A 72,089-nucleotide genomic window follows, 5' to 3' on the forward strand; every position below is an offset into this window, starting at 1 on the left:
CACTACATAAAGGAAAGCTCCTCCTGGCAGTTAAGGAACTTCAGCAATAGGAACACAAAAGACTACCAAAAATTCAGAGGAGTCTGCTCTCTAGTTTACTTTGAAAGCACTTGGGAATCTGGAGGATGAGTCTCCAGTTGCCTGCCAGCACTTTATTGAAAACCAGGACTGGCTGTCCTCATCCAGGAGAACAACGGAGCTGAAGTCTGAGAGTTTTCTCCAAGCTGGCTGCAGAACATGTGCTGATGCATATCAGCCATGTAGACGGCTGTTAGGGGACAGGTGACACGCCTTTCTAACTCTGCTGGGTCTTAATTGTATTCAGTTCAACACAATCCATGTGTCAAAATCGCACATTTTGGGATGGCATGTCCACCTGCTCAGGTGATTAGATAAAGATTAAATGGGATTTCTTAATCTGAGTACCTCATAATTTTAATTTGTGTGATATCTTGATCAAAATGAACAAGATAAAGATTCAGAGAAAGACTTTACCAAAGAATCAAGGAGTACTCTTACCTAGCATAGAGACAAGAAAAATAGGGGCTTTTCTGAGAACTTCACAGTATCAGCTATCAGAAGCTTTTGTGTCCTCTGCAAAGCTCCTGAGTGGAAAAATGTGAAGTCCTTCCTTGCCCTAGTTTTGACAACCAGTGAGACATGTTTTTCTATTCGTTTGTTTAAATGTATTTAAACAAATGAATAGCAAAATATTTTTGTCGAAGGACAAAAGTAAATTCCTGTTCCAACAGTAGCATTTTTAAAAACACAACAAAACATTTCCCACAAATTATATTTGTTTATTCCCTGAACTATTACTTTTGTTATGAATTCTTAAGTAAAATCCACTTTTTTAGATGATCAAAATGATAGGTTCCATTGCTCTTGGTCACATAACTAATAGTGATATAGCTACAAATCAAAACCCAGCTTCATTAAATGTTTTTCTCCTTGTTCATGTCATCAAACTGTAATGCTTCATGGAAAATGTCTTCGGTAGGTGGCCGGAATGTACTTATAAAACAAAAAGAAATGTGAATTACTATTTACATTCACATTCTGATTTCCACACACGTAAAAACACGAAGTCTAGCTTCTAACCATGCCATTGTGGTAATGCATACCCAGAGAAGCCAGCATGTTCCAAGGTGGAACAAGACAAGTAAGTGTTTAGAACATCACACCATGTCATCATTCTTACTGCCATGAAAGGCCTTGAAGTCTAGAACACATATCTTCTACGTAGTAATAGACATGGAGATAGAAATTATCTCAGTGTCTCTCTCCCTCTGTGACATTGATATATATGTTCTATTATATGTGACTTTTGTAATGTATAGAAAGAGCCTGAATGCAGTATCATTTACATATTGCACATACACACAGCCACACACACACACACACACACACATATATATTTACTTTTATCATTTTGGTTGTTAATGGTACTAAAATTACAGAAATGAGTTTTATTGTCTATGGTTGCTTAACAAATTACCCCACTGCTTAGAACCGCAAAACAAACATCATGTATTGTCTCACACAGACTCCAGGGCCCAGAAACCTGATAGTGGCCTCACTGGGTGAAGCCAGGGGATTCTGGCTCAGAGTTTCTCAAGAGGTGGTTTTACCTGTTCAGTTAACTAGAAGTTAGTAAGTGCAGCCCACAACCAAGACCCTACGTCCCAAGAGGTGGGGTCGTTGGAGCCATCGTGGAAGCTGGCTACCACAATTTCATGCTCAAAGTATATTAAATTTCCCCCCAATTACTGTTTGTTGGTTTATTAAATATTTTTAGTAAATGTGTTTCTCACCAGAACCATGAAGATAACTATAAACAATGACATCAATTACAGAGTGCCTGAGCAGCAACCTGGGTTTGGCTTCTTGTTTTGCCATTAATTATCGGTGCAATTTTCAGAAGATGCTGTTTGCAACACGGGTTCCTTGTCCATTTACTCATCAATAAATGTATACTAAGCACCTACACATTATTCCAGATGTTGCAGCACATCAGTATAGATAATCCTGCTCTGTGGAATATTACCTTCTGCTTGACTTCTAAATTAATATGAAGCTCTAGAAATCATATTAGTTATCTATATTTATAAAGACAAGCGAAAGTCTGTAGAAAAAAAGTCCCAAATGGCCTGGATTAAAGCCAGGAAGGAAGACACATATAATTTCCAAGTTGCAAAGTACAGAGCTGAAAATAATCACAAAAGTAGAATATCTGTATTTCATCGAATGGTACAGCATTAGGGAAGAAGGATGTAGGGCAACCAACCAGAGCAAAGGGGCTCAGAATTTGAAGACAACAGAGTCTGAAAAAGCTCCCTGAATCTTTTTACCAAGTAGCCATAGGTAATTGATATTGGGGGATTTACACTAAGCCGTTTGTGGAAAGGGGCCTGTTAAATAAGCAATTCCAGCTTGATCAACCTGCTATGTCTATGCTTCTGCTAATTGTTCAGCAATATATTGCCCAGGATGCATGGCAGGAGACTCTAAAGATAATGCTGTTTAATCACTAGGTTTTAGAAAACATATCTTCTTACTGATTCCAACACTTGTCCCTGTATTTTTCCTGTACTGATTAACTAGGGGGATTCACTAGATTTGAATCTTACAGGACCTCATACAAAGATGCCAATATTATGAGAGTTGAAGCATTTGAGGCGGCAATACTCTCCAGAGTGCAGGGATTTGGGGCATATTTTATTAATTTCTTTAATAGGAAAGTGCTTGGTTGATGCTATTTTTGGAAGGGAAAGTAAGATTAAAGAAAGTCTAGATTTCATTGTATTGTCACTGTGTGTGTGAATCTTTGTGAGTGTGTGTAGGGGAGGGGCTCTGTGTGAGGAGGGCTGTTTTGAGTAATGTAATACACAATATTTCATTAAAGATCATCTTTAATATTTCAACTAAACACTCCATTTAAACATCAAAAAATGGCAAGTAGGGGTCCGATGGGCTTCTGGACATTTGCTACAAGCGAACTCTAAATTCATCTTTACTGCCGGGCGAACAGAAAGAGTTCAAGAGAACGGGAATCTGGAGGGTGGTTCAGAAGGGTCCAGGGCTTTGCAGTCCTGGGAATGTCCTAACGTCTGCACAGTTTGTCATCCAATAAGGCACAGCTGGTGAACAGGGCTCAGGCCCTGGGAGCTCACGTACCACAGTGTTATCCTGCAATGCAGTAAGAACACAGGGTCACATTGGGCCTCTGAAAATCCGGTATTGCTTTGAGGCTATAGTAGAACTAGTCTCAGATTTGAAGAGCAGGAATGGTTTTTACTTTACTTGAACTCAAAAGCTAGGTAGAATTTTAGCATAGATTCTTAAAAGGTAGGGTTACCTAACTGCAGTATTCAAAGATTGGGGGACTTGAGGGATTTCCATAGCTCCTGGGGTGCACAGAGAGTTGTCTAGAGTTAAAACAGCTAAGGCAGTATGGTTGTCAAGGAATGATAGCCATAACAAATAGCCCTTTTTCATTGTTCTTGTTTTTAAGTTGCTGTCTCATTGGTATGTAGACCAGGTGTATCGGTAGATATTTGTGGAAATGTTCGAGTTATAAAAATATTTCTTGCAAGGGATATCCTTGTGGTGAGGGCTCCGCCCACAGCCCCCCCCCCCCCCCCTCCATGGATGAGAATAAGTCTACCAAGACATGATCTGCTTGGGGAGGAAAGGTAGCCAATCTCTCAAAGGAAAAGAGCCAAGAGCCTTTTCTTCAGTGGGCTTTTATTGGGTTCAGTTTGCACAGGAATACAGGTAAATGTCATCAATCATTGTCAGGCAGTAAGGATCAAATAATAGATAATAAACAAAGAACTCTGAGGGCTTATTCTGAGTCAGGGTCAGTTAGCTAAAGGGTTGTAAAACTTTGGGAAACAAACTCATTTCAGGCTTGGACCCTTATCATTTAAATTGAGGGTATTAGCAAAACAGGTTTCACAGGATTTTATGCATTCTTTCTTAGGCCTAATCACCCTGGGGAATCTGCCCTTTCCAGCACAGGAGTGCACCACCCTCTGTCATTGTTTCAGGCTTAAGTCAGGCAGGGGAAGTAAGGTAGCCAAGAGATTAGGAGACTTCTTGCAGACAGAATGAGGACTCGGGCTATGTTAAAGCCAAGGGGCGAGGGTCCATCACCCCCTTTTTCTATAGCCCCCCAAGTCCTTCCTTGTGGGTCTCTTCGTGACCATGCCTGTCTTAGGCTGTCCCTCCCTTGAGGAATCTTACCTGTCATTGGCTAACTGGTCAGGCTCAGGGCCAAGCAGGGTAAAGTGGGCAGGGGCGGCGCCCTGGCCGGGGTGGGGGGGGGGATAAGCTTTGTCTCCTTAGTGGCTTATGGTCCCAAGGTCTCTGACTCAGCCTTAACCATGAGGAGTTACAGCTCTGAAACCAGGCAGGGCGGTTCCCAACATATCCTAATACTAAATGTATATATATTACTTACAATATTAAAGTGAGAAGAAATTAAATAAGTTAACATCATTGGTTGTACTATTTTGAAATGTTAAAGGTAAAATGAAATAAATTGAACTTAAAATATAAATACTTTATTTAATATTTCTATTATAAATTACAGAACAATAATAATTCCTAAGAATTAGCCATGATATATTGAATTTTTGTGCTCTGTTATTCATACATTAAGCAAAGGAGGAAAAGAAAACTTAGAAATTTTGACACTGCTGATCCACTGATTCAAAAGAATATATAGCAGGTGTTGAAATAAATAAGCCAAGAGGTAGCTATAGCTATTCCTGTAGCTGCCGTTGCCTTCTACTCCCTGAGTACTTCCAAACATCCATACGTTTTTTCCCATTCTCTTTTCTGTGCTTCAGATTCTGTTATATTTAGCCATTTGCCATATGCTTTTGAGATTCTCATTGATGTAGGTACCTGAAACTCAGTGTCTCCTCAACTGTACTCAGACATTTCCATTTCTTTGTAAACATCAAGGACAGATGTTTGGTTCTTTCAGGATCAGAGTTTTGCAGTGTTTTGCAGCAGTTGATTGTGTTACAGTACGTCTTGACTGCAATATTTGTTTATGAGAAGATATATTGTAGAGTGTTCTCTGAATTCTGACATCCCTGTCAGTCATCTCTGAACTTTGACAGCCCAGGTTTGCTTCGCTCCACCACTTCCTTCACTTAGCAGAGGTCCTTGTTTGCTGATACATTTTGTAATTGCTCAAGTAGAATGTAAGTTCCAAGAGAACAAACAAGTCAATATAAAACCATAGAAACTAAAACCCTGGCTCATATATATTAGGCATTCAACAAATATTTATTAAATTAATGAACAAGTGGAACTTAACTCCCCGTAAACTGATAGGAGATATATTCAGTGGAATCTCACTTTCTCCCTAAAAATTTTTTTAAAAAGTATCAGATTTCTCTCCTTTAATATTTTCAGTTGTAAATGATAACATAAGCCACCTAGAAGAGACTAATATACTAACCATATGATAACTGATACCCTGGATGTGAGAAACCTCATGGTTCCAGGAGTCATATGATGCTAACTGACCTAAACTAGGTTAGAGATGTTGAAAGCTATTTTCATGACAAAACAGTCTGAAACCATTCAAGAATAGAAGGGGTGGTATGTTCATTTTATTACCACAAATTGACTTTGTTATCACCATGTGATTTATTAAAATATATTTCCTTGATGTATGAAAATATCAAAAATAAGTGCATATATGAAATTATTCATATATGTGGAAGCATATATGAAATTACCCCTATATATGAATTTAATACATAAGAAATTGTGTGTGTGTGTGTATATATATATAATTTCTATAACTTTCTGGACTCACAATTCTATTCCATTGCCTGGTCCACTAATCTCTGTGTCAGAAACATACATTTTAGTTATATCTTTGTAATATTTTAGTACTTCATAGAAAAAATTTTCTTTTGATTTGACTTTTGTCATTTAATCAAAGATTTATTTTTCCTGCTGAATATAAATCTATTTTCAATTTTCATTAAATAAACACTTATTGTCATCTTAGAAGTATACTTACTGTTTCATTACATTAGTTTGATAGAATTGACAGAATTGACACCTTAAAAACAGTATGCTTATCATTAAAGACACAACCGGTCCTATTTTTTGTCTCTTAAAAAATTGTGTAGCTTCCTTTATATCGGTGACTCAAGCAATCTGTTAGTTTTTATGATATCACTTATTAGAATTATTGTTATGAATTGGGTCTTAACTTGATTGCATTTTTCTATAGGATAATTTAGATATATATAAAAACCATGGTTTTCATATGTGTATTTATTATGCAACTACCCATTTTACTTTCATATTAGCTGACATAATTGTTTAAAGCGCTTTCTCTCCAGGTTTCAAGTAGATAACCATATTATATTCAAGTCATAAACATTTTTGCCATTTCTTTTCTAAATTGTAGGTCTTAGTTACTCTTCATGATTTATTATATTGTCTAAAGCATATAATTATTAATTACAGGGATGATAGCATATTTAAATGGAATATTGTGTTTCACTGAGAGATTTTAATTTAAAATAATTATTCTTAAATGAATATTTTTTCATATAGTATATTTCTGTTTATATTATTATCGTGGAAAGTTATATTAATATAATTTTTCTTTTACTTTTTATTGTTGTTCAATTATAGTTGTCCCAATTATTCCCTGTTGCTCTCCCCCTTCCTGAAGCAGGGTGCAGCCAAGATGAGGGCCCTAAGAAGGGATTTGTAATGGGGTCCAGGACTCGGGGTGTCCAGGAAACATTAGAAAAATGTATATAGGATGTCCTCACCCCTACAGGCCTGAGCCAGGGGGGATGGGACACATGGAACAGGGCCATTCAGAGCTGTTTTGGGTAGCAACAGCTTTGCAGCTAACCCCTGGCAGTCATTTAACATATCTATAACCTTTAACTGGTTTCATAGATATGTTAAATAGCTGTGGCCCTGCTTTGAGCCAGGGAGATGGGAGTGGCTTCCACCCAAGATGGGACTGGGAAGCAACTCCCCCTGGTTACAGGGCCTGCGTGAGAGCTTGGAGATGATTGGCTCCAAGCCATGGGGCCACACCTGCCCAGACTTACTATGGCAGCCCAGTAAAGCTGGAAGAATACGGGGATGCTGGCAGGTGTAGCTGACTGTAGGAGGAGTCGGAAATGGGCTGCAAAGGAAGATGGGAACTGGGATTTAAACCTAGGCCCGGCAGCCATAGTAAGGAAGGAGAGACCATGTGGCTCTGAAGGGAAGAAGAGAGACCATGTGGCTCTGAAGGGAAGAGAGACCATGTGGCTCTGAAGGGAAGGAGAGACCATGCGGCTCTGAAGTAAGAGAGAGACCACGCGGCTTCAAAGAGTAGGGAGGACCACAAGGTTATGGGGGAGAAAGAAGAGACCATGCAGCTCTGAAGGAAGGAGTGAACCACGAGGCTCTGAAGCAAGTAGATAGATAGAGGTCCATGTGGTTCTGAAGTGGGGAAAAGGACCACGCGGTTCTGAAGGAGAGTAAAGAGGACCACGAGGTTTTGGAGTGCTTCTTCTTGCCACGCGGCTTAGGCAGCAGGAGAGACTTTGCAGCCATAGAGAAAGGGGAGAAAGGACTCTTGCTGCTGGGCCATGAGAAGGTGCCACATGGCTTTGGATTAACTGGAGATCGCAGCAGCCACACAGCTGATGGTGCTGGGAGCCTGAATCACGGACTTCTACTTCTTTTCCTGAGACACGGTACCCCGGACTGGGCACAGGGAGAGGGAAGGACTGTGCATCTGTGGGTATTCTAGAGGACTTTAGTATCTTACTGAAGACATTAGGTCATTATTCTAAGTTTGTGTAACTTTTGAATAAACAATTCCTTTCCTTTTCACCAGTCTCTGGCATTGAGAGACGTCTTTCCTCTGGCGGCGGGCATTGCGAACCTAGCAGGTGGGCGTGGGGGGAAGGAAGCTGCAGAGACAGAAAGGCGGAATCCTTTCTGTAATAATTTATCGTGAACCACCCCCACCCTCCTGCTCTGTAACATTCCCACTCACTCCCTGTGCCCACAGTAAATCCCCACCCTGTTGTCCATGTCCATGGGTCCTTTATACACATTCCTTGACTGGACCCTTCCCCTTCTTTGCCCCTCCTCCCCCTCCTCCTGCCTCTCTGGTCACTTTCAGTGGGTTCCTTATTTTCATGTCTCTGGTTCTATTTTGTTCATTTATTTATTTTGTTGATTAGGTTCCTCTTATAAGTGAGATCATATGGTATTTGTCTTTCACCACCTGGCTTATTTCACTTAGCATAATGCTCTCCAGTTCCATCCATGCTGTCACAAAGGGTAGGAGCTCCTTCTTTCTTTCTGCTGCGTAGTATTCCATTGTGTAAATGTACCAGTTTTTTCATCCACTCATTTACTGATGGGCACTTATGCTCCTTCCAGCACTTGGCTACTGTAAATAACGCTGCTATGAATATTGGGGTGCATAGGCTCTTTTGAATTGGTGTTTCAGGATTCTTGGGGTATCAGCCCAGCAGAATTTTTCATATTGCTGAGCTGTCATCCTTTCATCCACCACTTTTCCCATGGCTCCTCTCAACTATATAGACAATGGAGCCTCCCACATTCTTTCATGGTTCTCCTTTATCACACTAATATTTGTGTAAAATATTCTTGTTTTATTTCCACTCAGATGCTGATCTGTACTCTAGTCTATTCTTTATTGCCTTCCAGCTCTTAAGCAGTATCCTTATCTTTTATATCTTTTCTTTTCTATTTTTCCTCCAAGAACCCAAACAACAAACACAGATTTTTTTTCATTTATTCAAAACATTAATAACAAATTCTGCTGTGCATAGCGCTCCCCAAAAGATTTCAAAATCAAAACCAGAATTTTCTTTATTTTCAGAAATGAGCTGCCATAATCTATTTTTTTATAATTATGTGTTCCCTTAAACTGTTTATTCTTACTTCTATGACCCACTATTTCTTATTACTATCTTTTTCATAGTTCAAATCCTAGTTTGTAATATAGTGGGAATGTTTTGCTAAAATTTTATGTTGGCCTTACAAAGTCTAAATTTACAAATAATGTTACAAAGTAGCTTTTGTTTTGCGAGTCTAACTTTAAAAATTTTGAGACAAGTTAATTTTGGCTTCACGAAACAATTTTGGAAAAGTTTACATTGTTCTCTGTAAGCTTGAAGGTTTTATATGAAATGAAAATTTTATCTTTAAAGTTCAGTGAAGTTAATCCTTTCAGCTACGTGATATGGCACCTTTCGGGTTAGTATTCCTTAGCAAAATTCTATGATGGTTGCTATTTAATTTACGTCTGATGCTTATTCCACTTCAGTTTTTCCCAAATAGCTTTCTCTTTACCACAAGTTTGGTTGGTGTCTCTCCTAGGTGTTCTGTTTATCTACCTGTCATCTATCTATCCATCAATGATTTATTTTACAGTTATATAGTTTCTGTTTCAAATTAGACAATTCTATTAAATCAACACCAATATTTTATTATACAACTTTGTGATTGTTATACTTAAATTCTTATTTTTTGGTTAAAGTCTATTTTAGAAAATCCCCACACCCTCCCTTCCCTGTAACACTCCTGCCCTCGGTGCTAGCAGGCCACCTGGCAGTTTATACTTTTCACTTGAGCATATTATTCATGTACTATTTATAAAATATGTATTATTCACATTATTTAAATAATGCATAATCATAAATAAATTAATAGATGAAATATATCAACAATAAATATAGCACATGCATTTATAATACATATATATATTTATTTGTATGTTAGTATATAAAACAATTTATATTAAGCCGTACACACAAACAAAAACAGGCATCCTGGACTCCCACTTTCTACTTGTTTCTGGTGATGATACAAGATTGATGATATTCATAAATACTCTTTATAATAACTTTGGTATTTCAATTATATTTAAGGGATATTAGGGAAAAGAGCTGTGCTCAAATATCTTTGCACTTACAATTAATTGTTTTTTAGCAATATTATTTTTAGTATTGCCTTTTACTTTGTCTATCATGTGTTAAGTCTTAACTTCACATAACAATTAATGTATACCTCTTCAAAAATTAAGCTTTGATGTTTACAAATGGATGCCTGTTTAATGTAGTATGGGGTGTGCTATATGAATAGTCTCTTGTGTTTCCCTGGAGGCTAGCAGTATTTGATTTCTTGTTAACAGAAACATAAAATGTAGAATGTGCTTATGTACTGGAGAGTCAGTGTTTTCATATATTGTATGTATAAGTAAGAGGAGTATTTGGACCATTTTTCATACAGGAAAGCATTTTCTCAGCCACATAGTGATTCAGTATGAGAAGACTTATAAAAAGCCTTCCAGGCACAAATTATTAGAACTGTTTGGTCAGCAAAGATGTTATGCAGTCTCATGAAAATGAATTCTGCTGAAATATGTCTTCTGCCTTCCTGTTTCAGAGTTACCTGAAAACACGGCATGGCCAGAATTGCATTACCCATGCATACTTAGAGTCCTGTTTTTAAATGTAATTGGGAACACTGATGAAAAAGTTCTTAGAAGAGCATTTATAATAAATAGAGTCTAAAATTATACTATTCATAAAGGTTTGTTTGGAGAAATTGTTTTATTGACTTCATAATGCCTCCAACAAATTAAACTTGGGTTCCAATTGAATGTATGACTTAGAAAAATATTCACCTAGGTTCTTATTCAATGTCTACTGCCTGGATTTAATTTCATCATAATTCTTTTTTTCCTATGAATCATCAGCTTGAAACAATATTTTTCCAGAATATTGTATAAACCTCTCCAATATTTTGGTTTGAATAAGCAATAAAAATGTGTGAAAGAACTTATGTAGTCAACCTTAAGAGAAGCTCTTTCAGAGCCACTGAAAAGTCAAATGAAAGGAATAGTTATGAATGAAAGGAATAGTTATGATTATTTGGCTTGAAAGGTAGGGAAGAAACTTTTTCTGAATGGATTGTCTAGGTACCTACAGAATGCACTGCTGTTTCTGGGAACTGAATCAAAAGACATGTGCCTGAATACTTAAAGTACAAAAAGGGTTAAAAGGAAGAAGATAAGGAAGTTAGTTCTAGTCCCAGACTGATTACTCACTAACAAATGACATTACCTATAAAATATGACTTTTATGCCTCTGTCTTGATCAGACAATAGGATTATCATATGTATATGAAAGTGCTTTGTAACACCAGCTAAATAACATGGACTATTTTTAATGCAAAATAGAAATCTTAGTTAAATTATGCCTATTGCTTAATATGTATCAAGTACCTTTATATATGGTCTCATTTAATCCTTAGAACAACCCTGTGATGAGTATACTCTTATTGTTATTTTGACACTGAGGGAAATGAAGTTTACCTGGTACCTGGCCCAGGGGTGGTAGAACGGGGACTTGACATGCAGCTGCATCTGTTTTGCCAACTTTCTCCGCCACAGAATTATTAGACATCATTTTAATTAACAGTAAATAGGGAAAGTGGAATTAACATATGCCAAAATTTTATTCTAGATCCAATATTCTGTGCTTCTAACTAGAATATTTCTCAATACACTTATCAGAAGAATTTTGAACCTCATGTAAATCTATAACAACTTATAAATGCTTAGCAGTATTCTGGGAATGTTCCTGTCATAGTCTCAGATGTGGACAAGGGCGTAAAAGGGTAACTAGCAAAAGGGGAGGCAGACAGAGGAGGAGTCGTTCAGATAATTTGGCAAAAAACCAAAAAAACAAAAAGGGTTGTTGGTTAAGACAACAGTGTGAGGAATTCACAGTAGTGTCTAAAGAGAAGCAACTGTTTTCAGGTAACACATGAGTTAACCAAAAGGAAGGTATTCCAAATGATTGTGATTTTCTAGTGAACACTCTGAAAGTCAAACATCATGAACATACTGCTCAAGTTAACATCGTGATGTATTGAACATAACAAGGCTTAATATAAGAAAATATTCCTTTATAGTTCTTAGGATTTTACACTTTTACTTATCTTTTATAAGTCCTATCCCATTAAATTTATTCTCAAGTTTTACTAGGAGCCTAGTTATTACAACTGAAATTGACTAAAGGTTAAAGGAAAGTATCTTCTTTTTTTAAAGTTTTTTAAATTTTATTAAATATTTTTGTTTATTTATTTTTTAGAGAGAGCAAGGGAGGGAAAGAGGGAAACATCAATGTGTGGTTGCCTCTCACCTGCCCCCTGCTTTGGGGACCTGGCTTGCAACCAAAACGTGTGCCCTAGACTGGGAACTGAAAGATCAGCAGGCCAGCACTCAACCCACTGAGCCACACCAGGCAGGGCAGAAAGTAACTTCTTGAACAATCACTACGTACTTGGCATCCTGTGCTCCACACACCCCATCTCATAAAATTCACAGCAGCCCCAAAGGTAGATATCATCATCATTCCACTCGTTCTGATGAGACTCAAAGAGCTTTAATAGAATACAAGGGAATACTGGTTTCTCTGCCAGTATCAAATCCATTAAAGCTATTATCTGTCTTAAAGTAAAATATTTACTTATTCAGGAAAGGTTTTCACTTCCTGTCTATCTTATTGCCATGGAAAGTATATTATAAAACCATTATTACGTGAGTAGAATGAAACTACATACATAAAGGTACGAAGAAAATTACTGTTTTAGTTACTATAAAGAAACATAAAGCTTAAATTACTTCATTGCCGCTTCTTGTGTGTTTACCATTGGGACTTTGCTATTCATATTACATCTATGTAGCATCAACTATAGAGCCAGATTACCTGGCTATGGAAATCCGAGGTTCTCTACCTTGCTGTAACATTGGGAAAGTTACTCAGTATGTCTTTACCTCAGCTTTCTTATCTGTAAAATGAATATAAAAAAGAGCCATACTGGGCCCTGCCTGGTGTGCTTTAATGGATTGAGTGTTGGCCTGCAAACCCAAGGGTGGTCAGGGCACATGCCTGGGTTGTGGGCCAGGTCCCCAGTAGGGGCCACACGAGAGGCAACCACACATTGATGTTTCTCTCCCTCTCTTTCTCCCTCCCTTCCCTGCTCTCAAAAAAAAAAAAAAAATACTGGATTCAAAGGATTTTGTGAGAAGTTAATACTTAATATGGATGAACTAAAACCATGCTTATAATTTTCCAGTTCAAAAAAGTTGTCATTGTTATAATAATTGTTATCATTGTAATAATAATTGTTATCATTATTATTCCTATCTTTGAAAAATATTCCCAATTAGGTTGAACTTCTAATACTAATATTAACAATAACCATAGTAATATTGTTTATATATTTAATGAAATATAGATATGTGGAAGTGTTAAGTAAAATAATAAAATCTATAAAGTATAAACTAGTTTTATTATTTTTATAAGGTCCAATTCTCATTAAATTCACCAATCCATGGTGTTAATAAACACAATACATTTCTGGTGTTTTACATTCAGAGGTTCTTTGGAAAATTACATTCAATTGAAATTCTATTCATTCAATTAAATCATATGCTTTCTGAATACTATTTGTCTTTAGTCACTACTACTACTTCTTGAAATCTTATGCTCAGCTAACACATACCAAAGATGACAAGGAGGAGGATGAATATGATTATAAAGATGATAACAATGACAGAAGTCTTGCTTTGTGCTAGGCACGAGGAAATTTTTGTTTCAAGAAGTACAAAACAAATACACCTGGTCTCACAATTATTATCTGTTTTGCTGCATAAAAATAGGTTTCAGGTTGAATGTTTGCACCATTATACTTAAATGATATTATTTAAGTTCTTTGCTACATTTATTTCCCTGCTAAAATATAGTTGAGAGACCAAAACTCTGGTAGCCAAGTCTAGAGAAAAATGGCAAAGCAATCGTTCCTGTTTCTTCTGTGCCTCCTTTCTCTCTTGAAGCTGGAGACACCCTATTTCAGTTTATTGCATTGGGACTCTTTCCTAACTTGATTTAATTATACCCAAATTATCTCATAATATAGTAAAGGAAGAAAATTTAATTTTTCTTAATTTTACCTTTTATTAAAAATATTCCTGATTAATAAAAAATCATAGTCATGTTATGATTCAGAAGTTTCTGGGCATGTCTGAAAAATTGATGCTTTAGTCCCACAGGGCTTCCATTTGAATGGGAGCCTCAGAAGCCACCTAGGTGTGGGGGGGGCCTTGGGTTTTGTGGGGCTTTTTGATGGTCTAGTACTTGGAAGATAAAATGTCCCTCTGAAAACAAAGACAGAGAATGGAAAATGACAAATTAATGTTTGATGGCTTATCATTGAGTGAAGGATGATTACTCCTCCTCTGTGGGTAAGTGATTTAACTTTTTTGCACATATGTGTGTATGTATATTCTATATACAAGTCATCTGTCATATATGTATATAAATTATCTACATCTGTGAAACATGAACTATTGTTTTCTTATCAAGTACTTTTCACTGAGTAGTTCTACTTTATAAGAAGCCCAATTATCATTTTTTAAAAGTAACTAGACATTTTTAAATTCTGTGTAGGAAATCTTCAACTTTCTCATAGTCATAAAAAATCCAGAAACTTTATAGTTTGAGCATTTGTATTTATATCAATGATTCAGTTATCATATATGATATAAATAAGAGGCAAGGTTACATTTTTCCATTACTGTTTGTTGGAGATTTTCTTTTCCCCCTTGAATTGTGTTAACACTCTTCTGGCAAATCAACTGACTGCTTATTCTGTGTCATTGATCTATTCGCCTATTAGCACCAGAGTGCTGCAAAGTTTTATCTGTACATCTATTATAAACCCAACAAGTTGTCACTGTTATTCTTTCAAGTAATAAGAAAAATTATATTTAATAGTAAGTAAAAGGGTATGACATTTCTGATTATCTTTATTCATGTGTAGATACAAGTTTAAATCAATGATCAACATTTTCGTGCCTTAAAGTGTTTTAAGAAATATTTGTTGTAGAACAATTCTTGTGGCAATAAATCCTACTCTCTTGTGTTGGAAAGTATTTTGCCATTATTTTAAAAAGATATTCTTAATTGGGTATGACATTCTAGGTTTATAGGATTCCTTTTCTCCTTCCAGTATTTTAAGGGTGTCACTCTATTGTCTTCTGTTTTGCTCAGTTTCAGTGATATGTTTGCTATCGTTTTTATTCTTGTTCCGCTGTATGTTTATTTTTTCTGTTGTTGCTTTCAAGGTTTTCTCTTTGTCTTTGTTTTCAAGTAGCTAGTCTGTAATGCGCCCAGGTTTGGTTCTCTTTGTATGTATTAAGATTTGCTGAATATTTTGGCTATATGCTTAGTCATCTTTTATATATATATATATATTTTTTTTTTTTTGCAGGGGTGGGGGAGAAGTAGCCATTATCTCTTAAAACTTTTCTTCTGCTCCATTCTCTGTCTCTTCTTTTTCTGTAACTTTAATTGTACAAAATTTATACCTGTTGACATAATACCAAAATTCTCAAATACCTGGCTAGGCTCTTTCATTTTTATACCTTTATTTTCATGCTGCAGTTCAGAAAAATGTCTATTAAATCTGTATTTGAGTTTAAAGAATCTATATTTGTTGTGTTCAGTCCATCCAGTATTTGGGTTTTCTTAATTTCACATATTTTGTATTTGAATTATAGATTGACTTCCATTTGGTTCTTTCATAGAGTTTTTATTTTCTATTGAAATTTTCCAACAGTTACTTATTGTTTCCTTCGTGGTTTTGAGAAACAGTTGAGTTGCTTCCACCTTGCTTGTTTGTGTGGAGGCTCAGATCCCTAGCTTCCCACTTACTGTTTCTCACAGGATTCCTTAGAGTATCATCCTATAGCTGACGAGTCAAGGAAGCATGTAACGGGTATTATATGTAAATCTGAGGCTCTCCTACTGTGGAATGTTCCCTTCGACACCCGATCATTCTTAGTCTTGAGCCCCAGTCACTTTGTTTCATCCAGTAGAGACTGCTGCTTTTCTTTGAACTTCATTCTACCTTGCACCCGAGTGCAGTGGGAGATGCCTCTGGGGGAAACGCATTGAAATGCGGAGCTCTTCTAGCTTGCTTTTTTTCATTTCAAGGATCAGGAGCCATCTATTTGTTCCCATATGAAGCTTCTCTTCACATGTTGAAACAGTTCAAAAAATATTTATTTTATCTAATATTCATGATTTTTATGAGGAGGTGTGTCTGCTTTATAAAAGCAACCCCACCAATATGAAGGATAAAACTGATACAGTTTTTATCTACCCTTTATAATGTAAAAATAAAAATTTCTCCTCCAACTATGAGGTAGCATTGGCTATGTCCTTTCACCGAATTCTCTAAAACAATTGTGGAAATAGGCAGGCATCTTGGCGATCTTTCTCTGAGTAATTTATATGTATATTTTGCAGTTAATCTTTTTGTTGTTTTCTTCTTCTCTTGGTGGGCAATCGGGGTCTCAATGACTGTTCATTGTTTTTGTTTGCTATTGTTGTCGACTTGTGCCTTACCTGTAGGAAAGTTTTAATTATCAACTCTTAAACTTAGAAAAATCATACCTGTTATGTTATCTGCTCCCACTGTTTTCCCCACACCCATGTCCCATAAAAATATATACACACTTATTTCCAAGTATTACTCTCTCCATAACCAAAATGATACATTTGAATTAGAGTTATGAGTCAAGCATCCTGTCCAAGGATTTTCCATAAGTGATGATCATGTAATTCATAGCAGGCTGTTTAAGATCCTGTTCAAGAAATTTTTGGAATTGAAATTAAGTTTTTAATTCCCTGTAGCAAAACTGGGGGTGTATAGAGTCCATGGCTACAGGGTCAGAGAGAACTCTCTGGTAAGGAATTAAATTAGCATAGAGAAATAGAGACAAATGAGAAACAAATTTATAGAGTCTCTATTGCATTTTTCCCTGATTTTAGCAATCATGGAAGCTCATTTATCTTTGTGGAACTCTATTTTTCTTTGCATTGCCTAAACTGATTCAAATTGGGTTTTTGTGTCCTGCAATCAATGGAGAGCCCTGAAGTTTATCCTCACACAATTAATTTATCATTTTACAACTACGTACACCACAGGCATTCTTTATTCGCATTGCCCAACTGGGAAAGCTAGAAAGAAGACATTTCAATGACCACCTCACTGTCAGGAAATAGTAAGACACTGTGGAATTTTACCTTGAGGTGAATGCTTGTGGTAAAGAATAAAATATAGCCCTGGCTGGTGGCTCAGTGGACTGAGTGCCAGCCTGCAAACCAAAGCATTGCTAGTTCGATTCCCAGTCAGGGAACATGCCTGGGTTGCAGGCCAGGTCTCCAGTTGGGAGGCATGCAAGAGGCAACCACACATTGATGCTTCTCACCCTCTTTTTCTCCCTCCTTTCCCCTCTCTCTAAAAATAAATAAATGAAATCTGTTAAAAAAAAAGAATAAAATATAATAAAGCAAAAAATGCAGAAGTTCAGAAAATGGTATTTTTAGATCTGCCTTGTTTCTGGCCAGCAAATTACTTACTTTGTGCTGTTTCTAACCCACTTGCTAGCAAAAACCCTGGTTATTTTGGGTGGAGCTCTTCCATTGCTATGCTTAAGTAAAGGTCAAAATCAATTGAATGATGACAGCTTATCACTACTCCGATCTAATTTCAAATGGTAGAGTACGCTAAATTGCAACTATCTCTGGAACTATAAGGATAGTGGTTAATTTCACTGTTTTGATCTGTACTTTGATCATTATTGCTTTAATCAAGCTCTCTGTCCACTTGAGTCAGCCTTTACATACTCAAGAATTGAGTATTTTCTGCAAAACACTGGGACTGGATTTTCATGTGACCCCTTCAATTGAGAATTAGAGGCACACTTTGTATTAGCAGCCTCCACAGTTGAACAACTTTAACATAATGATCTGTTATAAATAATTGTAGGGATTACATAGAATAATTGGCACTTTATATGCTCACAATTGACCAGTGTTATGCTCCAGCATCCTTTCACTTTCCAGCTTAAATAGCTGGTAAGCTGTAACAGGCAAATATGCCTTCAGTATCCAAATTGCCAAAGTAAAACCTCGAACTTAACAACCTCAAGGACACCCAACTGATGTGGCTCTAAACATTCAGAAAAGTGAAATCTTGAACGGCCACTGCATCGGTCATGACGGGGTGTGCTTTGGCAATGAACACCCCAAACTCTCCTGACTTAAACTAATACAGATTCACTTTTCAACTATGTTACAAGAGGGCTAGTAGGTTATACAACAGAATAACAAAGTACCACATTAGATATAATACCAAATGTTGTGAAGCATGTGAGAAAGAGGAACCTCACGCACTGCTCTCGGGAGTATAAATAGTTACAGTCATCTTGGGAAGCAATCTTGCATTTTCTATAGTTAAATGTGTGCTGTTTTGTAGTTCAGTAATTCCATTTCCAGGTGAATATCCCAGAGAAAGTCTCCCAAGGCCCGTAAGAGTGCACCCATAATTCTGAATAATAGAAAGGGAATGATATTTATAATATTCTTTATATAAATTAAATCATTTATCCCATAAATGTACCATAGATTTAACAAGATTAGACATATATTAACATACTTATATGAAACACATAGTATAGCTCTTATGAATAATGGGGAATAGGAATGGTAATGAAAGATGAAAAACTTAAATATAAAATATCCTGTGCTAGACAAATGAGTGAAAAAAAAACCAGTGCTATAAAATGAGGAATATAATTTACTAAATACTTTGACTGTCATCAAATCAGAATTTTAAAAAAGGGTTAGGGGATTAAATAATCTCTAAGGACATTTATTTTTGTCCTAATCATCTTTGGTCTATTATAACCACGTCTGCAAAAGAAATTTGTTTCTGGATATGACCATCACTGGACAATGTATTTTCTGCACCCAGGGCATCCATTTGTCTACTTAATTATTAGCAATTTAATTTTTATTTTCTACTAGTCCTCCAGATATAAAAATGAACACAATTGTTATTTTATCCCTACTGAGATAATGTAACCCAAGAAAAAAATTATAAAGTGTAATAATGATAATCAAAGATCAGCAAACTAAGATGTGATATAATAAATGATAAAATATCAGGCCGGGGTGGGTAAGAGACAAATACAGAGATTAGTGTTTTAGAAAAGTCTGTCAGTGGTTTCAGGAGAGACGTTTCTGTACCCAAGTATGCAGCACTCACCTTCATTGCCTCTAATTAGCCACTTATCATCCATGTATCCATCCATTCACTCACTCCTCCAGTAATATTAACTGATACGTTACTAGGCCCTGGACAAAAGTGTCCTAGGTCATACTATTTTAGGAACACCCAAGACAGCCAATGTCAGTGTAGCCTTATTGGAATTTAGAGACAGCCACTGCCTGGACTCCCTATTGTTCTATACATATATTTCTGATTAGACATACAGTAGAAAGCTGACTAGAGCTAAATATTCAGGCTCACACTGAAAGGAAGTATTTCCTGTAGGAGACACGTTGTATCATAAATTTGTGAAAAGATCAGATTAGGCAAGTATAAATGAATGGAACGGTGAATAAACATTTCCATCTGTCAATTCCTTTAAAACTAACTGGTATTCAGAGAGATCTGCTTGTTAATGTCCATTTGTAAATTCTAACAACAGATACATTTTATTAAATGTCTAATTGAGCCTCTTCTTTTGAGTTTGAAAAATAGTCTGATTTGCAATAGCAGTGATCAGCTTATATTTGGAACCTGAGAACAAAGAAATATAGATAAGTGAATACTGACAAATGTTTGAAAGCAGAACGATGCATTGCTATTATAGCGCCTTGCCCCCCAAAGTAAAAGGAATGCTCAGTTTTTTTGTTTAGTAAAATGGAGAAAATAATTGCATCTTATGCTTAGATTTTGAGACTACTTTGAGTGTATTTATGTTTTTATCAAAACACATACTGTTGAAAATTCTACATGTGTAGAAGTGTTCTTTGCAGAGACAAGGGAGAAGGTATGGGGATAGGGTCTAATGTTTTTAATTTGTATTAATTTAATTACCACTGTGACTGAATATTCTTTTAACCACTTTATATACACACGCATACATATACACACATGCAGATATGTACACATATGTACATATACATGTATGCACATATATGTATGTACATGCATATACATGTATATCCGTAATAATGCACAGGCATCAAACGCAAGGCCCACAGGCTGAATCCAGCCCTCCACCTTGTTTCATCCGGCCCAGCGCCTTGTTTCTACCCAGCGGCAGCAACGAGCTCTAGCTTGTTAAGGAGTAGTTACATTTATACAGTCCTAAAATTACATTCGGCCCTTTGAAGGCAGCCACAAGGCTGATGTGGCCCCCAGCGAACATGAGTGTGACACCCCTGTAATAATGTATTTTGCATCTCAGTTGTGTGCCTGTGTTGACATGTGAGTGTGTTTAGGGAAACCTGAAGAACTAAAGAATAAAAATCAATGAAATCCCTTTCCAGTAAACATCTGCCTTCTCTGGCTGTGCAGCATTCCCGAAACAGCTCCTTATTTCCTTTTGGGATCCCCCATTTCACAGCGTGCGCAGTCCACACGGATCGGCGATTATCTCAGACCCAAGTTCCCTTGAACTGAGGAAGAATGCAAATGAATGCCCTTTGCGTAGGCACCACTCATACGTGGTGCAGTAAATCAGAGACGCCAGAGAGCAGCCCTGTCACCGAATCATTTCTGATGCAGCAGCATCATCTCCGCTGTCAAGTGCCACTGATGTCAGTGTCGCCAACACGGCGTTTATATTCAGCAAGTGCAACAGTGGTGTTTCCAGGGATTATTTTAGGTGTGACATCCTTTTTTGTCCTTCATTGCTGTTTAGCTCCGCGCCTCATTCTCAGGCCTACCCACTTTGTCGGAGCCATAAAACATTTTAAATAAGTATTATTTTTGTTTAAAGTAACCCTGTTTCACTTGCTTTAAACTAAAAAGAAAATGGAAATAAACGTAGTAAGTTTGAGCATAGTTTCTTCATTTTATGTCAGTTGCCTATCATTTCTATGCATTTTTTATTAGTTGTCTTATTGTGGATAGTAGTCCACTCTGCTACACATGTAGAGAATATTTTATCTCTGCCTATCAAAATTATAATTTGGTTCATTTTCTTAATTACAATGTAAAATTATGTAAGCTATTTGCATACTTTAACTCAGAAGATTATGCGTATTAGCCAAATTCCTTCTTTCTTCTCTATGTGCAATTTTCTGTATTTTTTATTTTTCTTCACCAGTTCATTCTTAAGTGTGAAAAGAACACTTCCTTAGAATAAGGAGCAGAGAACATCCATTGTTGGAGCAAACTACTTTTTACCTCTCTGGCTCTGACTTATACAATCTTTCTAGCTTTGTTTAACTATATGGTCTCCTAGGAGAAACACTTTTGATATAATCTCCCCCACTGAGTTATTGAAAGTTATTTACATGAGTGTTTTAGAAATTATTTTCACACATTTTTGGTTTTCTTAGCCTTATAACAGTTTTATGATATAGTCAAGGGTTACATTATTATAGAGTATTGAGTATAATACTGTAAAAAATTGAGAAAAATACTAAAGTTTATGTGGTTTGGAAATAAGTATCAGAATTTCAGTTTTTCATATTATTCTTTCTGTTATTTTATTAAAAGGCAGGAATTATATGTCCTTAATTAAATATTAAATATAGTTAAATCTATCACAGTATAACTTACCTTCATTTATTTTGCCACTGTCTTCTCTACCACTTCTCTATACTTTTTTGAGAAGCTGGGTTCAGGTATCTTGAAAGAGTGTTCTTTTCGGTTTCTTGTTTTTTTATGTTTGCCATGATTCGACTTACAGAAAAGTTCCAAGTACCATACAATAACCTTTTATTTTTATGAGCCACTTGGCACAGAGTTGCTCATGTCATGCCCCACCCTCCCTCATCTTTGCGTGTGTAGTTCCTACAAACTAAGACATTCTCCTACGTCACACTGTAACCCTCAAATCAGGGAATTAACAATAATACATTACTACTATCTACTTACAAAGTCCTGCTGAAATTTCTCAATTGTCCCTGTAATATCTTCATAGCAAAATACGCAGTTGAGACTCTAGTGTACATTTGGTTGTAGAATCCCGTTAGTCTCCCTTGATCTGGAGGAACTTGTCAAATTTTACTTGACTTTCATAACTGTGATACTTTAGAGGACTGCAGGCAACATGGGTTGTAAAATGTCATTGTTCGAGTCTGACGTTTCCTTAGAATCGTATTTGAAGTTTTGTCTCTTTGGCAGCACTATTACAGATGTAGCAACGTATTCTTCCCCTCACCCCTGTCTGACTGTGTGCAACTTTGGTTTGCTCATTACACAGTCCTCTTGATTAAAGTTGTGTCGGACCGAATTTGTCCTTGTAAATGCATTTTGGTTTTATTGTGTGATTAATGACTATTGGTAAATAAATATTTTAGACTATATAAATATTCTATTCTTTGTCAAACTTTCAAATGATTCATTTATCTTTTTATACCAGTATGGAATCATGGATTCCTATTTTATTCAAAGAACATGAACTTTTATTATCATTATTTATTCTGGTGCTTCATTTGGCTATGGCGGTCAGCTTTAAGCGGTCTTCTTGGCCTTTTCATGTCTTCGTTATTTTTTGAGTAAGTCTTCACCTTCTGGCCCAGTCATAAGTGCCAGGCTCAACTTTAACACCCACAGTCCTGAAAGTATCCATTTCTCTAAGGAGCCTCAGTTTCTCCTAATGGAGAGTGGTAATTAGAAAGCAAGACCTTGGTGTGAGAATCTGCCGATGCTAATGGAATATTGCAGCTCAAGAATCTCTTATTGGACAGAGCTAGTTATAATGTATGTATGTATATATGTGTGTATTTGGTATGTTTGCATGTGCCTATATATGTTTTGTGTATAAAAACACATTTGCATATATATACTTGTCCTTTTACCTATTTTTCTAATACTATGAGTTCACACTGATAACTCCAATCTAAGCACTCAAATATCATTTTTTATTTTATCCACTTTCGTATTTGTAACCCAAAATCTGATCGAGAAATATATTTGGTCCCTGTCACTCACACACACACACAGTACCTTTGTATGAAACTGATTTCTCTTTGCTATCACCCACCTCTCCCATCCCACAAGCAGACATGCTTCTCAACACTCTTACATCTGGGCCCGCTGTGCTGGGCAGTCCGCATCATGAACCCTGCCTCACATCATCCAAACTGACACTCTCATGAGCCAGCCTCTGTGGATGCTCCCTCTCCAGGATGAAGGTCTGACATCCTGCATCAGATTAGCATCACATCTCGCTCCCTGCCATGTGCAAGCCTTGCTTAACCATGATTGGACTAAAGTTTTCAAGAATAGAAGGAAAATAAAGAGAAGAGAAAAAGAAGAGGAAGCTAAAAGGAACATGTATTATGTCTTTAAATTACAAATGACAACATATGATGAACAATACCTTGGTAATAACTTATTTGATTTCCTTCGGGTCTGTTTCCTGAGTCACTGTTTCTTACAGGATTAAGAGAATTGTGCATTAGAACTATCATTTTTTGAGTTTGCAATATGAATAGATCTAATTATAGAGACAGAAGTTAAAGTTTTGGCCTGTGTAGTGAAATCTGCAGAACATGAATATAAGAATTATAGCTATAATAATACAGGAATTGTTAATAATGCTGAGAAATGAATATGTAAGTATTCATGTGACACTATACATATTTCAGAGAAAAATTAGATTCTTAACAAAACAATATATCCATACAAAAATAATAAAAATGTCACCTTGTGTTAACATTAATAAAAAGTGGGAATAATTGTTACATCTATTAGAAAAACCTATACTGAACAATATAAACAAGATTAAATTCTTGCCATTGAGCTTTAAGCAAAAGGTTGCCTGAGTGCCAAGTGAAATATGCTTATCAACTTAAAACTGAGCAGACATTGAATTCAAAATCTTTCATGTTTTTGTGTGATTTCAGATTTAAAAATTAATTTTACATCAGTAGTGTTTCAATTAGCCCTTCAGGAAGAAGATGCCAGGTGGACATTAGTAGTTTAAGTAACTTATTGGGGAATAACTCCAGTGGAAAATATAGGGATGAGAGGCAGGGGAGCTAAACAGAGCAGGATAAACCTTCCACACCCTCTGACACCTGTGAAAGGAAAGGGAGGTGGGAAGGTCTGGGCAGGGCCTCATGCAGAGATGCGGATCTGAGAGTGTTGTCAGAGACCCGATGGGCTGTTCGGAATCGAAGAGAGCTGTTAGCGAAATCTTGTATCGCCCCGGTCTGCCCACGGTGCTCAGCCATTGATTCAAAGCTGCCCATGAAGAGGTGTTGCAGGCTCATAAACTGAGGCTTATTCTGAAGATCTGGAACTGAAGCTGCTCAGCTACTTTCACTCCTCTCAGCCAGAAAGTTTTCTCAAAAGGAAATCGAAGTGTTACCTTTCTGTGGGAGCCACAGTGGGATAAATTTATATGAACAAAAGTTTTGAAAATGTGTCAATATATCAATGTGGTTATTTATTTCTCTGATTTGCTCAGGGCATAGCAAATGTCAAGTCTTTGAGATGTTATGATTGATATGCAGTATTAATTTCTCTCAAGGAGCTTAAAATCTGATTAGAGGGGAAATAACAGTAAGAAAGGCATTTAGAATAGATCATGGCAGATGTTATAATAAGGTTAGATGTAGGAGATTCAGTCAGAACCAGGATTGAGTCCTTAACCCAGCCTTCAGGGAGTCCTGAGGCTTTCTAGAGATAAAGTGAAGTCCAAATCAGAAAATACTTAGTCCAAGTAGTGATAGACCGAAAAAGAATGTACAAAACACTACATTTTAGACTAAGTATTATCTTTGAACTTGTTTTAATATATTTAGAACTAAAGCCAGACTATATGAATTGAACCTACCTCTTTTCATAGCCCAAATCACTTAAAAGTAACCAAAATATTTTTTTTCAGAAAATAAATCCATAATAGTTCAAAATAAGAAAATATAGCATCAGCAGACCATTTTCAAAGTTAGAAAGCAAATCAGTTAGTATTAATAAGAGTACTGGGAAACCAAAGCTCTGCCTGTGCTACAGTAAATGGTGAAGGCAGAGATGGCAAAACTACAATCTCAGGGTAAGGTGAGCCCAAAGTAACAAGCGATACTGGGATAGCAGTCAGGTGAACTAGCTGAAAAGAGGTGCAACCAGGAACTACTGCACCCCTCCCTTAGTCCCAAAATACACAAATCTTGAGCTGAATTGCAGGCAGTAATTGCACACAGAAGGAATTAACTTCATAGTGAGAGCTTTTAGGGCAGTATGGACCCAACAGTGAGAAATAATTATATGTCTAGTTTAGTGTTTGCTTTCCTGTCCAAAAACCATCTAGCATCCTTCTATAGATCTACACTTCTATAAACATGCTCATCTAATACAGAGTAACGGGTTCTGGTTTAAATGGGAATATGAGTGTCCACTGTCCAAAAATTTTCCCTGGATTATTTTAATTATAGCCTGAAAGATGTCCATCCACTGCTGAAGAATTTCTTCCATAATTCAGTATTGACATTCTATAACCTGTAAATTGTACGGTTTACTACTAGGCACATTCTTCACACTTCTATTTTAGTAAGAACAACCTATTTCGTGACCATAAAGCAAAGAATACAAATGTAATCGATTTATAATAAGAACCTGACTGGTCCTCCAGGGTTCAGCAAGCCATTTTCTGTAGTCATAACTACAGGTCTTGGGGTATCAAACAGTGGTAGTACTGAAATCAGGCTAGGGGAAGTTAAATGCATGTGGGTAAGCTCATGCGTAATCTCTATTCCTATTACCATAGCCAATGATTAGGACCCAACTCAATTAGAACAAAGAGGCAAGACAGGGAGGATAAATGACATCAGTAAGTGGGCCATCTTGTCTACCTCATTACTTAGAGCTGCACATGCAGTAGGGACTTGAGCTATGACTTTGCAAGGATCAGACTCTCATTACCAGTTTATGCTGAGAAGTCTAGCCATATGGTTTCACCAAACACTTACAATCAGTCCTCTAAAGTTTTCCAGCCATTTCCCTGTTCTACATTTCCATGAATCTTCACTCAAAAACTTGAGTATTTCTCAGCTTCCATCTTTCTTTTACAGATGTAATGAATCATGTCATTAACTATACTATTTAGAGTCCTACCTATTAATAGGAATTCCCTATTCCAATTTAATTCAAAGTCACCACAATGTTGAGCTTAAGACTGCAGTGTGTTATACCCAATTGATACAAGAATATCCTGCACATAAGTAGGTAAAACATGCCTAACGTAGAAAAGTCATATGGGAGAGTTAATTTTTAAATTGAGGCCTATGAAAACCCATTTTAAGCAGGAGACTGCAACATTCAGATAGCTTTAAAGATAATTCCAGCAAAAATATTCAAGATACATTTAAAAGAAGTTAAGGGCAATGCAGCCAAGCAAAATAATTATTAATCCAGGTGAGAAATGCTAAAGCATAAACTAAAAAGAAAAGCTGTTACTAAAAGAGAAAAGTTGGGTACAGTAGAAAAACATTTTTGAAATACAAACTGTCTATAATTCTGAGTAAGAATAAAATTTTAAATGCTTTTTATTTGATGACAACTTTGTTTTTTTTAAATCATATCTATGGGTTTACCTAAATTAACATGAATTTCAAAGATATTAAATACTTATACATATTTCCTCTTATAATTAACAGGCTTGTAGGAGTACATTTAAAATATTAATGCACTTACTTGCAAAGGGCATAGATTTGTGCAATCTGTTCTTTTCCATTTTTATGACGCTTTATTGTAGTTTGATTGAAGGGGCAGAAATGCCAATATTTGGATCAATTCAAACCAGACTTTGGGCACAGAATCTGTGATTCTGTATTCTAAAGATTGAGGGAAATGAACAGATAGCATGATGGCAAATGGAATTTCAGAATTAGCAAATATAAACGCAAAGTGCTGATTAACATTTGTGGTAGTTGATCAAGAGGCCGTGTCTCTGAGATAATTGTAATATCCTATGAAAACAAAGTTCAGTTACACTTACCTGTTATCATCTGTCTATCTCTCTGCCTAGATTTGTATAAATCCCTTGAAGAAAGAGACTAGAATGAATTTTGTGGGAAGAGCCTACAAAAACAATGAAACTATATTAAAAATAAATTTCTAAAGGGAGATAAACCAATTTTTTCAGAGTATTTACAGTACAAAAACACCTTCGGGAAAAGGGATTTTTGGGCTGTATTTCTTGTTGTTCTCATGCATTCTCCTAGATTTTTACATTTTTGTCATTTTGTTATTTTAGGTATAATGATGTGACGTATGCCAATCCTTTAAATCTCTTCCCCCATCTCTCTCTTATGCATGCCCTTCTTTCTTTCTATTTGTTTTTAATTAAGTAATCAATATTCATTTAAGATTAAAAGGAATAAAGAAATAAAGTAACATAACCAACCAAGCAAATCAGTATATGTCATCTACGATGTGACCACACTGAGATTAACACTGTTAATATCTTGGCATATCTTTCCACATGTAATTTACATATTTTTTTAAACTACTAATAATAGAAACTCATGTTTTTTCCATGTTGGGTTGCTTTTCTTTTTTTGCATATTTTTAATTTTATTAAATTTATTGGGGTGACATTGGTTGATAGGATCATATAGGTTTCCAGCGTACATTACTGTTATACATGATCTGTATAATGAATTGTATGACCACCACCCAAAGTTTAATCATCTTCTGCCACCATGTATTTGGCCCCTTTATCCTTTATGACTCCCCGGTCTCTCCCCTCTGGTAACCACCATATTGTTTTCTGTGTCTGTGAGTTTCAGTTTTATATTCCACTTATGAGTGAAATCATATGGTTCTTAGCTTTTTCTGACTGACTGATTTGCTTAGCATGATATTCTTAGAGACCATCAGTGTTGTCATAGATGGCAGTATTTCGTCTTCTCTTATGGCTGAGTAGTGTTCCCTAGCATACATGTACCACATCTTCGTTATCCAGTCCTCTATCAAAGGACACTTCGGTTGTTTCCCTGTCTTGGTCACTGTGAATAATGCTGAAATGAATGTAGGGGTGAATACGGGGTTGGTCCAGAAGCTATCCAGCCATGCAATATGAAAAATAGAGACATTTACTGGAGAAGCTACAAGACACAAGAAAAATTATACCTCAGTCCCCTTCAAAATAAACACCTTGGAACCTCACACAATTCACCCAACTGTCATCAGCTGCCTTGTCGTATTTTCCTGAATCTCATTGACAATCTGAAATCTCTTCCCTTTCAAAGGTGATTTTATTTTGGGGAAAGGCCAGAAGTCATTGGGTGCTAAATCTGGGCTGTGGGGGGCTGAGTCACCTGGGTGATATTAAAAGGTGTTAAAACTCTGCATGAGATGTGATGCATGAGCAGACATGTCGTGATGAAGCTGCCAGTCACCAGTTGCCCATAGTTGCAGCCTTCAGAATCATCCAAATAGTTTCTGATGAGGAATGTTCAAACTTAATGCAAAATTCGATGCAGATTAATTGCTCTATTTGCTCAGTTGTTTTGAATCCAATAGCCACACAGTACACATGCTCACTCAATGGCATCTACTACCTCCCACTGACTAGTACAGTGAAGTCATCATTGTTCACACATATGCATTCCAGTCTGCTCTCCTTAGCTGCCAGGTTACATGGATGTCACATAAACTGTTCTTGTTATATTAACAATGGCTGGACATTTTCCAGACAGACCTTGCATATCTAGACAAAGAAATGTTTTTGAGTTTTCAGGTGGATACCCATAGAGGCATTGCTGAGTCATATGGTAACTCTATTTCTATTTTATTTTTTTGAGGCACAGTCATACTGTGTTTTTCATAGTGATTGTACCAGTTTGCATTCCCACCAGTATTGAGTGAATGTGCCCTTTTCCCCACAACCTCTCCAACACCTGCTATTACCTGTCGTGTCGGTAACAGCCATTCTAACAGGTATGAGGTGGTACCTCACTGTAGTTTTGATTTGCATGTCCCTAATACCTAGTGAAGTTGACCATCTTTTCATATATCTGTTGGCTGTTTGTATGTTAGTGTATCTACTATGTGTCAGGAACTATTCTCAGCACTTTGTATGCAAAATATATCTTAAAAACTCTTCTTTTTTGGCACTTATACAATACATGGATAAATTATATAATATGTTGCATAAATTATACATTAATTGTGTATTTTAACAGTTATAAGTGCTATGGAAATAAAATAGACAGGGTAAGTTGAATTAGAGTTGGGGAAATTAAACTCTTACCTGGGATGATAACCAAGAAGGTAACATTTAAAGGAGGTAAGTGAACCAGCCGTGCAAATAACTGGGATAAGCAAATGTGACTACCTTGAGTCTTTAAGACAAGGATGAGCCCAGAGTGTCTGTCCTTCTTTCTTTGCTTTATTCTTCCATTTTTCTTTCCTCAAAATATGAAAGAGATACAGATGTTTGTACCTGGAATGTACAACAAGGGAAATATATGGGCTTTCATCTATGACTTCTAGGTTTTTGATCCTGTATATTTTCAGAGTATCTCTGATCTCTGAGCCCTGATTTATGAGTATTGAGTCCTGCTTTTTGTCTTTTGAAGGAAGACTAGTGGATGTGAAACTACAGTAGAACGAAAATGTACCATTCACTTAATATCATTTTAAATTGAAATATAAGTTTCTGTAAGAAATATATTCCACTTATGTCTGGATATTTAAAGGGTTAATTTTTGAAATTGGTGCTACATAACTGGTGTTGCAGATCTGCTTTGTGCTCACAGGAAAAAAGCAATGAATTCTATATCAGACAGGAATTTAGCTTTAATCAAGGTTTAAGCTGAATTCTCTCTACAGCATTCGGACAAGAGGTCCCCAAGGCACTATTTGACATCTTTTTTTTTTAAAGTCAAAGCTAACCAGAGCTGAAATAAATCTCACTGTTATCTTCAACCATTTATGGGATAAGTTCTATATTTATTTTAAATTATACAAGTGAAACATAAGAGACCTAGTAAAGTGTTTACTTTCCTGTTTCCTCTATTTTCCAACCTCCAAGATGTTCATACTAATTATCAACTATAATTTTGGATGACTTGAACATTAATGTCTTTTCTACTCTACACCATCTAACATAAATATCTGGAAATTAATGAAATAAGATTGGCACATTTCCTTAGTTTTCAAAGCTACATGCTTTTGTTTTTGTTTTATTTTTTGAGTTCACTGTATCTTTGCTTCCTTCTATTGATTTTTCTCTGAGTTTGGAGACACACCTTTGCTTCAGGTACCCTCTTACCCTGAAGTCAGACCTCCACAGTTTTTAAACAGAATTCATTATTCACATTTTACACAATTGAGTGTACTAGTTTTTTTAATTATTTTATCAAGCAATACTATCAATCAAAAAAACTGGTGCTTTCTAGTATTAGCAGAACAATAATTAATTTTAAGATGTTAGGTGGACCACAATATATCCAGGAAAACCCAAATCTGATCTGTGTGTTTGTAGCCAGGAGCAAAATCCAGGTCCCACCAGCCCCACCGCAGCATGGAGAGCTCTGCCTCTCGTCATGGACACCGTGGCTGATGGCACAGATGAGGCCGATGCCCACGCCGCACTACCAGATACTTGCTCTGCTCCAGAGCCTTTGCCAAGATACAGAGTCTGTGTTCTCTTTCCCCACATTGCTCTCTGCTACAGGAGTGGGGGATTTGATTGGGACAGTCAGGGTCACATTCTGGCTCCTACTTATTAGAAGTAAGATCACTATATAATCAATTCCCTATAGACAGCCAGGGTGTGTAAAATATGCTGGGCAGCCACCATGTGTAACTAATATCCATTACACTTTTAAATGACCATTGACATTCCAAACTTAGGAATAAAAGAGTAAGACTCACTTGACTGTTTTAGTTCTGCTTGCAACAAAAATTTATCTTTCTTATATGTGATAGTCCTTATAATATTTCACTTTATCCCCTTTACAGACCTTTACACTATATTGAGCTTTTTGGAAAACAAGCAAATTAGGAAGCCACTATGATAGTTCATAAGACGTATATGGATGGCATAGAATATTAAAATTAGCTATTAAAAATTGTGATTGTGTGGTTAAAGAAAGCTATTAGATAAAAATTAAGCCATTTAATGTAAAACCAACTTACCCATGCTTAATGAAAAATATATGAAAATAATAAGCACAGTAAAAAAATAGCATTATGCAGCACAATTTTCTGGAAAATGATTCCCACTTGAATGTAAATGTGAATACTCAGTTTAAGTCCAATACAGCAACGGCTCTCATTCCTACAGTATATCCTGATTCTCACTATTCTGAACCTGCAGTGCTTGCTCATAGATTTAAAACCAAAGGAATTTTAGAGTTGGAAGGCTTCTCGGATCATCTGTAGTTCTATGCTTTCATTTAACAAATAATAGAATTTAGATGCACAACTGTGACTTTGCTTTCGAAAGTTTAGTTACTCTCAGATCGCGTAGTACAGTTCAGTTTAACACCCTATGAGGACATGGTCTTTCGCCACACGGAGAAGTTGTCTGGGTCGCAAATCTGGCAGCAGCATGTGCTGCATTGTATTGCTGGACGTGCATTTATGTACCCGTGACTTGCGTCCTCCAATAGACCATAAGCTCCTGAATACCAGAAAATGCAATATATACTTATTATATATTTATAATTTTAAATGTTCTAGGAACCGAAGTTTAACCGTATGTAAAATAAAATACTCTTGTGAATAGAGTCCTCAAAAAAATAAATAAATAAATGTATTTTGCCTTATTTTCTGTGTTAATATTTCTGTCACAAAATGTTAGGCTTAGTGTGGTGGTAAATCTTTTTCTATTGATTAACATAGTTATGAGTCAATGCAAAATGCTTAGAATTATTTTCATGTACTCTTACCAGAGTAAAATTACCAGCTAATACTCATACCAGACAAGGCAATGTTCTAAAAACCATACATACTCCTTTAATCCTTACAAAAACCTATTATATGTGTGTGTGTGTGTGTGTATACACTCATTATTCCCTTTTAATGGTGAGAAAATGAGACACAGAAGTGCTAATTAGCTTTTCAAGGGCTGCACGGTAGATGGTGGAGCTAGGATTTAGCATCAGGGGGTAAGCTCCACCAACAATACTCTACTGCCTTCTGCCTCCTAATCCAGCTGAGATGAAGTAAGTGACTTTTCTCCTTCAGCAGGCTTTACCAGCTGATAAACTGCCTCCACCGTCAACAAAAGTAGGCTCAGCCTGAACTCTCACAGAAAGCAAGAAAAATTGGCAGAATGGTCTTTTTATTTTTAGTTATAGGCAAGTGTTCACACACCTCAGGTAAGGAGAAAGTGTGCCTGAATGCGCCCTTTCTGATGGCCACGCCCTCTGTGTCGGTAAGGACTGCTGTAAGCAGTGTCTACCCCATTCCTCCTGTCCTTCTTCTCCCTGCGTAATTAGCGAAAAGCACTTACAAAAGGTAAATAAAACCCAACGTTGGAAAGGGCAAAGCGTATGTAACAGGTGCTTTCCTCTACATATTAGGGGTATAGATTAAAGTACTTTTTAGTGCAAAAGTTGTTACATCTAAATAGATTGATAAAATTTTTGTCACAATAATTTTAATTTTAGAATTTGTCCATCACACATACTAGCACTTAGTAGATACGCAATGGTGAATATTGAACTGTTACCTGTAATAGTGATAAGGTGTAAGTAGCCTACATGCCCATCACCAAGGGACCCTTTTCGATACATGTGACAGAACAAGGAATGAGGCACCACCTTGTTGTTGACCCTTGTTGACCCTGGCACACTCATAACAAATTTTGTCTTTTTATAAGCAGATATAAGAAACCAATAATATGAATGGTAGACAGTCCTCCAAGGGGAAAAATGACAAAATAATGAGGCTTACCCTACAGAGCACAGGAAGAATTCATATTTTTGAGTCCAAGGCAGTATAACTTGCTAGTACTGCCTCCCATCCATTTTGACCAAGTAAACAATTTCTTTATTTTAATTTCTTTTTTCCATTATTTAAAAATTTTATTGTTATTCAAGTACAGTTTTCTGCCTTTTCCCCCCACCTCTCCCCCGAACCTCAGCCATCCCCACCTCCCTCCCCTGATTCCAACCCCCCTTGGTTTTGTCCATATGTCCTTTATAGTTCCTGAAAACCCCTCCCCCTTTTCCCCCATTATTCCCTCCCACCTCACCTCAGGTTACTGTCTGTTTGTTCTTAATTTCAATGTCTCTGGTTATATTTTACTTGCTTGTTTGTTTTGTTGATTAGGTTCCAGTTAAAGGTGAGATCATATGGTATTTGTTTTTGCTTTCCATTTCCATCCATGCTCTTGCAAAGGGTATAAGCGCCTGCTTTCTCTCTGCTGCATAGTGTTCCATTGTGTAAGTGTACCATAGTTTTTGGATCCATTGATTTACCGATGGGCACTTAGGTTGCTTTCAGCACTTGGCTATTGTAAATTGGGCTGCTGTGAACATTGGGGTGCATAGGTTCTTTTGAATTGGTGTTTCAGGATTCTTAGGGTGTAATCCTGGCAGTGGTATTGCTGAGTTAAAAGGCAGTTCCATTTTTAGTTTTCTGAGGAAATTCCATTCTATTTTCCACAGTGGCTACACCAGTCTGCATTCCTACCAACAGTGCACTAGGGTTCCCTTTTCTCCACAAACTCTCCAACGCTTGTTGTTTGTTGATTTGTTTATGATGGCCATTCTCAAGGTGGGTAGTGGTATCTCATTGTGGTTTTAATTTGCATCTCTCTGATGGCTAGTGATACTGAGCATCTTTTCATATGTCTCTGGGCCCTCTGAAGGTCCTCCCTGGAGAGGTTTCTGTTCAGGTCCTTTGTCCATTTTTTAATTGGGTTGTTTGTCTTCCTGGAGTAGAGTCAGGTGAGTTCTTATATATTTTGGAGATCAAACCCTTGTCTGAGATATCATTAGCAAATATGTTTTCCCATATGGTTGGTTCTCTTTCCATATTAATGCTGTTTTCTTTAGCCATGCAGAAGCTTTTTATTTTGATGAGGTCTCATTTTATTCTTTCCTTTATGTCCCTTGGTCTAGAGGACATATCAGCAAAAATATTGCTGCATGGAATATCTGAGATGTTCCTGACTATATTTTCCTCTAGGACTTATATGGTGTCATGACTTAAATTTAAGTCTTTTATCCACCTTGAACTTATTTTTGTGTATGGTGTAAGTTGATGATCGAGTTTCATTTTTTTGCATGTAGCTGTCTAGCTCTCCCAACACCATTTGTTGAAGAGGCTATTTTTGCTCCATTTTATGCTTCTTCCCCCTTTGTCAAATATTGACTCTCTAGACTTGGCTTTATTTCTGGGCCCTCTGTTCTGTTCCATTGGTCCATGTGTCTGTTCTTATGCCAGTATCAGACTGTTTGATTACAGTGGCCTTCTGATATATGTCAGGTTTGATGTCAGGTGTTGGGATCCTCCTACTTTGTTTTTCTTTCTCAAAATTGCTGTGGCTATTCAGGGTCATCTACAATTCCATACACATTTTTGAAATGTTTGTTCTATATCTATGAAACATATCATTGGTATTTTAAACAAAATTGACAAGCCTTAAGCAGACTCATTAAGAAAAAAAGAGAGAGGGTCCAAATAAACAAAATCAAAAATGAAAGAGGAGAGATTACAACTGATAGCACAGAGATATGAAGGATTATAAGAAATTACTATGAACAACTATATGCCAAGAAATTTGAAAACCAGGATCCATATACGTCTTTATTGTTTGTCGTATTACATGGTGTATGAATTTGAGAAAACAGTGTTTTAGGAAAACCTTAAGAAAATAATAAATGTTCCTATTTTGGCCATCAACTCCGCAAGAAAATAATCTCTTTGCAAAATCATCCTCTTTTTACCTTCCTTGGTGTTTTCACGTTTCCGCAAATTGCGTGGTTGAGTGTGTGCCCGTGCACGTAGTCACGTGTGCAACAGAAGAGCACGTTTGGAATCAAGTAACTCTGGATGTGGATTATGATTCTCCTGTGGACTAACTGTTCCATTGTTACAAACATTCATTTTTCTGGCTCTGTCCCCCTCCATTCAATTTTTAAATGAAAAATAACTTTCCTATAGGATGTTTTTGTAAGGAGGTTATTATATAGATAGACTGATGATAGATTGATAGATAGATAGATAGACAGAGGGACAGTGAAGTATTTGAGATAATTTCAGGTTTTCAGATTATGTTCCAATATTGATACCAATTAATAACTATTATTTTCTTTCTGTACTTTGCAAACCCAAACATATACTTCACAACTCAGTCAAATGGTACCTTAAGGGGTTTCTTTAGCTCCAGTTCATATTGTATATTTCACAATTACATTATTAATCTCACTATTGCTTTATGTAATTTCTGCATTTGTAACTCCAATTACTCTATCCATCCTGTATTCTTGAAGACTGAGAACATATTTATTTTTCATTGTAACTTCAGAAAAAATCACAGGACTGAGCCCAAATAGCCTTTAAAAATATTGAGCTAAGAATAATATTAAATGAATAAATTATTCAGTTAATAATATATTGTTATTTATAATTGAAAGGTTATATATGATATTTTAAAAATTAAACACCTGTAGAGAGTGACCAAAACCAGATTTTTATCTCTAACTAAATGACTAATTTTCTCTCCTTTAATCTGTGAAAGGAGGTGATAAATTTAATTATATCTGTTATTTCTATCAATACTTATAATACTCTATAATTTTTTACTTTTGAGTACCTTGCTGAAAACCGAACAGCAATTTACTTATATGACAGTAATTGAGAATTTCGTGTTTAAAAGGAGGTATGTCCATTAATAACAAACAGAAAATCTCAGTAACTTTCAAGGGTAAAATTCAGATTTTCTTTGCATTTTATCTTCTCTGTGCAAAAGAACCTCTCTGGTGTAAGCAGAGAATTTCACTCTGGCCCAAGCATCAGGCATGATTTATTGCAAGTGCTGGTTCAGACTGTTTCCCAGGAATCCTCTGGTTAATGTTGCCAGTCTACATCTACAGGACTTAGTGACACTGTTATTAATCACTGAGAATCAAAGAACGATACAAGGAAAGCGAGAAAGAAAACAGACTAGGACTCTGAAAGGGAACATTCTTATCTTAGCCTAATTATAATAGCCCTATTAAAAAAGGAATATCAGGAGTGGCTTAGTAGAGAAATGCAGTAAAGAAAAATGGAATATTCTATGCTTTAACAAGCTTGAGTTAGAATCCTTACCAAGGGTGTTTTCTTTTATGCATTTCTAGAGAACACTGCATGCTTGTTATCTTGTCTTACTGTGTCTTTTGAGTATGGCATTTTAGGAGCATTTATGGACCAGTTGCCTTCAAATTGTATCCATTAGACTACAATTGTGACTACCAAAAAGTAACTTGAGCTACCCTACCTTCCAGCACAGAATTTGGGATAAGGATACATGGCTGTTCCATGAAACCTTGCAGCTGAAATATAATGATGGTTCCCTCAGAAATGGACAAGGATAAGAAACTAGTAGAACTTCATAATTTACTCAGTCGCTCCTGTTGCTTACGTTTTGTACTGTATTCTTCCATATCGAAGCCATACTTTCTCTATTCCTTGCTCTCATGGCGGGACACATTTCGCTGAAGATCTTGAATTTATAGGACAGAAATTTAACCACCAGCAGGACCACTATCCTCTGTGCCCAATTCCAATGCCCTATGGCCTGCTTAGGTGGATCACTAGTGTAATTAGTCGGGTGGAGCTGGGCACGAGCACATTGGCTAGGGGCAGGTCCAGTGATGTGGATAGGATAGGGAGATGTTCTTTCAATAAACAAACAAATAAATTTAAATAAAATCAAATAAAAACAGATAATATTTTGAGGCCTGAGAAAATATCTAAGTGATTCTACTATGCAACTTTTAGAATCTTGAATATTTATTTCAAGTCGTTCCCCATTTTACTAACTGTTCTTTGAAGAGGAGAGCTTGCTAACGTCCAAGAGACAAGTAAGATTGTAAGATATTTAAAAGCATTTAGGCTAAACCCCTTTTATTCTCTCACCTGAAGCTTATACAGGACCTAGTTCAATTCCCTTGTTAAAAGTTTCCTTTACTATAATATTTACACACAGCCCTGCTTCTATTTAATGTCTTTCAGAATAATATTCAAGCTTTTAGTGGATTGCATGGTATTTAATAATTTATAAGATATTATATGTTAAATTTGCAATAAAGGATATGAGAATTTACTTCAAAAGTTGTGTAGATAATTGTAGTACATCTATTCAAATATTTATTGATCTGTTATTCAACAGATTGATTCATTCCTTTATTGACTATTTTAAATCTTTACTAATATGCTGTATTTCCCAGACCTCTGGCTTCTCAGTTAATTTTACTTTAAAATTTAAAACCTATGTCAGGCTTGGATTACATAGCAGTAAGTGTCTGAAAAGGCAGTAGAAAAGCTTTTGTATCTTATTGGCATTTCTATTCAGTGCACTAAGGTTAGCTAAGCCAGAGTATGGCTAATGTAGTTCAACAGAATATAGTCGCTCAGCTCTAAGCAGTCCTATACTTCAGTTCTCGGGCAAAAAAAAAAAAAAAAAAAAAGTTCTCTTTCAACATGCTGAAGTTACCTCCACATAAAAAGTTACAAATGCAGCAATAATATTGTTTTAGAGTCTAAAAATATCCTTCTGATGCCAAGCCTCATCAATATCACGGTCTGAAATGTGAGCTTTCAGTGTTTCACTAAGGTCACAATAAGGGTAAGACCTAAACATGTATGCCTCTTGGAGAAATAATTCTCGTGTGAAAAAGGGTCTTAGAAACATCTGTCCTTTCTAACACTGTGCAACTGATTTCTTTGTGGGATTATATAAACATGGTGTTTGTCTGTAAATGTATTTCTTTATATTGTGATACCAATTCTTTATAGTTAGGATCATGACATTGTAACTTATAACACCGTAACGTAGCACAATGTTAGGGGCAATTTCTAAAACACGAAATGTTTAGTATGATTTCCATGGCTGTATGTTATTCGATAATATAGATATGCCAGCATTTATTATCCTAATTCCCATTCATTGTGTGTTATTTTACATTTTACATTTTTATAATGATGCAGTTAATATTATGCGTAAATTTACATGAGAATCTTTTATTTTGTATTCAGTTAACAGATTACTCAGGTCAGATGTAGCAGCCATTGTCCTTTCTTAAAGAAGCTCATCGCATCTTTGTATTCTTCCCTATCTTTTTCTGTGCCTGCGCAAGTCACATAATTCACATTGTGATGAGTTTTATGTATATCTTTACAGTCAGTTTTATTAGATTTATATATATGCATTTGTGCATGCTTAAAACAGAGTTGTTTCTTGTTTATGTTGGAATTGAAATTATGTTCCACTGATAAAGCTTGACTTTTCCTCTTAAAAATAATTTTCCTAAATACCCATGGTTGATATATATGAGGAAGTATAATTCATTCATTGTAATTATTACATAGCATTAATTTCTCTAATGAGATTCATTTAGAGTGCTTCAAATTTTTATTGACATAATACTGCAAGGAGCATTCTTTTACATAACAGCTTTTGGGAAAAAGATTAAACATTTAATTGCATGTACCTTGAAGTGGGAATGAGGGCTTCTTTGCATTATTAATTTTGCTAGATGCCCTCTTCCTGCCCCACAGCACGAGTGTCAGAGTGAAAGCGTCTACCACCACGGTGGGGTGTACATTTGCTCTTCTTCCCGGAAGTAAGATTGTCACTTCTTTTCATTTTCTTTTATTTGGAGTTTTTATATATATGTTATTGTTTAAATGTGCACTTTTCTGTTTACTGTTGGTGTTGACATTTCTCATCTATTTTATCAGTAATTTTAAATTCTCTTATGAATTGCTCGTCCATTGTATGTATTATCTTTAAAATTAGTAAAAGTCTTATGCACTTTTAAAACTAGACTTTTTGATTTTAAATATGTTGTAAAAATTCACTTTAGCCTATTGTTTTATTTTTCTAAGATGGCCTGTGTTGTGATTGTGTTTTGCTAAGAGGTGGAATATATATATTTAATATGTACATTAAATATATGTTATATAATATTTAATATATATTTGATAAATATATTTATTTGTATGTTTAAATATATATTTAATATATATTGATGTATATTGATTAATATATTAGATACATTTGTATATTTAATAAATATATTGTATAAACATATTAAATATATTTATATGTATTTAATATATATATTTATAGTCTTTCCAGAAGGTATCCAGCCATGTAATATGAAAACTAGAGATATTTATTGAAGACGATGCAAGAAACATTGTACATAAGACAATGACTCATCAGTCCCCTTCAAAATAGGCACCTTGGGACCTCCCCCAGTCACCGTCAGCTTCCCCATCATACTTTCCATCTCATCAAGGGTCTGATGTCTCCTCCCTTCCAAAGGGGATTTTAGTTTTGGGAAAAGCCAGAAGCCACAGGGCACCAAATCTGGGCTGTAGGGGGGCTGATTCTCAAGGATGATTTGATGTTTTGCCAAAAAACTCTGTGTAAGATGTGATGCATGAGTGGGCACATTGTTGTGATGAAGCTGCCCATCACCAGTTGCCCAGAGCTTCAGGCTTCTGAATCATGCAAATAGGTTCTTTGGAGGAATATTCCAGCCTAATGCAAAATTTGATGCAGATTCATTGCTCTACTTGCTCAGTCATTTTGAACGCAACAGCCACACAGTATACATGCTTGCTAAACTGTGTACTGCCCCCACTGACTAGTATAGAGAAGTCATTGCTCACACATGCACATTCCAGTCCACTCTCATTGGCTGCCAGGTTACATGGATGTTGAGCAAACTATTCTCATTACATTAACAATGGCTGGACTTTCTCCAGACAGGCTTCACACACACACGATATTTAACATTTAAAAGCCTTGAAATCCATTCAAATGACAGTGCTAAACCACATAAATAGCAAGGACTTTAAAGATATCTCACAAATGATGAGCTACAAATGACCACATGGAGCATTTTAAAAATTAAAAAAAATAAACATAAGTGGAGGAAATTGTACAATATTATTAATCTTTTACTCATAAGCACTTTTAGAAAGAGCTATGTCATAACAAAATGCAGTATTAAGAATTCATCTGAAAACAAAAATAAATAAATTGCTGCTTTTTTAATATAGAAGTAATACTATCATTTCTACTGATACTATTTCTAGTTTAAAATAAGATAAACTCCTTAATCATGTCTATTCATCTGAGGATTGCAGGGTATCAGCAGTTTTATTGACAAAAACACACTTGGAACAACAAATATTTATTAGGATTGAATCAATGCTACTTAGTATTTCAATCAATATTTCAAACGATGTTAGGCATATGGCATTTTTTCAACCATGTGCGGTATCCTTAGTTGCTTAGCAGAAGATTTGCTCACCCTACTTGATATAATTTATCTAATTGGTAAATCACAGTAATAGTCACAGGTCCAGTATACTGTATTTCTTAGATATTTCCTCCTGCTATTTACATACACGCTCACAGCAAAGTTAGTATTTTCCCTCATCTCACTACATTTAAGTATCTGTTTATATTCTCTCCTATGCAATATATTTTAGTAATTTTTTCCTTTCATATCAGAAAAAAGCTCTTCCCAAATGTTCATTTGCTAAAACATTCTAATAATTTTCAATATTTTCTTGATCTTACCTAGTAATATCCTCTGATATATTATTCTTTATAGTCATATAATCTTAACTTTCACCTGGGTATATACTTCCCTGCAAGAGATTACATATTCCAGCCCCTTTTAAAACTTGTATAATCCTTGCTGAACAATAATAAATGAGAAAAAAGATAGATATTGCTTATGAATTATTATTCCTAAAGAAATGTGTGTGCACTTCTCCTTTCCTTCCCTCCCCTCTGCCATACCTCTGTCTGCGACTTGAAGAAAATCGTATTAAAAAAAAAAAAAACAACACAACTAGGACAGGAGAATTGGAGGTGGTGGGAAAATGAGGAGTGACTTCTAATGAGTATCGAAGTAGTTCTTGGTGTGATGAAAATTGACTGTGGTGATACTTCCACAGCTCTGTGAATGTACTAAAAACCAATGAATTATGGCACATTACATGGGTGAATTATATTATATGTAAATTTTATCTCATAAGCTGTTATTTAAAAATAACTGCATGAAAGATACCGGGATTTCAGGAAACTGTATTGGTATTCAACATTTTGAGTGAGGCATTTTTATGAGACTCGTCTATGAGAAAACAGCTTGTCCAGGGCAAAGCCAGGAAAGGACGGTTGAAAATGGCAGGTTGGGGCAATTGATGACGACTTTGAATACCCGGACAAGTAGTCTAGGAGGAAGTGCACGGAGAATGAGAGCCTTTGAAGACATTGGACCTGGAAAATGACAAAACTACAGCTGCATATCTACAATATGTAAGTAGCCATAAGGTACAGGATTAATTAGAGCAGGAGACACTAAATAAAGGTTGTGTTTGGTACAGTGTCTGATGGGTGTGAGGGAAAAGAGTAAGTATTGCTGATGGAGTTTTATAGTTGATACAAAATATTATTTAAATAAAAGTATAAGAGGAGGAGCAGCTTGGAGTGGGTAGGTAGTAAATTTGTTTTGATTATACCAAATTGGAGTAGTGGTATAGCCTATAAAGCAATTTAGAAATGTGGCCTAGAAGGTTGGGAGGACTGAAAAGTTTCAGATGAGAAAAGTGTTTCTGAGGATGCTAATTAACTCATACTGCTGTGGTTTTAGCAACCTCACCTTATCACAGGCATCTTTTCTCTAAACTATTGACATTCAATACATCTTTAGCAATGTTTGACATTGATATTATACTGATGATAGGAAAAACTGTTTCAGGAGTCTTAGCTCCATGGCATTTTCGTGAGGAGTGTAATACGGCAACTTTGGTGCGCGCAGCTTTCCGCCAGGGCACGGGGCTTGGCAGAAGAGGCTGCAGTTCCCAGCTCACCCGCACCCCCATTGGGTAGCTTTCAGCAGCGTCTGCATGACAACACAAGGGCCCTGACCAAAATAATCTCCAAGTAGTGTTTCCGAGTTTCACTTTAAATAAAAAATAACACTGGGGATAATATTTGAATTTGACTCATGAATAAGTAACTCTTTGATTCCTGATTCATTTAATTCATGAATGAGTAAGTATCTTATGTCAATGATATAGATAGTATTGACAATATATCACAAAAGCACTACATAGTATGCCTCACTGATTGGACTAGAATCCCCTAGTGAAATTTTGCTCTCTGTGAAATCACTAGAAGCTCATTGTGAGTGATCTCGCCTTTTATCGAAGTGTTGTGCTGCACATTACCACCGAGAACACTCCATCTCTCACATCACTGACTCAGAGATAATCAGGGCGGGACTAGGGAATTTATCGCGCTTTGGTTATAGGACGGTTTAATTGCACATGACTGATGCAAACCACCTGTTTTCCCCAAAACCTGTTTCATTGCCTGGTGTCCCCCAGCCTTACAGCTTTCACTGTGGCGTCCATCTTATTATGATTGTATTTGTTACATTAGAAGAAAGAAATAATAGTAAATTGTTAGAAAGAAGTTGGACACATGTCACTAATATTTATTTAGAAATATTTCTTGGTTGGTGAACTTTGGGTTTCAAACTTTGTGGTAATTTCTGAATAACTTATTGTTCATTGTTGAATTAGCAGTTAAAAAAATAATGTCACCAGAAAAAGGTGTTTACCTAGAACTAAAAAGCATTTCAACTGCAGTTTTATTTTATTTATTTAGCTTCCTAATCAAAGCATTTTCCACAGTATCATAATCAAAATTTTTGAAAAAAAGTAATTTTTATATAGCTAACATATATGAAAAATATATGTAATGAACATATAAGGCAATGAAAAAATTACCTTCATTGACCAGCAACAGATATGTATCTGGTTTGAAAAGCCTAAAATATTAACTATCTGGCCCTTTTCATTTAATTTTATTATAACTTAGTCATGTAATCGGCAATGTGAAGAGTATCAGGTGTTTATTCGTAAAATTGGTATTCAGTGCAGACAGAACTCCTAAAGATCAACAAGAACATGACAGAAAGTGAAATAACCACATTAATATTATGTGTGCTTTTTCCTCAAGAATAAAACTTATACTGCCTTTAAAAATGTAAAAAATTTGTCTACAGGTTATTTTTATGTTCTCTTTGGAGAAGTGTCTGTACAAGTCCTCTGCCCTTTTTAAAATCTGATGGTTTGCTTTTGGTATTGGGTAGCATGAGTTCTTTATAAATGCTGGACATTAATCCTGAATAGATGTGTTATCAGCGGATATTTTCTTCTATTCAGTAGGTTGTCTTTTCATTTTGTTGGTGGTTTTCTTTGCTGTAGAAAACCTTTTTAGTTTGATCTAGTCCCATCTGTTTATTTTTCTTTTGTTTCCCTTGCCTCAGGGAATATATACAAAACATATTGCTAAAAGAAATGTCAGAGATTTTAATGCCTTTTTTTTTCTTCTAGGATTTTTATGGTTGGGAGGCTTACATTTAAGTCTTTAATCCATTTTCAGTTTATTCTTGTATGTGGTGTAAGAAGGTGGTCTAGTTTCATTTTTTTCATGTATCTGTTGAATTTTACCAACACCATTTTTAGAATAGGCTGTATTTACACCATTTTATGTTCTTGCCTCCTTTATGAAATATTAATTGACCATAGTGGTGTGGGTTTATTTCTGGACTATTTTGTTTTGTTGATTTGTGTGTCTGTTTTTATGCCAGTACAATGCTGTTTTTATTATTGGGCTGCCCAAAAAGTCTGTTGGGTTTCTTCCATAAAGTAAAAGACATTTTTCATTTTTATCAAAAACTATATTGATTTGGATATTTTGAGTATGTTGGCTATTTCCTGCGTGGCATAACATTGATTGTTCTCAATTAATGTCTCGATTTGATCACTATAAACTTCACCTGGTCTACCTAAGCATCAACCAGTGAGAAATCTCAAGCATGAAACTTCACAAATCACTTTTGACACATCTGGTCAGTCACAGCACCTTCTCCTTACACCACACAAATCTTGTTTTTGTGGGTTGTTTTTTTTAAGTTTCAGTTGCATGTTTACCTTTCTTGAAATAATGAAGCATAATGTGCTGAAAATGTTGTGTATTTTCTTCCATCTTCAATATTAAAATGGCTACACAAAAATTCACCAATTTTGGTGTTTTTTAAATACACACTGATATGACGGCTTTCAAAATATAATATAATAAACTTGTTTTGAGTGAAGTTAAAGACAACTAAACTCTACTAGAGCCATCTTACAGAAAAAAATCTTTTTTGGTAGCCCAATACTATGATGTGCCTTGTGGTATAGTTTGATATCAGGTAGCATAATAACTCAAATTTATCCTTCTTTCTCAAGATTGCCATTGCTCTTCAGGGTCTTCTGTGCTTCCATATACATTTTTTTGGATTAGTTGTTCTAGTTCTGTGAAACATGCCATTGGTACTTTAATAGGAATTTTGTTGAATCTATAGATTACTTTAGATAATATGGACATTTTAATGATGTGAATTCTCATCCATAAGCACAGTATAGGCTTTCATTTATTTGGATTTTCTTCATTTTCTTTCTTCAGTGTCTTATAATTTTCTGAGTACACATCATTTACCTCCTTGATTAAATTTATTCCTACCTATTTTTTGAGGCATTGTAAATGAAATTGTTTTCTTAGTTTCTCTTTTTGATACTTCATTATTGGTGTATAAAGTGGTGAATAAAAATGTAGCTGATTTGTGAACATTAATTTTGTGTGTGGCTACTTTACCATATTCATCAGTTCTAGTGGTTTTTAGGTAGAATTTTTAGGATTCTCCATATATATTATGAGGTTATCTGCAAATAATGACAGTTTTACTTCTTCATTTCCAATAGGATGCATTTTATTTCTTTTTCTTGTCTGATTATTTTGGCTAGGACTTCCAGTACTATGTTAGATAAGAATAGCGAAAGTACACATCCCTGTCTTATCCCTGATGTTAAGGAAAACACCCTAATTTTTTTCTCCCAGTTAGTATGATGTTAGTTGTGGGTTTGTCATATATGGCCTTTATTATGCTGAGATATGTTTATTTATCCCCACTTTGCTGAGAGTTTTTTTAATCATAAGCAGGTGCTGGATTTTGTCGAATGCTTCTTCCACATCTACAGATATGATCATATTTTTATCCTTCCTTTTGTTTACATGGTGTATCAGTTTAATTTATTTGTAGACATTGTACCAAAGTTCCATCCCAGGAATAAATACCACTTGATCATGGTGTATGATCTTTTTAATGAATTGCTGTATCCAGTTTGCTAATATTTTGTTAAGGACTTTTGCACCTATGTTCATTTGGGAAATTGGCAAGTAATTTTCTTTATTGGTAACGTCTTTATCTGGTTTTGGACTTCAGATAATGCTGGCCTCATAAAAAAATGAGCTTGGGAGAAATCCCTTCTCTTGAATTTTTTGGGATATTTTGAGAATAGTAGGTATTAGTTCTTCTTTGATTCATCTGTGAAGCATTCTTATCCAAGACTTTTGTTTCTTAGGAATTATTTCATTACTGCTTTCATTTCATGGGTTGTAGTTGGCCTGTTTACATTTTTAGTTTATTTCTTCTTGATTCAATTTTGGAAGATTGTATGTTTCTAGGAATTTATTCACTTCTTTCAGGTTGTCCAATATGTTGGCATATTTTTGTTTGTGTGTTTTCTGATAATTCTTTGCCAGCTGTTGCTTATCCTGTTTCATTTCTGATCTTATTTATTTGGATCCTCTTTTTTTCTTTTTCTTGATGAGTCTGGTTAAAGGTTTGTTAATCTTATTTATCTTTTCAAAGAACCAGCTCTTTGTTTCATTCATCATGTATTGTTTATATCTATTCCATCCTTTATTATTTCCCTCCTTAAGCTCACTTTTGGCTTTGCTTGTTGTTCTTTATCCAGTTCCTTTATGTATAAGTTTAGATTGTTTGAGATTTTTCTGTTTTCTTAATGTAGGCCTATATTGCTCTGAATTTCCCTCTTAGGACTATTTTTGTTGTCCCACATAGATTTTGCATTGTTGTGTTTTCATTTTCAGTTGTCTGGAGGTACACTTGGATTTCTTCCTCTATCTCTTTGTTAACCCACTCATTGTTTAGTAACATGTCTCTTAACCGTCATGTGTTTGTAAATTTTTCAGTTTGTTCCTTGTAACTGATTTCTAGCTCCCTACTACTGTGGTCAGAGAAGATGTTTGATCTGATTTGTCTTTTTTAAATTTGCTGAGACTTTTTTGTGTCCTAACATGTGCTTTATCCTGGAAAATGTCCCAGGTGTACTTGAAAATAATGTATATTCAGCTGCTTGGAAAGAAATGTTCTGCAATATCAGTTAAATCCATCTGGTTCACTGTGGTATTAACGCTACTATTTTTTTGTTGATTTTCAGTCTGGAAGATCTATACATTGATGCCGATGGGGGGCTAAATTCCCCTACTATGAATATATTACTGTTTATCTCTTCCTTTGTATCCATCAATATTTGCTTCATATATTTAGATGTTCCTATGTTGGGGATATAAATGTTTACAACAGTTATACCTTCCTGTTGGATTGATCCTTTGAGCATTATGAAATGACCTTCTTTGTTACTTATTAGAAAGAATAAAATGGCAATAACTATGTGCCTGTCAATAATCACTTTAAATATAAATGGATTATCCTGTTTGCTTAAATGCTCCAGCCAAAGGAAGATGGGTAACTGAATAGATAAGTACACAAGATCCATATATATATATATATGGATCTATATATATATATGGATCTTGTGTGTGTGTGTATATATATATATAAAATTTACAAAAGACCCAGCTCAGAAGAAAGACATACATAGACTGAAAGTAAAGGGAAGGAAAAAGGTAGTTCATGCAAATGGAAACAAACAAAAAAGCTGTGGTAATAATACTTATATCAGGTAAAATAGACTTTAAAACAAAGGCTATAATAAGAGAAAAAGAAGGACCTGGATACACACCAAGAAGACACTCAGACGGTCAATAGACTTATGAAAGGTGCTCACGGTCACTAGCCATCAGAGAAATGCAAATTAAAACCAAAATGAGATATAACCTCACATCTGTCAGAATGGCTATCATCAATAAATCAACCAATAAAAAGTGTTGGCACGGATCTGGAGAAAAGGGAACCCTCATGCTCTGTGGGAATGCAGATTGGTGCAGCCACCATGGGAAACAAAAATTTAAAATGAACTGACTTATGACCCAGCATTTTCATTTTTGCCTATATATGTGAAAAACCAAAAACATTATTTCAAAAAGAACATATGCCCCCTGATGTTCAATGCAGAAGTATTTACAACAGCCAAGACATGGGAGCAACTCAAGTGCCCATCAACAGATGAGTGGAAACAATGGTGATATACACATACAATAGCATATTACAGGACCATAAAACAGCATGAACCTTCCCCTCGAGGCAGCATGGATGAACTCAGAGGATATTATCCTAAGCGAAATAAGTCAGAGAAAGACAAATACCATATGATTTCACTTGTATGTGGAATAGAGAACAAAATAAACAAACAAAATCAAAATAGACTCATAGATTGGGAGAACAAACTCATGGTTGCCTGAGGGGGATGGGGTTTGGGAGAATGGATGGAAAATGTGAAGGTATTAGAATTACAGATTGGTAGTACCAAACAGTCATGTCTAGGAAATATTGTAATAACTATGTGTGGTGCCACATGGATACTTAAAATATCAAAAGGAACTCTCTATAACATATATGATTATTTAATCACTATGCTGTATAACTGAAACTAATACACAATAATATTGAATCTAAACTGTAATTTCAAAATACAAATTTTAAAAAGTATAAAAATTATTAAAATTGTTAGTAATAAGAAAATCCTAATTGTACCAACAATGTAATATGGTTACATGAATTTTATTGGGAATAGGCAAGAAGTTTGACAGTATCAAGTTTTGTCAAAATGTAAATTAGCAGGAAATTACATGTCGTGTATAAAGAAAGTGTTTTAAAGAACACTTTAAAAAAACAATCTAAGAGCCTATACTTCTGTTTCTAAATATATTCTTTCTCCAGAGAAACTATTATATGTTTAAGCAGAGGTAGGTATTAGGATACCTACATAGGCCTAGCTTTTATTAGGGAAAAATTTGAAACCACATAAATGCCTGTGATAGTAAAATGAATAGAGATATTGCTTTATATTTATAGAAAATACAGTGTGGGGAGTAGATTGAAAGAGTTATGTTAAAATTTGAAAGTGTTCATGGACAGGGATGCCTTTGGCAGCTTCTACCTAGTTGACTGAGTGTGTCCGCTGCCCCCCCCCCCCCACCCCAGTGTTTGCTCTAGGCTACTCTTCCTCCTCTGACTATTGTTTCTCACAGGGTGTCTTTTCCTTGTTGTATAACTGCAATTGTCAACTTTATCTTTTCTATTAACTTTTTGTGTCTCCCTACAGCTTTATTTTTATACACCATTTCATTCTTCTGTTGTAAACAAGCAACGTTATGAGCGATAAATTTCTCACACCAACAGGAGGCATTGTTTTAAAAAAAATTACATAAATAAAAGTGTGAACAGGGATCTCTAAAATAAAATGTTGACGGAGAAAAATAAGCCACAGATTATTCTCGTTACCTAGAGATGCTGAACTTTGAGGTAAATAGCGTCCCTGGATAGGTTTCGAAATTGTCTCCCCTGAGAAGGCGAGGTTTCTGTCTAGGCTGTGATGTGCATGGCGACTACTGGCACTGTGAGAGCTAAAGTGATTGTGTGCACTTGTGGCCGTGTGTCTCATTTTAGAGAATACAAATTATAAAGAAAATCTGCTCTTCTGAAGAAGAATAGAGATAAAACTTCTTTTTCTGCCTAACTCATGGTCATTTATTGGAGGACAACATAATATTTGGCCCATACTTAGAAGAAACAAGTGAAGAACAGTTGACAAATACTTATGCAAAGCTAAACAAACCATAAACGTAACTGTGCCATATTAGAATCATAACATCTTTTAAAATTTTCATACTTGTGAATCTCTAATAAGGTTTGATTACCAGTTAGTAACAATACTAAGAAGACATACAAGTACGTTAATCTATTTACCAACACAATTTTGGCTTTCTTGCTGAGGGCAACTATTCCCAAAGTCCCATACTCTTATCTATCATCAGAAATTCATTATGGCTTTCCAAGTACAAGTATAATCTTTAATTTTAAGTGTTAAGGGAGAAATGTCTACTCTAATTAAAACAACATAAAAGGCAGGTTTTTACTGTGTGAGTAGGCTGGACTCATTGCTGTTTTAAAATTGCAATTATGTATATAAGCATTATATAGGCAATTCCAACTGGCAAAAGCACTGTGTATCACAATTTCACTTTTAAGACATTTGTGAGTTTGAAAGCTCTCTATCAATAGAAAAAAAATATCATTCAAATGTGATTTGGTTTGCAGAGATTTCATAAAGAGTCATTTAACCAAGTAACCAAGAGAATTCTTGAATTTAAATTTCATTGTCTAATTTATATTTCTCAATAAAAATAACCAATTGTCTTTTTACCTCTCACTTTTATTTTTCCTTTCTGCTGGACTCCCCTAGTCTACAATTTAAAAAAGTAATTTCCAAAGATAAATTTCTATATATCAAGAAATTCCTCATTGTGCTTTATGAATGAATTTATGTACTCTATTGGTCTCTCTACACTTCACAAAAACTTCCTCCATCTAGTATCCATTCCATATTCACGTGGGCTCATCCACTACCAGGAATATGGTTTAGCCTAGGTAAGATGCCCTTGACCTTGATCCTCTATCATTTGAATTCTTACCATTATTCTAAATATTTGGGACAGCACACTTGGGGTTTGAAATGTAGAACATTCACTACAGTGTCAGAGAAGTCAACATGATTAACAAATGTCTATCTTACAGAGTATTGGTATCTTATGGTGTTTTAAAAGGCACCATAGTTATTGCATGTTTCACTCCATCGGCTTTTAGAAATCTTTCATTGACTAGTCTAATTCACAGCCTTAATAGGTTCTTTTGTAAAGAGCAAACTCCTGAGGCAAAGTTCTTCTGTGGTCTAGGGGAAAAAAATGCTTTTAACCACCTCTATATCACTTTGAGATCAGCATGATGCTGCTATTTTTATTTTTATTTTTATCTTTAATTATTTTATTGTTGTTCAATTACAGTTGTAAGCATTTTCTCCCCACCTCTCCTCCCCCCATCCAAACCCACCTCCCTCCCATGCTTCCACCATCCCCCTTGATTTTGTCCTTGTGTCCTTTATAGTAGTTCCTGAAAATGCTTCTCCCCACTGTCCCCTCCCAACTCCTCCCTGGCTATTGTTAGATTGTTCTTAACTTCAATGTCTCTGGTTATATTTTGTTTGCTTTTTTCTTTTGTTGATTATGTCCCAGTTAAAGGTGAGATCATATGGTATTTGTCCCTCACCGCCTGGCTTATTTCACTTAGCATAATGCTCTCCAGTTCCATCCATGCTGTTGCAAAGGGTATGAGCTCCTTCTTTCTCTCTGCTGCATAGTATTCCATTGTGTAAATATACCATGGTTTTTTGATTCACTCATTTTCTGATGGGCACTTAGGTTGCTTCCAGCACCTGGCTATTGTAAATTGTGCTGCTATGAACATTGGGGTGCATAGATGCTGGTATTTTTAAAGTGGTATTTCAAAGTATGTCCCCACATTTTAAATACACTGTCTCATTTAATTCTCACAAAATACAATGAAATAAGTTCTATGATTAGGTAATTTTATAAATATAAAAAAAAACACTAGGATTTAAAGAGCTTAACTAATTGGACCAAGGTCACTTGTAAAGCTTTGTGACCGAGCTAGAATTGGAACCATATCTGGCAGACCCCAGGGCATGGTTTCTTTATCACCAAGCTATAACACTTTTTATGCTACATTGACAAAAAAAGAATTAAAAAATAAGTCATTTCCCCAGGAAAAAACAGTCTATAGTTCAAAACAGCCTTTGTTCAAATTTCTATAAATATTAATATTAATTTCACTTAGGCATTTACATTCACTGAGAAAGTCACTCTTTATACTATCTACGTAATTTGTTAATTTGCAAAAATGTACCCCCCCTTTTCTGAAAAACTCTTCAAGTTTTCTGACAAAAATTGTTTCTTGAATTGAAAATTCTTCTTATGTTCTGATGTTATTTTATTAGGCAAATATCATTGTCTCTATATTCACTGATGTTCCCAGTGGCAGGGAGAGTGTCTGGCACATAAAATGCACCAATGGGCATTTGATGAATGAATGAATTATTTGATTTTTCATGTCAGTGAGAACTCTGGCTATTTTGAGTGTAAGACTGAAATAATTGTATTATGATGGCCTTTCATATTCTGTACGTATATAACATCTTTGTTTAAAACTTTATATTTTTCTGTGGCTTATTTTATTTTTCAGTAGGGAATATATTGCTATAGTCTGTAAGTAAATATCTTTTTTCAGCTTTAGGAAATACAAACATATATTAACAAGCATTTTAAAATTTTATCTAAACCAAAGAAAGATTACTGGCCAGAATATTCTACATTTTTCTTATACTGAGGAAAGTTACGTATTCAGTATTTTGAGTTAGATTCAGCAGCTAGGTTTAATCATTTGCACATCTAACTACAACTTCCAGAATTCTACCATTTAATTCAATTGGGACACTTATCCAGCCTTCTTGGAACGCAAGTCTAGCTCCTACATATCTTCTGTCACATCTTGAACTTCTATTTTCACTTAATGTTGTTTGTTCTTTTTTAACCTGAAGTCCATTTTCTTTCCTATAGTATAGAAATGCAAAATATGGTATATTAAACACTCAGAACCTCTTGATAGAGGTGGAAGAATTAGGAGACAAAGAATGATAGAAGAATAAAGAAGGAAAAAGAAAGGAAGGAAAGGTAACAAGTGAAGAAAAAGTGAGATTCAGAGCCTTACTTGTAATCTTCATGATACAGGGAAAATGAGATTTGTTTATAAGATGTTGCTTATATTATTGCCTCCATCATTTTTCCATGATTTTTCCAAAGTCTTAAAGGTTAAACTAATAACAGTATCCCTTATTTTCCCAATTTGCTGTAATGATCAAAGCAAGTAAAAGCCAATTGTAAACTGTGAAATGGATTGCAGTTGTAAAGCAAGCATAGTGACCCTATTGTGTTGGGCTGACCAGATTTGAATTACCGGAGTTGCAGACTGTTTTACCTACCTTGGCCTGTTTCCTTTGCTCAAAGAAGATAGAGAAGGTTGTGAAAGTTAAATAGTAAAATGCACATTATGAGTGGAGCTGAAAGTACATTTACACATGTGATCTAAGTTGATTTACTCAGCTGGTATGTCAGTATGCAGACAGTGCTGTTGCTGTTTTATATTAAACAAGTTTGCAAAACAAACTAAAATGTTTATTATATTCAGAGGAAGAAATGGAATTTGATTCTTCAACATTTTTACACACCATAGTAAATGTGGTTTGTAAAATATAAATATTTTATGATACCATTTATACACTGTCCTACAAAAAGAAGAATGACATCTTTTCAAGTTGAATAGACTTCAGATAAATTGTGACTATATTAGCCACAAAATGTGACATTACTTTCTACTGTTCCCTATGCCAAAAAGAATCCTTTCATCTTATAAAGATGTTACTAAATGCAGGGTCTGGCACAAATAACACCTTTTTCATTGCAACATCTTTTATTACACAATCATAAGCATGTAATTCTATAACATAACAATATCACACTCAAGCACACCAGATGACCTTTTAGGTGAAACGTTCAAATAAAAGCTGTAAGTTATTACACCCATATTATCAGCCTACCAACCACACTCAGTCAGGCACTACTTCTGACGGACCCTATAGTTAGGGCATCCTAATGTATAATGAAATGAAAACATAAGGGGGTTTGAAAATTTAATGAATCAAATATTTTCCTGATGAGTGTTATATAGGCTCATCTTTTTCTCTTAAACTCTCTATATCATTCCTTCAGCTTATACATGCATTTGAAATGAACTAGAGCACACATTAATGAGGTAAGTTGCACTTCTATATGACACAGCTGAGCTCTCCGAGTTCTAAGAATCCACACTGCACTGCTCAGCCTCGTGATCGTGCCGTGAGCATGTCTGGCTGGCTGGTCAACACGCGAACTGGATGTAGTGTGCGCCTTGATTAGCACAAGGTCATTTTCTCATTCAAGGAAAATGAGACTATGACCATAAATAAAAGAGTGAGTCCATAGCAGCCTGTGTTGTGGCAAAAGCATCCACAGCTTCAGAAAATGCAAGAGCCTTCAAATTACATAAAGAGAATTTCTAAGTCAAAAAGGAAATAAAACATCACAGAATGTCACAGTTAAAAGAAACTGAGAGGTCAAGTGCTGTGGTCTGTCCTCTGATACTTGAAGGTCCCCTTTAAACACCACCAAGTTTGCTTTTTGCTTGTTTACGACAGTTTATTTTTTTAAACCTGCAATGTCATTTTATTGTAGAAAAAGCACTAGATACAATCCATTTCTAACAATTCGCAATTACCAAAAAATATGAAATATGGCAATATCCATTTCACTAAAATTGTGCTGAGTGGGAGCTTGGATTTAAATTCAATTTGCTTTGATTTTCATTGTGTTGATTAAAAAGATTAATGCTTTCAATATCTTGGTAGAAATCCTTGTATTTTAAATTGGGAAGAGAGCCTCTGAATTGATACTTTATTGATTATATTTTGATTCATTATCTTCAGATCTATTTATATACAAATATCACTGAGGTCCTGATAGAGTCCAAATACTCGGCCAGCTGGGGAATGGGCAGTGGACTAGAACATAAACCATACCCTCAAGGAGTTCAAAGTGCACTGAACAGTATGGAGGTACAATATAAATGAGTACAGTAATTAGGTTGTATTACTCATCCTACCGCATTTTCTAACAGCAAATAGAGGGAAAATTCATGAAAAAGCAGAGTACCCAAAGACAATGTCAACATCATTTCGAATACTGGGCTTACTTACCAGCAGGATATCAGAGTTTCAGAAATACACTAAAAGGTTGACACAGAGAAAATACAATCGCAAAGGAATTTCATCTTTCCAAAAAAAAAAGTTCTTCATCTCCAAATATTTCTTCAAAATGGTTGTTGAATGTTGAATTCTGGAAACTCAGATGCAATATCCACTTGAATCTTGCACATGAAATCGGAAACACTGTCCTGTTCCTAGCTTTTTGGGGAGTGTCACAAGCATGTAGCATGTAGAGAGCATGATGGTACAGACGGCACACTGATGTAGCCACCACCCAGATGAAGAAATAGAACATTACGAGTTGATTTTCTGTCCATGTCCAATTACTATGCTCTGCTTCCTCCACAAAGTCCATTGCCCTCCTGAATTCTATTCCATATGTTAGGTTTGCTTGTTTTTCTAATAGAATCATAGTATATGTTATTATGGTTTGTCTAGCTCTTTTCCTCTTGCGAGACTCATCCACTTCGGTGTGTGTGGTTGCAGTTAACCCATTTTTATTTTTGCAAAATATTATATTTTATGAACAACACACACTTTGTTTATAGTCTCTTTTGTTGTTAGACATTTGAAATGTCTTCATTTTTTGGTTGTTTCAACTGATGCTTTTATAAACATGCAGACATTTCTCTTAGGTACACAACTAGAAGTGGCAATGATGAGGAATAGGTCACATACAAGTTCAACTTCAGTAGGTAGTTCTAAACAATTCTCCAATGCAGCTATGGAAGTTTACATGACTAGTACGAATATTGGTTACCTAATAGCACATAGCAAACTAATAAAATCTTAGTGCCTTAACACAATAACTATTTTATTATACCTCATGGATTTTTGGATGAGAAATTCAACTATTTGAGGATGATGCTTATGAGAGAATGTGTAGTGTATTTGGCAATAATTTCGGGGTCAGACTTTATTTTTCTTTTAGGCAGGAGCTGATCATCTGTGGTCAGAAATGACAGGTTAACCCTCAAATTTTCAAAGGCCTGGTAAACTTAAAGGAGAGGATTCATTCCATAATTAAATATTCTCTGGGGAATAAAAAATAAAGTTATTTTGTCAAGGAATATACGGTCTAAAAGCACTCAGATTGTATACATTCCATTACAAAGTTATATGTGCACCAAGGTAGAGAGTGGCCATGGAGGTTTCCCCGTAGAAGACTCAAGATTCCAGATGTGCCCTGGGAATTACTGCTGAGCAAACAACTCTCTCAAGATGCCTAATTTTCTAAGCAAAGAAATTGTGCTTTGGTACATTCTTGAATCTAAAGTCTTTTTGATGGGCAAAATAGGCAGATGGAAGCACAAATTTATTTATTGGGTAAGTTTTCAAGTGGAGGTAGCAGTAAGGATATAGAGATTTTCACACCATAGTAAGTAGGTTGAATTTAATTCTGTTGACAATGAAGAGCTGTTTTAAATAAAGTAGAGACGTACTTTATCTTTGGAAAAGATATCCTAGCATCTGTGGTAAATCAATTGGAAGTATAATGTGTAAACAGTGGCAAAATATACTTAAGAGACAAATGCAGTTTTCTACATGAGATTATTAGGGTCTCAACTGGGGGTATGGTTATGACAAAGATACAAACAATGTTAAAGAGACAGAATCAATGGCACCTATTTAACAATTGAATAAGGGTTTAGTAAGTGGAAAAGTAACCTGTCTGATTTAAGACTGATGTCTGGATAAAGGGCAAGTTCACTGAGAACTGACTGTATGGGAGAAGGTAGCTACAGCATTATTCTTCATGTCCTAATATGTTCTATAAAGAAAGCAAGCAAGCAAATAAACATGAACATGACAAAACATTTCAAAGGGCATATTGATGACCTATAAAATAAGCCATGTTTATTTATAAAACACACGCACAACCAAACCTAGATGACATATGCACAACTACAGTGACTATTGTCATAAACTACAGTGTCATATAAAACAAATGCAGAAATTATTGCTGAAAAGATTTAAAGGGCAGCATAGGAATCAGAGGACAAGGAGAATGGGAACATACTTGTCAAAAGCCATTCCCTCATTGAAATGGAATGGGAGCCCTAAAACTCATAAAAAATTATTCATGTAACTCCAGAAAATAAACTAGCAAACAATATTACATTCAACAGAAAACAGACCTATCATTCTTCTTAGCTGGAGACAGAGATATTTTTGATTTTGCATTCCAAACAAGATTTTCCTCTTCCAGGAAATGAAAACAAGAGAATCTAAACCTACATCCAGAATAATATTAACTTAGGCAAGCATTGACATTTTTACATAAGTTTGTGCTTATTACAGGACTGGGTAAGGTGAATTTGGATTTGCACCTGCTGTTTTTTGGAAACTGTTACATACACAAGGCATTTTTCTTGCCAATTTGTATGTGTTTTGCCTTTCTATGCCAGCAACTTGTTTGCCAAGATGCTGTGTTAAGCTAACTTCTATTTTTGCCAGAAAACATAGAAACATAGTGGGGCACCCTTAATAGTTGGAAAGGGACCCAATTCATCACATACATATGACAGCTGGAGGTTCATATTCTCAGGAGTGAAGTTGCAGTTACACAAAACAAACAGAAAACTTTTGTCCAATGAGCTTCCTTGACCAAATTTCTTAAGTTTCATAATCATTCACAAATAAGTTTTCATATCACCAAGCGGTTCTCTAGCACCAGCTGAATTTCCTACGATTCATTTCAGTTTTGACACTACCTACCCGGTGTGATAAAAACCCACACATTCGTCTTGGTTTCAGAATCATAATATCCAAACTTGAGATGCATCGTTTTCTATTATATGAATATTAAAATACATATTATAAATGCTGCAAAAAAAGTTTTCATAGATCAGGAGGTTCTGAGCGATTATCTTACAGAATATTGAAAAGATATTACTTTTCACTAAAAAATCACAGAGACTCTAAACCAAATGATGAATCACAGATTTTGATTATAGATGGAGCCTGTGTAGTATTCTCACTGAATATACTGGGAATTAGAGTAGCAAAACCATGAGACAGAGCATTCCTTCCCAGAGCTTTAAGAATAGCTTTTAACCTGTCAGTCAAATTTTCACAAGTTTCAATTTAGAAACATAGACCCATACACTCATACAAAACTACGTATTATGCTTGCTTTTCCCAAGATGCACAGGCATATTAATGGGAACTGTCCTTTGGACTGATAAAATGTATGCAGAAGGGAAGGAAAGGTCACCCTTGCATAGACTATCAGAAGATGTCAGTAATTTGAGAACTAATGACTCAAAGGCTTGTGGAGAAAATGGAGTGGGGTTCTTCATGATTTATTTGATGCTTGTCAAATGACATGTGCTTAATAAATCTTCTTCATCCCAAAATATGTGTGATGGTCCCCAGAAACTGCCCTAAGCTAGGGAGATGGGTACAATACAGAAAAAAATGAAGCATAAAGATGATTGGATATTAGGATATTAAAGAAGACTCTTGAAAGTCAAGAACTATGAGTTAACACTTTCGGTTCAGAGATCCAGTTCTCCAAAGCAACTGGAAATAAATGACCAAATATATTTTAGTCCACGAGTTTAAAACTGGTTTAATTTAGGAAAGATATGCTTGTCATTCTGTGCCAGTGAGGCATTGGGGAACAAGCATGCAATGCTCTCTGTAGACCTGTAAATAGCAAAAAAACATTCCTTAAGTGTCTGAGAATGCAAGTATTTAATTATAGTAATTCATACAGTGAAATGCTATGTAACTATTAACACTATATCTTTGAAAAATAATGAGAAATGCATACAAAGAAAGGCATCAAGATATTAAAAGAAGTAAAGAGAACAAAAAAGATGACAAAAACAGTATAAATAGCATGATACCAATGGTCTCAAAACATCAAAGATTTTAAAATTATTTCTTCATAAAGATATTATATTTGATTTAAATATTCTATACCTTTCTACATTGTATACAATTTTTGTTATGGTTTTAAAATCAGAAAACTTCATGCTCTTTTAACATAAAACTGTTGTATAACTTGAATATAAACTTGGAAGATTATATCTTTATAAAAACAGAAGGAAGATTATCAGTGAGGTTTATTGAAAGGAAAAGAAAAACGCCTCTGAGAAGTGTTCCGAGGACCACACGGTGCCCCCGCCGTGCTGCTCTGAACACACTTTATTTCCGTCAGTGTCTCCACAGGGCTGTTCTGCGTGATGAGGGATTTCTCCACGTGGGCCATTCCCCTCTACTGCTTCTCGCTGCAATTCATATCCTCATCGACCCTTTGGCACAAGATCAGTGTGAATAACAAGGTACATAAGAGTCTCCTGAGCTTTTCTATATTCGCAGAAGGAACAAAATACGTTTGAATTGCAGGGAAGTATTATTTCTGAATTGCTATGGGCCTTGTCTTGACATTAAGGAGATACTACTGCTTTGGATTTTATAAATTGCCAAATCAATCAGAGCAGACATCTTTCAAATTAACTTATTTGAGAAATGAATAAAGCAAATATTTGTTTCATTCATTTGTGACTGTTTATTTATGCCTTTCTCTTTTTTAAGTAATAAAGGGAAGATAACAGTGTCAGCTGCTTGTAGGTCTGATTATTCTTTACTCTGCTGCATACCCAGTGAAATCACATGCTTCGGGTTAAACCTGAAAGTGAAGGTTTAACCCTATTTAAACACAACACCCTATTTATTCACAACACCTCTTCATATCTTGAGAAATAATTTAAAGGTAACAGATGTCTTTCCAAAGTAGGAATATATACATATTTTATGTTGTTACCTAAAATTAATTAAAAATATAGATTTAATTTTTCCCCAATTTATCAGAATCACTGAGAAGAAATCTCAGGAAAACATGGGATTCACTCCATGTTTTTGGCCCAGTGGATGGTTTAATCCTTTGTCAGGTTGACTTTTATTGCAAAGTAATGGATTTAATGGATTCTTGAGTATGGCAGTTTAAATTCAGACACTTAATAGCCATGTAAACGGGTGTACTAGTTCCTAGGGCTGCTATAACAAAGTGTCACAAACTGAGCGACTTAAAACAAAATAAATTTATTATCTCACAGTCCAGGAGGCTAGAAACTCAAAATCCCAATGTGGCAAGATTCGTTTCTTCTGGAGGCAGTGGGAGACTCTGTTCCAGGTGACTCTTAGCTTCCGACAGGTGCTAACAATTCCTGGCATTCCTTGGACGATAGATGAATCACTCCAATCTCTGCCTCCCTCTTCATATGTTGTTCTCTCTGTGTGTCTACCTGCCTTCACTTTCCCCTCCTCTTATAAAGCCACAGGTCATCCAATTAGGTCTTGCCCTGATCCAGTACAATGGCATTTTGATTTGATTATATCTGCAAAGACCCTATTTCCAAATAAGGCTGCATTCAGTTACAAGGGGGTAGGAATTTAACATAGCTTTTTCGGGTGCATAATTCAGCCCATAACACCTGGCTATTTATGTATCCCCTCTGCACCTGAGTTTTCTTGCGTACAGAATTGGAATAATGATAAAACCTACTCCATATAGTTGTGAGGAAGTAATGAATTCATCAATGTAACATTCTTAACATAGTGTCTCACATATTAACTCACAACTAATGTTAATTCCTTCTTTCCCTCTCCTTTTATTTCCACCCTTCTGTCTGCCTTCTGGTCTTTCCGTTTTGGGTTGCCTGGGGGCATACTTCCCTGGTATCCTATTCTATTATTCCTTTTCATTAAACGGATAATCATTTTTCTCTTCAGGCTCAGATAAAACTCTTTTGAAGTAGAATTGATTTCAATGAGTATGAAATACAGCAATATTACTGCAGTGCAACTTGTTCAAATTAATAAATATTAAATTGTCTTGCTATTCACTTAAATTTAAGTAAGTAGAATATTTATGATATATTAGACTTAAAATTAATACCAAAATGTGTAGGTGGACGTATCTTGCTATGGCAAAAATCACATGTACCTTTTGAGACTAAGAGGAAGCCTCTCTTTTTATTATAGTTTGATTATGATCAAAGCACCTAGTAAGCAGATTTTTAATTTTCATTTTTCAGGTTTTGAGAATTTAATAATATGTTGCAATTCTATCATCAGTAGTTTTAGTTTCACTATGAATTCAATGTAGAAAAAATCATATAGGCATCAATAGCTTTGTTTCTAAGTTTTGTTTATTTTTGAAATAATTTTAGACCTTCAAAAATGTTCTTAAAATAATATAGAAAACTCCCATATACCCTTTCCACAGATTTAGCTGACATATAGCTGACATAGTCTAACTATATTATACTTACCAAAACTAAGAAATTAATTTTTTGACAACAGAAAATAATTTGAGTTTGGGTGGTGGGCACACAATTCAATATACAGATCATATATCATAGAAATGTACACTCAAAACCTACATAATCCTATAAACCAATGTCACCCCAATAAATTTAAAAAACTATGAAATTAGCATAGGTAGAATATTAAGTAATTACATAGTTTTTTGAGTGTCACCAATTTTTCTTTTCAACTAATGTCCTTTATCTGATCTAGAATTCAGTTTAGGATCTTCCTATCATTTCATCCTGTCTCCTCCAAACTATCACAATACCTCAGTCTTTCCTCATTTTTCGTGACTACCACAAGCCTGAAAAATATCGGGCACTTATTTTGTTAAATGTCCCTGAATGTTGGTTTATCTGACGTTTTCTTCTCAATAAATTGAGATTGTGTATTTCTAACAAAAATAACATAGAAATATGTCATTTCTTGGTGCTTCATGTGAAGGGTTACATGATGTTCACATATATTATTGGTGACATAAACGGTGTGTATCAGATTTTTGCATTGTAAACTTACCACATTTTTCTTTAAAACTAGTAAATATCATTGGTCAATACTTTGAGATGTTGTAAATATCCTGTTTATTCATCAATATATCTTGCCTGCTGTGGTTATTTCTGTGGTTTTCCTAATAATGACTTTCTATTTCCCAAATTCCTTCTACATTTATCAACTGTACTTATTTTACAAGGAAGAGCAATTCCTTCTCCTTCATTTACTTACTATGCAATTATTGATTTATATCAGTATGGGCAATTTCAAAATCTGAGTTAGGATGGTGGAATTATGTGTATCATTAGATAATTGATTGTAATTTATTTTTATTGCAATGGTTGAATATCAAAACAGGAAAAATATATGTAAAGAACCAAAATATGTGAATTTTTAAAAATTCTATGTTTAATGATCTGTTTGCAACAAAAAACTAAGGCTTTAACTCATTTAAAAGAATCTTTCTGCTGTAGTGTATTTTTTAAATCAAAGGAGTTTCCTTTCTGAGCTCCCTCAAAAATAACTAAAAGAGGGCTCATTGCAAAGGGTAAGAGAAACATTCTCTTCTCTTTGAAGCTTGTAGAGTGGGAAGTGGAGAGTGATATACATGCTTTTGCACTTCTCTATAGACCCACTTCATCCCATAAGTGGATTATAAACAGAGGACTCAGAAGTAATGGAAAAGATATGATCCCGAGAAACTGCTTACAGGGGATCCACCTGCTCTCTATGATCTGAAGCTTCAGAAATGAGAACTTTCTGGATTCTCCCAGTTAATACAGATTTCTCCTTTGTTTCTACTATTGCCAGTTTGGACTTTGAAGAGACAGCATTACAATACTCAGGGCCTTTCATAGATGTATTTGCAAGTGGTTTTTTAAAACATTCTTTCCTCCTTGTAAATTGTTCTCCCCTCTTTTATAATTCTAATTATGGGAATTTTTGAAAGTTCAATATTGCCCCACAGGTTATTGTGGTTCTATATGTTTTTCTTTCTATTTTACTATTTAGTTTTTAGATTGAATTTTTTGAACCATCTTCAAACTCACTGAATCTTTCTTCGGCCACTTACAATACACTTTAAGCCCAACCATTGAAATTATTTTTTAAATTATTGTACCCTTTGTATTTATTATTTACATTGCTTTGTTGTTTATAACTTCCACTTCTTTTTTGAATGGCCCTACTTTTTCCTTCATTAAGGCAGATTAAAGACAGACCTGGATTCTTTGACACTCCACCAACTGAAAGGTGACTTTCATTTCCTCTCCCCTTGAGTGGTGCTAGCCTATCGCTGCTTTGACCACCAATATATGGCAAAAGTAACACTCACATTTCAGAAAACTGGCAGCTCTACACTGGTCTCTTGGAGGCCCGAATGTCCAAGATGGTTTCATTGGTGCACGCATATTTTACTATTCATAATTGTTATAAATCACCTATCTATTTATATCTACAACTTGTCTGAATTTCTGAGAATTAAAGTTTGTGTAAATAAGTGCAAGTAATTCTTTTCTCTAACTTTTGTGTAACTTGAACCCAGTCTTATTTATTGATGGATTCATGATTTATTCAGGATTATACAAAGATGTAGTTGAAGTCTGAATTACCAGGGGTCTTTGCTCATTTTAGAAAAAAAAATTACTTTGGTTCTAGCTTCATGTTTAGAAATTGGTGTCAATAGAGAAATTAAATCAGGTTTGACTATGAAATAACAAGTGTTGATAGAGGCTGAAGCTGTGTTGACGTGACTGCTCAAACATGTTTTTCTGCTATGGGAAACATTTGTATGGCTGTCACATACGTGCATTCTATAAAATTGGTTTAATGCGGACTATTCCTTGTTTATTCACTTCTCTTCACCTCACATCAAGTTATTTTCTTATAAGGTTTAAAACAGTAAGGTCATGCTTAGGTAACCTCATAGTTTCAAATGGTCTCAGAAAACATATCCACGGCACAGAAAAATGATAATGTTGGAAATGTGAAATATAGTGTTTTTCTATTGTGCTATTTATATCTATCTATCTACCTACGATCATGTATTTCCTTTATGTAATTACACTGTGAAGTGCTTTGCCTTATATGCACACTCTCTTTATAGCAGGTCTTATTTATACAATCCTCACAACACTCTTATTAGGGAGACACACAATACTCTAGTTTTAATTGAGAAGTGAAATCTCCTAAGTGCTAAGCAACTTATTTAATTCCCTACAGCTAATTATGGAAGTCATTTATTTTGGCATTACCAGAGCTTTATTTGGATGAAGGGCAGTGGAAAAAAAATTAGAAGAGCAAGTTACTTGTTGTGATATATTTACTAGTTGAATAAAAACCCACGAATATCAACAAGGAATTCTTAGTGCATCTGGCACTGAGACTTAAATGCAAACAGTTTGTTCATTAGGCCAGTGAACAAACTGAACTAACAGGCAAAGTAAAGACAGACCCATAGATAGAGAGCAGGCAGACAGCTCCAGGGGAGGGGGTGATTGGGGTTGGTGGGATAGGCCAAAAACAAAAAAAGACTCATGGACACAGAAAAGGGGTATAAGAAGGATATGGTAATAGAAAAAATACCAAAAATTAGACCTACTAAACATAAATACATTGATTTCAAATAAAAATATAAATAAACAAATGCAACCAGAAGTGTCCTCAAAGCCCAGCCATTGAAACATCGTCTCTCTGGACCAGGGAGCTCTGCACTGTGAGGAAGTGTGTAAATGGCTTTGTCTACGTGTGTGATGTGTTAGGTTGGGGACAGGTTCGCTGTTAGCCAGTACTGAAAGAGCCTTGCAATAAAAAACTACCCTGAAAAGAAAGGAAAGTGAAAATCTCACACAGAAAGAGAATAACTTCTAGGTCTTCTTCAACCCTGAGTTTGCACTATTCTAGGGACAGATTCTGTCACAGATTCATTTTTTTAAATTATAATCTGTGTGTTTGTGTGTATGTGTGTTTGTTTTGTTGGTTTGTTTTGGACTGATATCACTTCAAAGAAGCATGTTCTTTGAACCACAACACGTTAGAAGAAATACCAATAGCCAATATTTTGGACACAAATCTTTAATTTTCTTTATGCTGCCAACTCTCTAAGGTACAGTAAGAACCATCTGCCAGAACCAAATAAATCCCAACCTTTTCTCTGACCAGAAATGTGCAAAGAAGAAAGACAAGGGAATTCCTCTTCTTTTTTCAAAGAAACAATCGTTCTCAGTTGCATTTCCACATGAACCCCTTTGCGGTAGAGCTAGTTACTTTGAATGTCATTAGTAGGATCACGAATAGTCATGACATGTCACCTAGGCTAATCTCCTTAGGGCTGGATACCTGTATTTTAGAAGGCTGTGAATGTTACTTTAATTATTTGGAAGTTGGTTGGCTCACGTAACTTGAGTGCACTTGCGTAAAGCTTCAGCAACCTCCTCCTATTTAAGTAACATGGAGAGCAACAGTACCAGCTTTGACATCATGAACCCTGGTAATCACACTGTTATGTACACAGATAATCATCACTGAAACCTCTGTTTTTCAAATTTATTTTTCTTAGCTTCATAATTCAAGTGTGAATATTGAAGTGCTATATTCAGTCCCAAATCTTGAACTAAGTGGCCTGATTTAATCAGTATACTAGAACATTTTTCCTCTCTATATTGTCATAACCTTGGATTTTTCTTAAAAAAAATAAAATGCCTATCAGTTTTAAAAATACTTTATTTGCTACACATTCAGGAAGAGCTGTGTCCCTGAGTGTATATTAAGGTTAAATTTATTCATCAATCTGTGAATCACTGTAATCAAGAACTTGTTCAGTAAAAATTTAAATCCTGCAAAGAACAGATTAGTTCAATTGTTAAGTGTCATCAATAATCAGGAATAAAATGTTATTCTCAAGCAGCTGGAAACTTATTTTAACCTCATCTGATATTATCTGCAATCACATACAAATAAAAATATCAAAATCCTGCACTCTAGTTCTGTGCATCTAAAAAAATGTTAAAATATATTGTTTTCAATTAAACCAAGTATTTTCTGCCTTCCATGTTTCAAAGACAGTGTGTGGCGGAGGCAGTTGTAATCTCAGTCTATGTTTCAGAATGCTGCACTATTTGGGGGAGATGGAAGGCATTTGTGAAGATAGAAACTACTAATTTAAATAGTTATTTAATGGTTACAGTTTGTTCATTATCAATTATTCTATATGGTAACTAAAATCAGTCACCAGAAGAAGTAGCTTCCTTTTGAAGGTACATTACAATCAGATGTCATCTCAAATCATTTTAATCCTTCTTTTACATGTGTGATAGTTTCAGACCATGGAATGAGTCCTGTGCCTTAGTTTGTCCCAGTGCCCAGGTATCAATGGCCAGATATCGTGAGAAAGAGAATCCCCACCGTTCCCACTGTTCCTTCTCTGAATTTCCAATCATAGTGGTTTGAGGCATGATAAAATGGTTTTGCTTTATAATCCTAAAATCTGGGGCTTTAAAAAAGTTATTTATTTTGCAACACATAGCTAGAGCTACATGTCTCTTCATTTTGCCATTCTTTCCTACTTCTACTTCTGGTGATTTATTACTGAACTTATATTTTTGATTTTAAACAGATTGTGGCAGTCTACAACTCCAGTAGTCTAGAGGTCTCCCTACCTTCAGGCTCGGTCCAGTTCAGGCTGTATCACCCAAAATGCTGTGTCGAGGGTGGATTTTCTGAAGCCATCTTGGAGACATATATATCCCATATATGAAATCACAGATTTCTGCTTGATCATTAACATCACATGGTAATTTTGAACTTCATATTTATCCCTCATCATTTCTTAATAAACAGTAAATTAAATCTTTGCATATTTATATTTACCCATTCTGAATATGAATAGTCAGTCAATCCTTCTTCAGTGAACAGATGGTTACAAATAAGTAGAATATTAAAGTATTTTATATAATATTGTTATTATATAGATTTGAGAGATGCTTTCTGGCTCATTTTCCTCTAAAAATTTCTCATGGGTTAAGGAAGAAATGTGTGAAGAACTAGCTAGCATTTCCTACTGGTCGTTTAGTGATAAGATTGGACACTTTGCCAAAGTAGATATCCACATGACTCAGCTCCAAATTGGAGGACTTCTCCTAGATCACAGGCATCTGCCAGGTAATATCATTCATTCCCAAAGGATGTCTGGAAGGAGGTACAGGAACAGACTGCAAGGAAGTACTCCCATTCTCTGTGGGCTCGGAGCTCTGCATTGGAATCATTTCCTTTTGCACAGATGGAACAACTGAGTTTGGGCAGAAACAATCATTGTATGAGGATGTGAAATGATTAGAATTCTCATGCATTCTGGGAATGTCAAATGGTGCAACAATTTGGGGGAAAAAATGTTTGAAAATGTCTTACAGAGTTCAACAAAAACCTACTCTATGACTCATTGGTGTCAATCCTAGGTACTCACCAAAGAGAAATTAAAACATATAATAATAAAATATTGTATAAGAATGTTAATAGAAGCTTTATTCGTAGTTACTGAGCTCTGCAAAACATCCAATGGCCATTTCCACAAGAATGCTTAAATAAATTTAAGTATATTTACACCATGGAATTCTCCTTGGCAACATATACGGAATGAACTACTGGTATGTGTAAGAATATGGCTGAATCTCATAAATATGTTCAGTGAAAGAATCCACACACAAAAGATTATAAAACTTATGATTCCATTAATAAAATGTTCCAGAACAGGCAAAACTCATCAATCATTATAGGAATTAGAATAATGGTTGCCTACAGCTTGGTGTAGATGATGAATAAGCTCAGCACCATTACTGGAGTGAAGGATATGCAGGTGTTCACATATATCAAAACTTCCCAAACCTCATACTTACCATCTCTGTAGAGTATTCTTTGTAATATTTGTCTGAAAATGTAAAATTCATAGGTGAAATGTATGTAAGTACATCATAAATAAAAATAATAAATAAATGTAAAGGTATGAATTACTTGACTCAAAATATGAATAATTACCCACAGGAAAAGAAGTCCAGCTATAATTTGCTTGTAAGAGCAGAGCCAGAACCAAATTTCACAGAAAGAAAAGTATGTGCAAACAACATGTAACAGGCAAGTGTAAATCAAAGTAAAGCTGATATAGTTACATTTATATTAGGAATAATAGAGTCTAAGGCCAAAGTTATGACTACATTAAATAAAGTCATTTTAGAAAAACGAAAGTTTTCTACCACCAGGACAATATTCAGTTAGGAAAACAAAAGGCACTCTATACATATTCAGTGTAATAAATTTAAAGAAGTAAATAGCTATACTATTTTGATATTTTAGGCAAAAATTATATTTGTCCACATTGGCCTACTTCTCATTTCTCTAATATATCATGGTAAAAATATATCCTTAAGCATTTAGTCAAATTATCTAGAATATCTCTATCATGAGATGGATAGCTAGCTAGAGAGACAGACAGACAGACAGATGTCATAAGGAAAATCTTGAGGGAAATTCAAGAGTGTCATGCTCAGAAGTATAAAACTTTGAATCAGCTCCTTAATGGACATGTGATACTGTTTATGTCTTTATGGCTTACTGTGACTAGCATAGCCTCTACAAAGTAAATTATTTTTGCAATTTTGGCTTTTATCAATTTATAGAAGTATGGCATTAGGTAAGTGATTAAACAATGGCATGACTACAAACAGAATAAGTATAGGTCAAAGAGTAAAAGTATATACTATTTGCCTAATGAATTATTATGAGAACATTGGCAATTTTAGTAGAGATTCATACATCAGTATGAGTCATTTTATACAATGATTCATGTTAATAAAGATCTAAATGCTTATCAGATATTTAAGGAATAATATATAACAATATATCTACATCTACCATATTTTCTCAAGCAAACCCTTGCCCCCATTTTGTCTTGATTTTAGCTACTCTGAATACCCAGTTAGATGTTTATATTACACACTAGCCTGCGGGGTCATAAGGCTCTGCCTTGACCCCAAGTGATTAGGTAATTCAAGAGTTCTTGGTCTATGTATGGTGTCTATGTCCAAAGGTAATTTCTTTGTAGCATCCTGCCATCTTTCATGTTCTTGCCAGCCCCAAGTTTATACATTTTGGATTTTGGTCATATCCTTTTGTATTAACGTGAATTGGTGAGTTTAAAGTTGGCGCTTATACTTTCTCTGGGCCCTCTGATTTGAGTGCCAAACCTTGACCAACTGATGGAGGTGAACTCATTTTTGGAACTTTATTATGTCTTTGCCAATTTTATCTCCTTTATTATTTCTTAAATAATTCTAGAAATATCTGATTTTTTTAAAATAAAAAAGTATAAAAGTATATATGCACTGTTGAAGGAAAAGGAAGAAAAAAAACTCCATGCTTTAAAATATAAAACATTAGAAATGGGAAACTTTAATTTTGGAAGATATCACATGTATCCTTGAAACTAGATTAGGAAAAAACAGTATCACTTAAATAATATTACTAACTTGTTTTCCTAAATTTAGTTCTATTTAGACACTATTTCATTTATAGTTCATTTGGATTTTTAAAAATTTTATTGACTTATTTGTAGAGAGGAAGGGAGAGAGAGAGAGAGAGAGAGAGAGAGAGAGAGAGAGAGAGAGAGAGAAACATCAGTTTGTTTTTCCACCCATGCATGTACTCATCGGTTGGTTTTTGTAGGTACCCTGACCAGGGCTTAAACCCACAGCCTCAGTGAATCAGGACACTGCTCCGACCAGCGGAGCTACCTGTCCAGGGCAGCAGTTCATTGGAGTTTTTATTTGTTTATTTGCTTGTTTGTTTGTTTTTGACTCTTTGAGTAACCCAGCAGAAGAAATTATTCTCTTTGTAGGAAGACTTTTGTGTATAAAGTAATGCTTCATGATCATTCAGAAATATATTCCAGATTTCTTTTCCTAGCATTAAATGAGCTACTTTTTCCTTCAAATGAGGCCTTTTTTTCATTTGTATTATTTCTCCTACTCATAGAAGTACATAATATTTTGCAGATTCTAAGGAGTTGTCATATAAACATAGACTAAATGTATTACAGGTAGATGGGAAGTTGGAAACAATGATCTTTATTCAGACTTCAAAAGTATTTCTTTTCTATGTTGATATCAAACACTTTTTTCCAGTCACCAGATAGGCAACTCCTCTCTCTCTGAGACTGAATAAGTAGTTGACTAGCACAAAAATATTAGGAATGAATAAAAGTTGTGAGAAAAGTCCATTGCACCACTGACAGTGTAGAAAGGTAGACTTTTGCGATGGGTGTGTGTTTATCTTACTGTCACTATAGAGTGGACACTCCTTCTCTCCTATGCTTAACATTAACAAAACAAGGGGCTTTTGCTTTGATGATGAGAAATAAAGGATTCTTAGTAAACATGGGAAATAAAATTTGGCAAGAATTCACATTTTACTGAGCAAAATTTGGAACTTGGTTGGCATAGTAGGCTTCAGACTCCCTTCATGTTCTGAAGATGCTGTTGTTCCTTCCTCATCCAGGTAGGCAGCAGAGGACATGATAATGAAATGAAGTGCTGTCCAAAAACAAAGTGTACTCCTTATGCCGGACCACTTGACAATGTATGAACGATATTCTGAACCACCAGAAAGTGGTGATAAAAACACTGTATTTCAATAAGTAGCTTTATGTTTTATAAAGCGCTCTATTCATAAAAATATTCTATTTCAATAGCTAGCTTTATTTTTCATAAAATTCATATTATTCATAAAAATTACCATTTAGTTTATTTTTAAACACATAGTATTTTCCCAGTAAGAGATATTGAAGGAGAAAATTTTGAATACTATCCATGGAATATAATATTAACCAAAATGAATAGGAGAATTCACTCCTGGAAACGTTCCTTTATTTTTAGTTGTTCTAGAAACTCATAGGTGTTAGTTTCACACCTGCGAGTGCCTCACAGTTGATAGCCTGGTTACATCTGAAAACCATACTCTGTTTTCTCTAGTATTATGTAATTCGGGAGAATTAAAACCCCACCCTAGTGAAAATAACTTTCCTAACTGCTTTAGGAAAACAGAGAACTAGACATATATTTCAGAAATACAGTTACCAAATTTAAGAAATATTTGATTCAAAATCAAATCAAAAGCAGTTGTATTATATGTAAAACTTGTTTTAAATCCTTCAATGTAATTATATACTAACATACTTGAAAATATCTGAAAAGCTCCAGGAAGCTGGAAAAATGTCTAAAATCATCTCCTTATTCTTTGTTTAGGATTTTTAGCCATGCCCTTCTTTCATGTGTCTTGTATACTTATTTTTTTAGTACGTCTACAATTCCATTTTTCTATGCATGAACATATACATTATTTAGGTCCCAGAAGGCCCAAAGGACATACTCGAGGGTAATTCTAAGAGAATTTAATAAAGAGGTTATTATCAAAGGTGTGATCCGGCAGACACCACATTAGATAGTATTGTACGCAAAAGTTAGTAACGCAGGTATTTCATTAAGACCCCTGGTCCTGAAGAAACAAACCTGGAGACATTCATTATTGACAAGTGAAGACAAGACATTAGAACACTGTGAAGACAAAAATAGCTACACGCAGAGGATTATTTGACAAGAGCTAAAATCTTTCTTCAACCGGGATGCTGTTAGACTGAAGCAGGTGTGCAGGGATGTAGCTGGAGTGATCAGTATTCTGAATTAACTCTCCTATCTCCCTTCTATCTCATGCCAGGAGTTCCTTCGGCCAAATCCATCCTGAAACCTAGGGAAAGAGAAACCCAGCCGCTGAGAATACAGAGCAGGAGTAGAAATGTGGAGAGTGGATCTTTGAGGCAAGTAAGAGATTTTCAGTGTATGTAGGTATTCTCATGTCATATGGTATATTTCTTCCTGAAATCTGCCAACTTTTTAATCAAGGAAAACAAATATAACTATGTAGAAGAAGAATAAAAGATTCTGGCTTAGTCTTGAATTATGGGCTAGACATTTTACAAAAGAAATAAGTAACATTATTCATAATTTACTTAAAGAGATAGGACTGAGAAAGTAAATAGCTAGCTGAGAATCGTGAAGCTAGTGAGGGTTAGAAATTCAGTTCCCATCTAATTCTAAAGTACTTGCTTGTAAACACTGAATGGTAAAGCCCTGCTCCTTGCAGCATTCATGCTTCTTGCTGTTGTACCAGCCAAATTTGATCACTGTTTGCTGGACATATCCTGACATTTCCAGCCTTTGTGTCTTTGTGTGTGACGTGTTTTGTGTGTGTGTCATGCATACGTACTCACTCACACAGATTTTATGGCTGAAATCTCAAGCATTTTTAAACTATCATTTTGAAACACTATAATTTTCTATTATTCATTGTAAATCTATTCTCCATAATTTCCCAAGAATTGTCTTAATTTTTATATACATCTCACAGCACTTATTCTGGTCACTCTTTTATAAGCTAATTTCTGTACCTTCTTCTTATTCCCAGTGCATAGGGGACTCCTATAGGCCAAGGGCTCAGGCATGGCCTGACGAGCCAGCTGAACGTGCTTCTTCATCAGCTTTTGTAGAATGTAAGGGGTAGATAAAAATAACTTACTTTCCATGATAAAGAACTATATTTTAGTCAATCATAAATATTAAACATTCCTATTGTACCAGTTTTACAGATAATAAGTGGAGACACAGAATATTTAATTAACTTTCCCCAGGTTATGTTGTTAGCATATGAGAAGGCAGCATTACAATTCAGCTAGTGTGGAGTAAGTGCTATCCAACCACCGTACTGTCCCAATTCGGCACAGAATACAGGCAAGGCCAATAATCAGAGAAGGAGAGTGTTGGAGAAACGGAGAAGCAAGCTACCCAATATTTATACAAGGCTACACT

The sequence above is a fragment of the Desmodus rotundus genome, chromosome 1, assembly GCF_022682495.2.
Source record: "Desmodus rotundus isolate HL8 chromosome 1, HLdesRot8A.1, whole genome shotgun sequence".
NCBI lineage: Eukaryota > Metazoa > Chordata > Mammalia > Chiroptera > Phyllostomidae > Desmodus > Desmodus rotundus.